The sequence below is a fragment of the Staurois parvus genome, unplaced genomic scaffold (assembly GCF_062004578.1).
Source record: "Staurois parvus isolate SC_StPar_1 unplaced genomic scaffold, SC_StPar_1.0 ptg000262l, whole genome shotgun sequence".
Taxonomy (NCBI): domain Eukaryota; kingdom Metazoa; phylum Chordata; class Amphibia; order Anura; family Ranidae; genus Staurois; species Staurois parvus.
Genome location: NW_028318058.1, coordinates 5,985,754 through 6,056,311, shown reverse-complemented (window position 1 = coordinate 6,056,311; position 70,558 = coordinate 5,985,754). Strand labels below are relative to the sequence as shown.

The 70,558-nt window shown below is 41.5% G+C and overlaps 1 protein-coding gene across 3 annotated transcripts; it reads right to left on the bottom strand.

Annotated features, from left to right (window-relative positions):
• Positions 1-10,271: 10,271 nt before the first annotated feature.
• CHST10 (carbohydrate sulfotransferase 10) lies at positions 10,272-55,301 on the bottom strand. Of its 3 annotated transcripts, none has more exons than XM_089681264.1 (6): positions 55,137-55,301; positions 39,204-39,339; positions 32,377-32,468; positions 22,798-22,894; positions 21,734-21,839; positions 10,272-14,515 (listed from the first exon to the last, which is right to left on the bottom strand). In XM_089681264.1, the coding sequence occupies exons 2-6, from the start codon at positions 39,301-39,303 to the stop codon at positions 13,978-13,980; spliced, it is 933 nt and encodes a 310-aa protein (XP_089537390.1). In that variant the 5' UTR covers positions 39,304-39,339; positions 55,137-55,301; the 3' UTR covers positions 10,272-13,977. The 3 variants fall into 3 exon arrangements, with proteins under 3 accessions (XP_089537390.1, XP_089537391.1, XP_089537388.1); XM_089681265.1 differs by having other exon boundaries at positions 22,663-22,894; positions 55,137-55,278; XM_089681262.1 differs by lacking the exon at positions 55,137-55,301 and adding an exon at positions 54,968-55,112 and having other exon boundaries at positions 22,663-22,894.
• Between the last annotated feature and the right edge of the window lie 15,257 nt (positions 55,302-70,558).

Here is a 70,558-nt window from a genome sequence, read left to right as displayed (position 1 = left end):
ACTTCCAGCTCAGTTTGACGTGCTGAAATGAGCCAGAAGTTTGGCCCCCCACAGCCCTCTGGGACATTTCCATTCACTAAGCACAGTGAGCTTTGCGCATGAGCAGTAGGAAACCATTAGTCAAGATGGAGGCGCCAGCACCTGACAACCAATTGAAGAATTGGCTTGGGGTGAGGACATCGCTGGATGCATGGACAGGTAAGTGCCCTAATATTAAAAGTCAGCAGCTACAGTACTTGAAGCTGCTGACTTTTAATTATTTTTGTTGGGAGGTGGCAGGAGCTGGGACTCTGCTTTAAACTGTTGATGTGTTTTTAGGTGCATTGCGTTAGGGCAGCCCATTCATTTTGACAATACACTGTGGCATGTATTTTAACAAGCTTGCAGCTTTTTTTTTTTTTTTAACAATACTGAATGCCATATTGCAAGTGATTCATATCTGTGCACTTCAATGGACTGACGCGCAAGTGCATTATGTTATACTGCTTATGTCTATTTGGGTGACATCCAAAATGAGTGCTGCGGCCAAAACTCCCTTCGTGCATATGCGGGAGTGATGACATTGCGGTTTAGCAAATCAGATGGCTGCAACTTGAGAATGAAAAAACAAAAAGAGGGCGCACCGGCCTAGTGCATTATCGTTCAAAAATATTTATTGAAAGAATAAAAAAGTAGGTTTACTCACAATGGACATATAAAACATAGGCATATCACAATGAACAAAGGTGTTCAATCCACATAGCATCTGAGTCCACAATGATGAAACCCTGGGTGACCAACTGACAGATGCGTTTCAAGGACTCAGCCTCTTCCTCAGAGAGATTGGAAGAGGCTGAGTCCTCAAAATGCGTCAGTAAGTTGGTCATGCAGGGTTCCATCATTGTGGACTCAGATGCTATCTTGATTGAACACCTTTGTTCATTGTGATATGCCTATGTTTTATATGCCATTGTAAGTATGATACCTACTTTTTTAATAAATATTTTTAAACGATAATGCACTAGGCCGGTGCGCCTTCTTTTTGTTTTTTCATTTGCATTTAGTGACTTTGGACTACCCCGGTCTGTTGAGGACAGCAAGCAGTGCATATTCCAGAACATTCACATTGTCATTCTAGCCTCTGCTGAGTCCATCCCAAGCGCAGGAGTAAAGTATTTGCTGTGTTTGGGCTGCAACTTGAGAACCTGGCAGGAAGACCAGGTGAAGATGGAAGCCTCAGGGAGCCGTGACAGCTCCAGGTAAGTCTTTCATAATGTGCTAGTAAGGGATGCATTCTAGCACATTATGCTCTTAACTTGCAAGAGAAGATGTTTTTTAGAAATGCTTTGCATTTAACTATCTCAAAAATGTTATTAAAAAAAAAATCAAAGTGGTATCGCAAAAAGCAGTAATTGTTTTTCAACTGTGCATGACAGAAGCTGGTCAGTGTAGTCGAGTGAGGATAGCAAGTGCAATTTAAATTGGAAGTGGAACAAGAGTTCCACATCAAAATGGTTACTGTGGACTATGCCAAGAATACAAGCACAAAGTCTTGATGTGATGGGCATCAATGTGTTGGGAATGTTTTTGCCCATCACTAGGCCACTGCTGTCCTCCAGACACTCCTTTCCACCGACGTTAGGCACAACTATACTTAAAATATTATACATTATCTCACACTGTATATACTCGAGTATAAGCCGAGTTTTTCAGCACATTTTTTGTGCTGAAAAACGGCCCTCTCGGCTTATACTCGAGTCAACGTCTGCTTCTCAAATAGTGGGGAGCGAAGCTCCGTCAAGGGGGGCGCGTACAGGGGTGGGCAGAGGGCTGCTGTCTCTTACCTGGCTCCCACGATGATCCATCCAGGAAGCGCTGCTCCTTCCGTCACTCCGGCCACTCCCTCAATCCTGCCGCTCGGCTCCGCCTCCTCACCAGTGATTGGCCGCCAGAACTGTAGCTCAGGAAAGGTACACAGGCGGCCAATCACGGGCGAGGAGGCGGAGCCGAGCGGACCCGCGAAAATCGAGTGAGGGAAAAGCCGGTAAGTGTGCAGTGCAGAGGTGCTGCTGCAACCACATATGCTGGCTGCAGCAGCACCATACTGCAACAGGGGTCAGCAAGTGTCATTGGTGTCAGTGGGAGGAATAGTGCCGCATCATTGGTGTCACTGATACTAATGATGGGGCATTATTCCTCCCACTGACACCAACGATGGGGCACTATTCCTCCCACTGACACCAATGATGGGGCACTATTCCTCCCACTGACACCAACGATGGGGCACTATTCCTCCCACTGATACTAATGATGGGGCTTTATTCCTCCCACTGACACCAACGATGGGGCACTATTCCTCCCAGTGATACCAATAATGGGGCACTATTCCTCCCACTGACACCAATGATGGGGCACTATTCCTCCCACTGACACCAATGATGGGGCACTATTCCTCCCACTGACACCAATGATGGGGTACTATTCCTCCCACTGACACCAATGATGGGGTACTATTCCTCCCACTGATACCAATGATGGGGCACTATTCCTCCCACTGACACCAATGATGGGGCACTATTCCTCCCACTGATACCCTCGGCTTATACTCGAGTCAATCGTTTTTCCCAGTTTTTTGTGGTAAAATTAGGTACCTCGGCTTATATTCGGGTCGGCTTATACTCGAGTATATACGGTAACTAATCAAAGTTACTTTTGCATGAGCACCATTCTGAGTTAGCCATTCAAGGAATAGGCACACTTTGCTAACTGAAAATTATAGCTGACCTTCCTTGTACTTTTGTCACTTAGAAAAAAAGCTGCTAGCTGAGCTTTTTGTGTGATTGAGGCCATGTACTTTAGGTTTATCCCTGTTTGACTCCTTGCATCCTAATGCTTTCAGTCTAAAATTAAATATAGCACAAAGATCATTCTTTAGAAAACAATGGGGGTAAAGGAATTCTGATTCTGCCAAAAGAAAAATGTGCATTTGCATGATGGTACTCTAAATATGGTCAAATATATGACAAATATTTTCTACCCACTGAGATCTGTCTAAGTCCCGGTTACGTAAATATAACCCTTTAGCAAAACCTGTCTTTTTCACTAATTGATTGTAAGTGCACAGCTAATGGCTTGTCTTAAAGCAATGCCCAGCAAAGAAATGACTGAGTGTTGTATGCATTATGGTACTTCTAGCATCCTGAACAAATTAATACCGCTGTTTGTTCTGCAGTTCAAATACTTCAGTCACTGAAGGGAACAATTCATCGTGGATGGAAAGAAATGGATACTAATAGTTTTCTAAGATTTTCATAGATATATCCTTCCCCATATTTAATCTCTTCATGGGCAGAATGGTTAGCAGTTTCTGCAGATCCTAAAAGTTAGATTTACTGGTAACTAGTTTCCAGGAGTCTTTGGAAACAGCCCCTGAGAGCATAGTTTCACCAACAATTCACAGGAAACACTGCAGCTCAGTACTGTAAAAGAAGGTTCCTCCCCATTGATCATCAGTAGTTGAAGAACTCCTCCAACCATACTGGGAAACATAACAAACAACACAAAAAAACCTCATATTATTAGGGCAGGCAATAGCTGCTTTCCTGAAAGACTCCTGGAAACTTGGAAAGTCTAACATGGATTTTCCAAATTGTCTTTCACTTATACACTGCTCAAAAAAATTAAAGGAACACTTTTTAATCAGAGTATAGCACCAAGTCAATTAATCTCCTGGAATATTGATCTGGTCAGTTAAGTAGCAGAGTGGGTTGTTAATCAGTTTCAACTGCTTTGGTGTTAATGAAATTAACAACAAATGCAATAGATGAGCAACAATGAGACAACCCCCAAAACAGGAATGGTTTTACAGGTGGAGGCCACTGACATTTTTTCTGACCATTTTTCACTAGTTTTGTATTTGGCTAACATCAGTGTCACTACTGTTAGCATGAGGCGATACCTGGAACCTACAGAGATTGCACAGGCAGTCCATATCCTCCAGGATGGCACATCAATATGTGCCATTGCCAGAAGGTTTGCTGTGTCTCCCAGCACAGTCTCAAGAGCATGGAGAAGATTCCAGGAGACAAGCAGTTACTCTAGGAGAGCTGGACAGTGCTGTGGAAGGTCCTTAACTCATCAGAAAGATCAGTATCTGCTCCTTTGTGCAAGGAGGAACAGGATGAGCACTGCCAGAGATCTACAAAATGACCTCCAGCAGGCCACTGGTGTGAATGTCTCTGACCATTCAGAAACAGACTTCATGAGGGTGACCTGAGAGCCCAACATCCTCTAGTGGGCCCTGTGCTCACTGCCCGGTGCCATAGAGCTCGATTGGCATTTTCCATTGAACACCAGATATGGCAGGTCTGCCATTGGCTCTTAACTAGGAAGGCTTTCTTTTTATCTACTGTAATATCTAGAACCACCTTTCAGTCAGGCCCTGAAGAAGGGCAGCAGGACGACCTAAACTTTAAAGCAGAGTCACCGGTCAGATTATAAACCATAAGGCCTGCAAGCAGAATTAGCAGAGCAGAAGATCTCATCTAAATGTATGAAGAATTTGTTTTACCAGGAATATAGCCCAGTTGCCTTCAACAGACTAGGATTCTAATATAACCTTGTATGGAGTATCTGCTTCAAAATATGACTTCCTATGGCCTAACCCAGGGGTGGGCAAACTGCGGCTCTCCAGCTGTTGTGGAACTACATTTCCCATGAGGCATTGCAAAGATTACAAAACTGACAGTTACAGCTATGACTTGCAGAGGTATGATGGAACTTGTAGTCCTGCAACAGCTGGAGAGCCGTAGTTTGCCCACCCCTGGCCTAACCAATATTTCATGCTTCTGGTGGTCATAACAGATTTAAGGTTAGATAAAGTTGGCTCCCAAGATCTTTTAGGAAATTAATTTATCCTTTTATTCTTGATATTTGTAAACACACTCATACTTACAAAGGCTAAGTCTGTGTTTTTGGATACTAGAGAAAAAAAACGCATCCTGCTTAGGTACCCTATTCCATATCAAAGTAGGATCTTCATTAAAAGGACATTTCATTTTGAGAGTTTTGGAAAAGGGAGACCTCCGTTCCCGATCTTCTCACTCTTTCTTTATTAAATCAAAGGGAACTTTATGTTTAGGAAAAATGTACCCCTTGCATTTATACAAAACTTAATACACATGAACAGTAGGAGATAATCCTACCTTCTCTTCCTGGATTTCTATAATGGAGTATATAACCTTTGATACTTGTCCACATCATTAAGGGATAATTTGTACTTAGAGACATTCTTATCCTCACCTTCATGTTCTTGCTCCTCATCTGAGATGCAGAAGGTAAACAGTCTACTCCTCTACTTCTCATAAGCTTAAAACCCAAATGTACAGAAGTTTGGGTGCTGGAGTGGAGGGGGAGGTGTAAACTAGTTGACATTCTGCAAAAATTTGGAAGATAGCTGATAACTCTCTCTTACCCAAGGCAAAAAGATTATCACATGTAGCCAAGAATTTCTCCTCAATCAGGCAGAATATAAAGGATCAAGAGAACAGCTTTTTCCCGTCCCTCCTAATTTCACATTAAGAGGTGCTTTTTTAAGAGTAGGGAAATGTTTATCTCTGTGGATTCGGTCTGCAAAATAAAACAAAAACAAAACACAAACCAAGCCATTAAACTAAAGTTGTACCAAAACAGGAGAAACCCCTAAGAGCTGATTCACACATGTGCATTGCAGATTGAAGCTCAAATTTCACAACTGATACAGTAGTTGTTCTCCGGTTCATGTCAAGTTTACTTCAGGTTCAGGATTAGTCTGTCTACACACATACAGTTTATAAACGGTTCCCATAGAAGTCAATAGCCTGTAATCCTCACCGCACTGCTCAAAAATTGTACACAGCAGAGAGATAGAAAGCAGCAGGTCTGCTTAGTAAAATAGCACACAGTACGCAATAAAAAAAACTGCCTAATACAGTTTTCTCTCTGATCACCCCAGATGTTAACCCCTTCCTGCCCAGTGTCATTAGTACAGCGTCAGTGCTTTTTATTAGCACTGATCAATGTATTAGTGTCACTGGAGATGTCAGTGGCAGTTAGCCAGTTCCCACCAAGTGTCAGAATGCCCAGCACAGTCCCGCTATAAGTTGATCGCATTACTAGTATAAAAAACAAAAATTTAAATTCCAGTATATATACTGCTATTTGTTGATGCTATAAAATTTCACGTAAACCAATATACACTTATTGGGATTTTCTTAGCAAAGACATGTAGCAGAATACATTTTGACCTAAATTTATGAAGACTTTTTTAAATTTTTTTTATTGAATGTGTTATAGCAAAATGTCAAAAATATGTATTTTTTTTTCAAAATTGTCAGGTTTTTTTTTGTTTATAGCACAAAGAATAAAAAACACACAGGTGATCAAATACCACGAAAAGAAAGCTCTATTTGTGGGGGGAAAAAATGACGAATTTAATTTATGTACAGCGTTGCATGGCTGTGCAATTGTCAGTTCAAGTAATGCAGCGCCATATCGCAAAACATAGCCTGGTCAGGAAGGGGGGTAAATCTTGTGGACAGGTGTCTTCTATATAGGTAACGAAAGTAGATTAGCAGGACTGCCTTTAAGAGACTGCTTCTAATCTCAGCTTATTACCTGTATGAAAGACACCTGGTAGCCAGAAATCCTGCTGAATGATAGGGGATCAAATACGTATTTCCCTCATGAACGTGCAAATCAGTGCATAATTTGTTAGACATGCATTTCTTTTGAATTTTTTGTTGCTATTCTGTCTCTGTGTTACAATACACCTACAAGCAAATATCTATATATCTTGCGAGCCAAGCTGTATCTACTTAATATCCACCCTAAAACACAAATCTGGACAGAATATGTCCTTGATATTACTGGATCGCAAACACCCAACACATAACTACCACTGTGCACATAAATTATTTCACCATAGTGTGCTGCACTCCTTATTAATATCTCTTTAAATACTTATAATCCCAAAATAAATAATCATGTATTTCCTAGTGATCAAATATACAAAAAATATTTAAACATGAATTCATACCTTTACCCAAAATTCATATATAATAATAACTTAATATATAAAACATATTATTAATCATTATCCGTGATTATATAATTAATTGTAATTAAACTAATTGTGCATCATAATTAGTGAAAATAATTAATATCAAAAAATTGTGAATAAATACTCATATATAATTAATTTGTGCAAAAATAAAGTCCCATTAATCAATCAAAAAAATATAGTGACTCTGTGCTTTAATTAATCTCCAATCCGTGACTGATTGTGAATCCTCCAATTAGTGCAGATGTAAGCTCACCTCCTTATCTGCCTACAATTAGGCTATATGCGCTTTTGGTTCACCTCCTTTGGAACCTGCTTGATTAAGATCTCTCCTCTTTAGATTATGGAACAGGGATATCCTTTAGCACTGATTATCCCCTCTGGGATTAATCCCTCCTCACGATGATACAAGCCCCTATACTCTCCTCTCCATGCGTCTCTCCACATGCAGGGAAAAAATACCAAACATAGTGTTTTATCCTTTTAAAACACTGCTTTATTCCTTCCAAGTAGTACACTCACATTTAATGAAATCAATATAAGGCAATCCAGTGTGTAACGAATCCGCCGCCGACCATTGAGTCATGCACCCGCCGTCCGTCAAACAACCCGGCTATATCCGAGTGACGTTGCAGCCCCACCCCTACGCGTTACGCCACTGGTCACGTGGCTTCATCAGGGGGTTTTGATTCCCCACCGTCACCTGGCGATCTCCGAGTATTACGGACGGGGGAGAGACCTGTATGTAAAACAATACAGATCTCTACCCTGTCAGCTCCTGCACACTGCTTTGTATGGCTCTGCTTACAGTGTAAAGCACACATACAGCAAAACAGCACACAGTTAACCCTTTGATCGCCCCACGTTAACACCTTCCTATCCAGTGTCATTTGTTTTCCATTAGCACTGTATTGGTGTCACTGGGGAGGTCGGTGATACCAAGTCAGTTCACCCCAGTGTCAGAATGCATGCTGCAGTCCCGCTACAAGTAGCCGAATGCCGCCATTACTAGTTAAAAAAATTCCAGTATATATACCGCCAATAGTAAACGCTATAACTTTCACGTAAACTAAATTGGTTTACAAGTATTGGGATTTTTTTTAGCAATGACATGTAGAATACATTTTGGCCTAAATTTGTGATGAAATTTGATTTTTTTTTACTGGACATTAATAGCAAAAAGTCAAAAATGTATATTTTTTTTCAAAATTGTTGGCCTTTTTTTGTTTATACTGCAAAAAATAAAAACTGCACAGGCGACCAAATACCACCAAAAGAAAGCTCTATTTATGGGGGAAAAAAAAGGATGTAAATTTAATTTGGTTACAGCATTGCATGACTGTGCAGTTGTCAAAGTAACGCAGCACCATATTGCAAAAAATGGCCTGGTCATGAAGGGGGGTAAATCCTCTGGAGGGTAAGTGGTTAAGCTTTTGTGGTTTGAAGAAATGCTGCAACAAATCACCAAAATAAACGCTGGGGATTGAATGCTATTGAAGAACATTTCATTAGTCACCTGAAAATATGGCTACACAGGGCATTAAATAGGTTAGGATACTTGCATACTCTTACAAAGATGGCTTTTAAGTTACTAACTGACCGCTGTGTACCCTATAAATGTCATTATGGTATCACTGAAACTTACTAAACGTAAGCGTTTTTTGCTTTGCTGTAATTACTAGAAAAGTCCACTGGGTGACACTGCAGAACAGAAATCACTATTAGTAGAAAACCATTTTTGACAGCAAAGACCAAGTGCTCTATAAAGGACCCATTCAAATCTGAGCATAGCGTTTTCCTGCATTTTTTTGTGTGCTTTGTCACGTGCTTTTTATGCGAGTTTGCGAATATTTGTGTGCAAATTGTTCAGGCGTTTTCTGGCTTTTTGAGTTCTGGTGTTTTTGTATTAGCCAATAGAGAAAATTTTCAATTGTGACATCAATTGTTGCCATGTTTTATCATGCCAGAAAACCGCTCTTGGTCACGTGACAAAGTGCATGAAAATGCGTGATTTGTGTGTTTCCATGCATTTCTATGGGAATGAAAACGTACCAGCTTCGGGCATTCTGCTTCAGTCAACTTGGAGTCGAGATGTGAACCATCTCTAGAGTAATATTGACTTTTTTTTTCTCTCCGAATGTTTTGGAACTAAGGTGTCCGTTTATGACACAGAGAATAGCTGCGATTCAACAGATCTCAGCTATTCTCTGGTCATTCACAGTTTATGACACTCAGGAGATCATGTCAGCCCTTCTCTGGAGATCTGTGTTCTCCCTCCAGATTCTCCAGCCCAGAGCTGGAGAATCAGAGGGACCGAAAACTAAGCAGAGAAAATTTACCTCTGCTTAGTAAACTGATCTTTTACTGTAATCTCGCAAGATTATAGTAAAATGAGCCGTTTTTCAGAGTTTGTAGACCGTTCTCCAGCGTTTGGAGACCGTTCTCCCTTCGTTCGGAGAACTGCTTCATAAACTGCATTCACAGGAGAACTGTGTTCTCCGAGAATGCCGGAGAACTGAGCAGCGATCTATTACTGCTGGTTCATAAACGGACACCTAAGCGCTACAAAACGCTCAGGTGCAAATGGGGTCTTGTTTGTTTTCTATTTTTTTTTTTATTTGTCTACTGACTCACCACCAAGTTCCAAGTATCAGCTACGCTTTTGATAAAAATAATTCTTTCTAAAGTTAGTTTTGTACTTTCCTCCTGCTAGTTTGAGGTCACTCGGTTGTGTTCTGATAATTATTCACATAGTCAAAGTGACACTTAACTCTGGTTTAAAAAAAATAGTTTATTTTTAATTTTCTGGTGTGATCCGACTTCATTTTATCATTTTAGCTCTATCTGTGGGGAAAAAAAGGACATAAATTTAATTTGGGTGCAGTGCTGCATGACTGCGCAATTGTCAAAGTAATGCAACGCCGTATTGCAAAAAAATTACCTGATCAGGAAGCAGGGTAAATCCTCTGGAGGGCAAGTGGTTAAAGCTCTTTTACTGCTTGTTAAGTATATGTAAATTCTTTAGACCTTTCAGAAATGCAGAAGCCCTTGCCGCCCCTCTGCTTTGCAGAGAGCAGTTAACTGGCTGCTGGGAAATTATGAACCACTGTAAGGAATTAGAAAAATGATTATACTGTATTTGACTAACACAAAAGACAAACATTTAGAAGAAAGACACTCAAGAAACTATATATTTATTTTAAGCCATGGCTGAATATCCTTTTTATTTTAAGTCTTCCCACCTTTTTACCCACACACCATCAAGCAATTTTACAAAAGTCAGTTCATGAATATTTCCCCAAGTATTATAAAAAAGAAGGATTTAAATGCAGTCCTTTGATTTCATGTTAGCCATAACAATCCCAAAAACAGCAGCAAACTTTTGTCCTAATAGGAGTATAATTGTTTCAAAGTTGGCTTTAAAGCACCACTGAACATATGGATGGAAGCTGCAGTACGCAGGAGGACCATTAAACAGCGTTTATCCTATTTCTATTCAAGGGAGTTTCCCAGGCCAAATAAAAAAGCCAACTCATGTTTCACACTTCTTGTCTAGGTAATATGAAGGGTCCCCATCGCCCTTTTAAAGTAACCATGTGACTTTAGCAAGCTAATAAAAAGAAAGCCATACCTGTAAAAGAACTGTGTAAAATCTTTCCTGCTGCCCACTTCCATAAACTGTACTCCAATCCCTAGAATTATTTTGTCAAAGTCTGCAGGGGAACCAACATTTCTGAGAGTATCTATCTCTGTGGTCCTCTGCAGCACTCACCTTTTCCTCCCTCTGACCTCAAACAAGTGAGAGCAGTGGTAGACCATAGGGATCATCTCTCACGGAGGTGTCTTTCACTTACGAACTTTAGCAAAATATTTCCAAGGATTGGAGTGGACTTTGGTGACGTGGTAACAGGAGAGTATTACAGTGTCCGCTTACATTTATAGATTCATTTTAAAAGCTTACTATAACAGGGTTAAAGTATATCTAAACTTCGAACACCTTTCCACAAATCAACTCTAAAGTACATGTTAAACTTTCATAATTTACCTTTTTTAAAATGTCTAAATACCTGGTGAATTTGTCAGTCTTTCTTGTGCCCTGACTACACCAGCTGGCAGAATACAATAGTCACAGCTGGGATTTATCCATCTGTACTGTATAGCATGGATGGAGAAATCTAAGTAAGGCCAGCCTAAGTGCTAGATGTTGGCACACCTATGGTAATTTGAAAGCACCCTATGCGGGGTAGGACCACCAGCCCTGCCCATCTCAGCAACTATGCTGCAAAGCTGTTGCAGTCAGAAAAGAAAAAAACTGGCTTATTTTAAAGAACAGTAATCGGATTTGCTTAGGTGATTGTGAATGACTTCACTTTAAAGTAACAGCAGAATCTTCTTCCTACTGTTTCTATTTAAGTGCTAGTATACCTACAGCACACCATTAGATATATAGAAATAAGGTGCAATATCGGGTATCTCTTGTATAGTAGAACACCACAGGAAATTGGTAATTGTAATTGTTGCCTCTAGTTCTGTAGTAAGGGAGAAGAAGCAGCAGCAGGGTTGCACAATGATTTGGTCTTCAGCAAAGGTGAAGGTTCTATTTAGCCTGGTAAAGTTGTTTGATGCTTTATCTAGAATTTACTTACAGTTGTGTTCAAAATAATAGCAGTCAGACATCACTAACCTGATCAATCACTGTTTTTGGTAGAAATGATATTTCTACATGGCAAATAATTTACTAGCAGGTGTAGTAGAGTAATAGAAATCCAACAGACCCAACAGTCATGACATGCATGCTGCTGATTCTGTGTAATTGAATCACTAATTGAAAGGGGCATGTTCAAAATAATAGCAGTGTGGAGTTCTATTAGTGAGGTCATTCATTCTTTGAAAAAACAGGTGGCAATTATTGCCCTTATTTAAGGAAGGAAGGCAGCAAATGTACATGCTGGTTACAGTGCATTTCTTGCTGAAATTCTGAGGAAAATGGGTCGTTCCAGACATTGTTCAGAAGAATAGCGTACCTTGATTAAAAAGGTGATTGGAGAGGGGAAAACATAAATAAGTGCAGAAAATGATAGGCTGTTCAGCTAAAATGATTGCAAATGCTTTAAAATGGCAACCAAAACCTGAAAGATGTGAAAGAAAGCGAAAAACTACCATTCGAATGGATAGAAGAATAGCCAAAATGGCAAGGACTCAGCCAACAATCAGCTCCAGGAAGTTCAAAGGTGGTCTAAAGTTACCTGTGAGTACTGTTACAATTAGAAGACTCCTATGTGAAGCCAAGCTATCTGCAAGAAGCCCCCGCAAAGTCCCACTGTTGAAAATAAAGACATGCTGAAGAGGTTACAATTTGCCAAAGAGCACATTGACTGGCCTAAAGAGAAATGGCGCAACATTTTGTAGACTGATGAAAGTAAGATTGTTCTTTTTGGGTCTAGAGGCCAGAGACAGTTTGTCAGACGACCCCCAAACACTGAATTCAAGCCACAGTACACTGTGAAGACAGTGAAGCATGGTTGCGCAAGCATCATGATATGGGGATGTTTCTCATACTACGGTGTTGGGCCTATTTATCGCATACCAGGGATCATGGATTAGTTTGAATACATCAGAATACTTGAAGAGGTCATGCTGCCTTATGCTGAAGGGGAAATGCCCTTGAAATGGGTGTTCCAACAAGACAACGACCCCAAACACACCAGTAAACGTGCAACATCTTGGTTCCAGACCCACAAGATTGACGTTATGGAGTGGCCAGCCCAATCCCCGGATCTTAATCCAATAGAAAACTTGTGGGGTGACATCAAAAATGCAGTTTCTGAGGCAAAACCAAGAAATAGAGAGGAACTGTGGAATGTAGTCCAATCATCCTGGGCTGGAATACCTGTTCACAGGTGCCAGAAGTTGGTTGACTCCATGCAACACAGATGTACAGCAGTTCTCAGAAACAGTGCTTATACAACTAAATATTAATTGATTCAAAGGAAAGCAAAATCTTCAAACATTTTTCAGTTTATATAGTGAATGTTTGAGTTTGTAAAGAAGAATACAAACACTGCTATTTTTTTGAACAGTCTAATATTCACTTTTCTTCAATTTGTTTAGAGGAACAACACAAATTTGATATATTTTTCTTCATGTTTTGATTTGGAATAGAATGTGTAGTGTTCCCAATGCATTTGTGTGTATGGAAATAAAAGCTATTAGAAGGATTTTGAGCTTTATTCACTTTTTTCAACACACTGCTATTATTTTGAACACAACTGTATGTGTAGTACCATCAGTAAGATAGTCCAGGACATTATAGTTTATGATGCAAGAATCCTATTACAAAATTTCACACAATTTAGTCACCATAAACCCTGCAATGCCATATATATTTGTAACCTTACTATATTTCCTTTAGGGAGAGCTGGCATTGTTCAGATTTGTGGCTGACTTTGAATGGCACATTACATGTAAACACAAAAATGACCAGTAAATCAAAGGTGACTGCTGTAACAATGCAACGGCTTGCCAGGGCTTTAAATGTCCTACAGTGTATATTGCTAATATGTTTAGGCTGTAAACAATAAACTTTGTTGTTCACATTTGATTTGTTCCTCAAGAAAATCCACAGTTGTTTAAGAAAAACAACCTCCCACCCCATAAAATGTAGTAAGAGAGCAGTGCATCAGTGCAAGTGGGCCAAGTGCAAACTGTCATCACAGACAACCACAAACTCAAGTGACCCAGTTGTCTCAGACAAAAAGGTTAAAAAACAAACAATAAATTAAAAAAAGGGGGCAGGCTAGATCCACTATTTAGTCTTTTTCTGCCTTTACTCTATGTTTTAATGTCCTCTTGCAGGCATGACAAGCAGCAGGACTTCAACAGTAGTTAATACCACATAATTAAAATAAGAAAGTTGGCTCTTTATATCCAAAAAGTTTGAAGTCTCCTTCATATCTCTCATAAAGGCGTCGGATGTCTCTCTTTGATACTTTAGAGAAATACTGTTCCACCTTTGTCTTATTGTAACGTGTGATTCCTGGAGGTATAGGAGGATAGGATACCAGTCTGTCTATACCTGCTTCCTTCAGGATATATGGAGCATCTTCCTCAAGAGTCTCATGATGTCCAATCACATTGTAATTAATTTCACAAGGTGCACAAAGTTCTACATATGTTACCCAGTGTATTATATGATCCCCAAACTGGAGATCTAGAAACTTGTGGTTTGGGTCCCCCAAGTATCGTACAAAGTCTTGAAACTGTAGACCTCCTTTGGTCTCTGAGCGATCTTTCCTGTATTTGCGGATGATGACAGGAGCTATGTTGTGCTTGTACCATGGTTCAAAACGAGGGTTATGTACAAATTTATCCTTGTAGGCAGAAATAAGACGTTCAAATGGATCGCGCACAATAAAAAATTTGAAATAGGAGTTCAGTCTGAAATCAGCAAGAAATAAAAAAATAATAATTATTCTATACATTAGCATTAGGCATTATAGTAATATATCAGGTAAATACTATATCGTCAGAGAATTATGCACATTTCCAAAGTGATACCCCAGTTCAACATTTTGGCAGCTTTAAAAAACAAAAAACAGAACCATATTAAAAGAAAATCATCAAAAAAGAAATAAACAGACTACAATCGCTGACTTCTTTCTACTGACTGACTATCATGCCGCTGCTTTGGCTGTACTTCTCCTTTAAGGGAGTAATAATTCCAAAGACCCATTTGCAGCTGACAGCAGGCTGAAGCCCTCTGTTAGCTGACGTCACTCAGCTGGTCCAGGCTGGGGAAAGATCCCGACTTCAAAGTTGGGATCCACCCCAGAGTCTGGAGCGGCACCTGGCTCAGCCTTTCAGCGATGTGCTGAGAGCCTGAGCCAACTTTTCCCTCCCCCTCAACAGGGTAGCACGCCAGTGAGCGCTGATAATGGCAGAGCAGACAGCGGTGGCTGACAATCACCTGTGTCTGCTTAGAGCAGCTGTGAGAATGCATGTGAGGTCATGTGATCGCTGAGTTCTCACACTTAGAGCCGGCGGGAGACTGCTGCTGCATCCACCCAGGGAAGTGTAGCTTAGTAAAAAAAAAACAAAAAAAACAAAAAAACAACTTTCTTCAGATTAAGAACTCAAAGTACTGAACTAAAAAAAAAACAAAAAAACCACCATGTCTTGCAAGGCAATAATCTTTTTTTATCAAAATATCTTAAGTAGCATCTGTTATTGTGCAAAGCAACCATATTCATTATGACAGTAATGGGAGGAAGAATGAAAGGGGGCATCTTATTGTTTGCTTGGAGGCGAGTGTGTATGTTTTTTTTTGTTGTTTGTAAACAAACTTCTCCTTGTGCGGACATGCAATGCTGTACCCGAACAAAATTTACATTCTTTTTTTACACAAATAGAGCTTTCTTTCCCCGGTATTTGATCACCTGTGCACTTTTTATTTTTCGCGCAATATTTTTTACTTTTGGCTATAAAAAAATATATAGTAAACTCAAAATTAGTTATAAATTTAGGCCAAAATGTATTCTGCTACATGTCTTTGGTAAAAAAATCCCAATAAGTGTATATTGATTGCTTTGTGTGAAAGTTATAGCGTCTACAAACTATGGTATAGATACTGTAATTTACACAGCTTTTACTTTCTGCCTGCCCATCACATTTATTGAGGTGCTAAAATACCAGGATAGTACAAACACCCCAAAATGACCCTTTTCAGAAAGTAGACACCCTAAGCTATCTGCTGAGAGGCATATTGAGTCCATGGGAGGTTTTTTTTTTCCCCCACAAGCTTCTGGAAAATATGACAAAAACATTTTTTTTGTTTACACAAAGTTGTCATTTAAATTTTATTTATTTATTTATTTCAGATACTTATATAGCGCCGTCAATTTACACAGCGCTTTACATATATATATTATACATTCACATCAGTCCCTAACCCTCAAGGAGTGTACAGTCTAAAGTCCCTAACTCACATTCATACATACACATACTTGGGACAATTTAGACAGGAACCAATTAACCTACCAGCATGTCTTTGGAGTGTGGGAGGAAACCGGAGTACCCGGAGGAAACCCACGCAGTCACAGGGAGAACATGCAAACTCCAGGCAGGATTCAAATGATATATTTCTCACACAAGCAATGGGTATATGTGGAATTACACCCCAAAATGCATTCTGCTACTTCTACTAAGTATGGGGATACCACATGTGTGAGACTTTTTAGGATCCTAGCCACATACAGGAGTCTGAAATCCAATGACCACTTTGAAAGCCTGAAGGTGCATAACTTCCTCACTACCTATCACAGTTTCGGAGGCCCTGAAATGCCAGGATAGCACCAAACCCCTCCAAAATGACACATTTGTGGAACGTAGACACCACAAGGAATTTAAAAAGAGGCATGGTGAGTATTTTGCAGATCTCATTTTTTCTCACAAGGTTTTGAGATATAAAAAAGAAAAGAAAAAATGTTTTTGTTTTTTTTTCTTTACGTTCAAAAAACTTGTGGCAACAAACAAGATTGCAAAATACTCACCATGCTTCTGATCAAATTCCTTGGGGTGTCTACTTTCCAAAAAGTGGTCATTTGGGGGGGGGGGGGGGGGTTGGTGCTATCCTGGCATTTCAGGGCCTCCGAAACTGTGATAGGTAATCAGGAAGTATAATGAGGAAATAAAGCCCTTTAAAAGCCTGCAGGTGCTAATTGGATTTTGGGGTCCTGTACTTGGCTAGACTGCCGAAACGTCTCTCACATGTGGTACCCCCATACTCGGGAAAAGTAGCAGAATGTATTTTGGGGAGTCATTCCACATATACCAATGGCATGTGTGGGCAATAAAGCATTTAAGTGACAATTTTGTGTAAAAAAAAAAAACAAAACTTTTTTTTGTCATTTTCCGAAAACTTGTAAAAAAAACATATTTTTCTATTGATTCCCCATGCCTCTCAGCAAATAGTTTTGGGTGTCTACTTTCCAAAAAGGCGTCATTTTGGGGGATAGGGGCATTTTATGCCCAGCATTAGAAGTTTATGCCACACATCACTCACTAATCTAACCACCTAAAGATCAAGACTTTTCTGACAATTTTTGTTCACATGAAAAAAAAAATCAGTATTTTTTGCTAGGAAATTAATTTAAACCCCCAAAAACATTATATATATTTTTGTCGGTCCTTGTGAATAGTGAATGTACTGGTAGGTGCTGCAATTTTTTATGTTATATAGCACTCGCGCAGTACACTTTTTTTTTTACTTTTAATGCACAAAAGCACAATATATATTGCCCAATTATTTGGTAAAATATAAAAGATGATGGTATGCCGAGTAAATAAATACCAAACATGAAAAAAAAACTGTGCATGCCCCGTGCAATGGCGATTTACAGAGGAGGTCTAGTGTTAGAATTACTGCCCTTGATCTGACGTTCACAGCGATAACTCACATGCATGGGGGGGGGGGGGGGGGGGAGGGCGAGAGTGATTTTATTTTTTAAAGTTATTTTTTTTTTTAATGCTATCACAGGGAATTCAAATATCCCCTATAATGTCAATTGGCATTGTCATATATTCTTTTTTGAGAAATCTGGGGTCTATCAGACTCTAGATCTCTCCTCTGCCCATACATTATCTAATCAAACCAAGATCGGTGTGATCAGATGCTTTCCCAATTTACAAATGGCGCTGTTTATATCCTGAGAAAATGAAGTGATGAAATGCTCATAGCTTCCGACTTCTTATAGAGAGGATTGGCACCATTCTGGTCTCCAATCAGCTCTGTGGTCAGCTGGCAGAAACACCGGCTGCATTCTCAGGTTCCCTCAATGGCACGGGACTGCCCAAGAAGGCCATGGAAGGCAACGGGGGAAGGGTGATATTGTCTCCCGCTGCTTGTAAAAGCAATCCTGCAGCTAATTAGCCACTATGATTGCTTTTAAATGAAAGCCGATTGCCGGCTGAAACAAACGATAGCAGCATGATGCCTGCAGCTGTAGGCATCATCCTGGTATAACCATTAAAAGTCCAGTGATGTACCAGTACGTCGCTGGTCCTTGTTGAGTATATATGCTATGTTCTTTTTTTATTTTTTTGTATGCAGAGTGTGGGCTGAATAAAAAAAAAAAGAAATCTACCGCCCTGCCTACACCCGCTTCTAATGGTGGGCACACATTAGGTCACACTGTACAACATGCGCCAGTTCCAAGATTTTACAAATGTCTAAATAGTGGCACGCTTGAATAAAAATTGTCCACGTATAAGTGGTACCCCATATGAAAAAGGGATGACACCAAGTCCCAAACTATCTTGCCACTGCTCCCCATGTAGTCTGGGCATCCAGGGGGCTCCACGTGACTATCTTTTCCCTCGTAAATCTGAAACTTATAAGTATAGCCTGTTGCCCTCTCACAGGTCTTATACATCTTGACCCCATATCTGGCACGCTTGCTGGGGAGAAATTGTTTGAATGTAATGCGGCCAGAAAAATTAATGAGGGACTCAACGCAGATTTTTTGCTGGAGAGTATAGACCTCTCCAAATTTTTGGTTAAGGGGATTTACAAGGGGCTGAATTTTGTGGAGCCAGTCAAATTCAGGGTCACCTCGAGGATGACATATTGTGTTGTCGTTGAAATGCATAAAACACATTATACTCTCCTATCTATGCCTGGCCATGGCAGCAGAGAACACGGCATATGATGAATCGGGTCTGTGGACTAATACAACTGTAATAAATTTTTTAGTAATGCCCATGTTGAGGGTTAGGCCCAAAAAAAAAAAATTTACATTCAGAAACCGTAATGAAATTCCATGTGAATGGTCTGGCAAGGTTTGAATTTGGGTTTGCAGTGATAAATTGTTGTGCATATAAATTGCTTTTATCACATTCCGTGAAAAACAGCTCCAAAAATCAATGGGAGTACTTAAATTTGCTGTTTCTGCCTGACTTCCGGGTTGGGCAGTGAATGGGGGAAGTACGGGTGTTGCAGAATTTGTGGGCTACCAATTGGGATTTGCAAGCACATCCGGAAGGATACTAGGGGCTCTATGGGCCTGTGTGCGAATTCTTGGTGGCTGTAGGACAATACTTGTGCTCGCCACTGCACCAGCTTGTACTGCACTTATGGGACTCGCCACATCAGCAAGTGATACTGCAGTGCTGGTATGTGAAAGACCAGGATGTACTAGGCCACTGGTGCTCTCCAGTTCACCAAAAGGTAGCGTGGCACTAGTACTGGCACTCTGCTGCATATTAAAGTCATCAAACAGAGATCAGGCCTGATTCTGCAAACACTGCGGTTTTGTGTGCAATATATCAAGTGACAGTGACCTACTGACACTGCACTTGCTGGGGGTGAAGGGGGTGGGGGGTAATTGTGATTACTGGTGTACTGACGGGCAATCTGACGCTATCTAGGAGGGGCGTAAAAACCATGGGAGCGCAAATCACGTATATATGTGTGATTTTGCACAGCCGTGCCTCTGTAGCAGTATTTCTGCTATAGGGCGGTCAGGAAGCGGTTTGTGTTACAACGCGGTGTTACTTTAACTGACAATTGCGCGGTCATGCAACACTGCACCCAAATTAAATTTACGTCTTTTTCCCCCGTGAATTGAGCTTTCTTTCGGTGGTATTTGATCGCCTGTGCAGTTTTTAGTTTTTTGCGCTATAAAAACAAGGACCGATAATTTTGAGGAAAAAAAAAAAAAACAATAATTTGGACTTTTTCCTATAAAAAATGTCCAGTAAAAAAATTTTAAAATCAAATTTCGTCATAAATTTAGGCCAAAATGTATCTTGCGACATGTCTTTGCTAAAAAAAAAAATCCAAATACGTGTAAATTAATTGGTTTACATGAAAGCTATAGCGTTTACAAATGGCGGTATATATACTGGAATTTGTTTTTCAAATACTAATATTGGCAGCGATCAGCGACTTATGGCAGGACTGCAGAGGACATTCTGGCACTGGGGGGGAACTGACTTGGGGTCACTGACATCCCCAATGACACCAATACAGTGATCAGTGCAAGAAAAAAAAAAAACCACTGACGCTGTACTAATGGCACTGGGGAGGAAGGGGTTAACATTTGAAGGAAATCAAAGGGTTAACTGTGTGGGGGAGTGTTTCACTAGGCGGCAGGGGGTGTGTGCTTCACAGTAACACACTGATCCGGAAAGCTGAGCCCAGCGATCTGGACCAGTGTGCTCAAACTGACAGGGAGGAGAGCTGCAATGTAAACATTGCCGTGCTCCCTGTCAGTGTTTGCCGGTAATCACAGGGCTCTGGCGGGTAATCACCTGCCGGAGCCCAGGGATTGACACCCGCGATTGCTGGCGCGGGTAGGGCGGTCGCGTGCCTAGCGCGCACCCCCTAACCGAAATGCAAAATCACGTATATATACGTGATTTTGCGCAGCGGTGCCGCCCTGCCGCAGTAGATGTACTGTGGCTGGTTGGCAAGCGATTAAGAACATGCCTTCTTTAATTAAAGCCCAACTTTGAGTTTCATTAGTCACATACATTGCAGGCGCATAACAAAAAGGCAAAAAGTCTTAGTTCTTCTTCTAAAGCAGCCACAACGTAACGTAAGCAGCCTCTGACATGCCCCCTACTGTGTCAGACCTATAGCTCTGCAATTACTGAGGTTCATGCTCCCCCACTGATTGGAGAAGTCCGGCACTGACTCAGCAGGCGGCATGCCAAACGGATTACTGCTTCCCCACAAAGAGCAAGACGGACACTTTGCAGTGTGCTGGCAGGACACAGGCTTCTCTACTCAGGATGTGGCTAATTTTACACTTGTTTACACCAGAACAAAGCATGGGAAACCAGTGTTCCATGCGCATTTCCCTCACAGCGTTCAAAACGCACTGACTTTGCGATCTCCTGAAGATGCCAATGCAATGCTAACGATAATCCCAAACACTGATGGCAAATGCAGCGTGTCTGTCTGCACTGGATCGGAAGGGACATGCAGTACCATGCAATCTGGTAGTGCATGCACTACTTTTGGTATGATACAGTGCAATTTCAGGCCATTAAAATGAATGGTCCAAAAACACACTGCACTCAAATCGCACAGGAGTGCAGACCACATTCTTGTGCAATTATGGTGTGAACCGGCCCTTAACAGAAAAAAACAAAAACAAAAAAACTGTAAAACGTTGCGCATCTTTAGTTGTGGTGCACCTGGAATGTAGTTAGCCAATTCAAACCAATAGTTCAAAATGCCATGGCATTTTTTATGTGATCATCATGCTATATCCTCTCTCAATTGGCCTATACACATATGGTGGTCATCCATATATGCTACTGATCCTAGTTTCACAAGATGACCAATATAACCAATATGACCATTCAGGCTCCATGTGTGGTCAGTTTATCATGTGCTGGCTACAGAAAAATCATCTCCATTGTCTGGTAAGACCTCAAGGTTTCCATAAAATATTCTGATCATTGTCGAGCCAAAAATGTCTGAAGAGGGTGAGTATCCTCTAATGGCCATGGGAACCTTCACTGTGAAACCACACCAAGATGTGAACAGAAAAAGACATCATGGAATGGTCATAGCCACCCACTGTGATGATTTACACTAAGTTACATTACTCAGATACAATACTTAAGTACAATACTTAAGGTACATACCGCTTATGCACATCAGATACACTGTATGAAGATAGCCTAGGCAGACCATTCTTATCATGGTCATGAACAATACTTTCTGGAATACCCTCGATTGAAGGAAATGCCCCTGAAAAATAAATGTAACATTAAAGATGTATTATTTCAAACCGCATCCTACTGTCTACCTTTAAGAAAACATTAATTCACCTTAACATTCTTATAAAGATAGAACAGGAAGTTCACATTACTCAGAGACTTTCAGTCCTACTGACCCAATCATATTTTGTCAAAAAATGATAATGAAATGACAGCACAATATTTGATGAATAGTAGCCAAAACAGGACTATGGTCTGTGGTCTGATTAGTAATGAACACTACAGGAATAGTGTCATTTAAAACTGATTGTGTGCTAAAAGTAAAGTCTGTATTGAAAAAAAAAAAAAATCCCCCCTGCAGGTTAATGTCATATTGTATTAGTATGCTACCACATTATGACAGACTTGCCTATAAAGCGGATCCTTCTAGAGGCATACTGTCACTGCTGACAGGCATTGCATCTTCACCCAGTCTTCCTTCCGGGTTCACTGGCTTCAGCCGCGATGATGTCACTCCCATGCACACACACGGGAGTCACGGTTGTGGCACAGCAGTCTGAATGGATGGTATACTAAAATGCCCTGTCCATTTAGAATGCAGTGAGCATGCCCTGCTGACATCACTGGCTGCTACAGATGTAAATAAAATATCTCCTAAACCGTATACAGTTAGGAGATTTTCACTGTATCTACAGGTAATCCTTATAGTAAAGTGGAAAAAAAAAAGGCTTTACTACGGCTTGTAGGATACATTTGGAATTGGAAGGGGTTTTGGAAAGACTGCCCTTGTTCTCCTATGAATGTGCCTTTACTGAAAACATAATATATTTCTGTAAGTTTGAAACAAATATTACCATTTAAAACAATGAGAACTTTTTTCCACTGTGTATTTCCTACTTTGGGGGTTTGACAAAACAAGATTTTGTGCTTGTCGGAGACAAAGATTCGGTCCAGTACAAACTTGGAGATGATGGCGTGAGACAGGTTACCCAGTGATCCATTTCTGCACACAGTCTGTAACAGCTCAAGGCGCTCCTTGTGGATGAGATCAAGGTGTGTCACACTTTGCAGAGGCTCTGCAGATGACTGCAAGAAGAATCACAATGTCTGTTAATTTGTAAACCAGATCACATAACATCAAAGTAATTTACAGCAAAACTACAAGTCTTTTTCACTGCCATGAAATGTAAGATCACTTGGATTATGCAAATTATTAAAAATGAATGGGCTCAAATAGCACTGCACTGAATGGCATGTGAATTGCACATGAATGTGTTGTGGCTCCTGTGCGATTCATATCTGATTCATAGTGTGAACCTAGGCTTAATGTGCTTTCCATTAAGGCAGTCTATTCATTATGAATGGGCTGCCAATGCACCAGAAGGCACAAAAAAAATACAAGCTGCAATTTTCCCAATGTGGGCCAGTGCTTAACTCCTGGCAATTGTATACAAAAAACACTCAAGTAGTTTTTTACTCATTAAATTCTGAAACGTACCAACTGTAATCGCCTGTACTGTAGCTCTCAAATAGCAATCAAGATAAGTAGCACTCACAGCTAATTCAGCTCTTGAGCGTGCACATGTACTAAACAGAAGGAAAAAAAGAAGGGAAGGCAACCTCGGCAATCTACTTATTGCCCAATCCAAGGCTGGGAGCTAGGAGGTGTACAGTGTAAAGCTTACTGCTTAACCACCAAAATATAGATATCCTGGGTGCAGGTGGGCATATGAGACCTCCCACATCTGCTACTCATGCACGTCCTCATGCACGTCCCTCGGACACAGCGCGTCACAGATTGGGGTAAAGGGCCAAAGAAATTCACAGTCACAGTGTCCCCAATCACCACCAATGAAATTGGTTCTGTACCATGTGATCACTGTGACAGATCACAGCAATCACACAGAAACTCTTGTTATTCCCTTCTTCAGCTGCCTGTACTGCATGGCCAGTGAACATGGTGTTCTTGCCGGGCAGAAATGTACCAGTAGGCTAGGCTTGCTTGGCTTATAAGAACAGGGTCTGCTATAGTGGACACTACACTAAGCTATGTTCCCTGACCACTTGTACAGAGGTGAGAATTACAATACACCGTCTTTGATACAATTGGTTGATTTTTGTGATACAGAAGATACCATGTCCTGTACATAAACAACCCAAAACACAACAGAATGTGTTTTGGGTTGTAATAAGTATGCTCATGCTGTGAGTGAGAAATATCTTATTACATTGACAACTTTGTGTAAAAAAATCATTTTCATTTTCTTTCCATATTTTGCAAAACTTATGGCAAAAAATGAAGCCTTCAGAAGATTTAACACGCCTCTTAAAATATACCTTGGGGTGTTAAATTTTAAAATGTGGTCATTAGGACTGTCCTGGTGTCCAAGGCCACCAAAAATGTGATAGGGATTCTGGAAAATAAATGCATTAATTTTTGGCCTTAGAAAGCCTGAAGGTGCCCCTCAATGTGGCTAGGCTCACATATATGGTTTTCCCTATACTCAGGAGTAGTGGCAAAATGTGTTCTGGGGTGTAGTTCTAAGTATGGTCATAGTGCATGTTAGGAATATCTTAACCGATTGTAAAAAATATTAATAATTTTCTTTTTTCAATTGCCATAAACATGTGGCAAGAAATTAAATCATAAGACTCACAATGCCTCTTAAAAAATACCATTGGGTATTTACTTTACAAAATGAGGTAATTTTATGGGTGTTTCTTACTGTCCTGGTGCTCCAGGGCCTCCAAAATATGATAGGTAGTCAGAAAATCACATGTGTAATTTATACTTCTTGCAAAGCCTGAAGGTGTTCCTTGGATTTTGGGTGCCTCTATATAGCTAGGCTCCTAAAAAGTCTCATACATCCCCATACTCAGGAGGAGTATCAGAATGTGTCTTGGGGTGTAATTGTATGCAACCCTATACTGTATGTTAGGAATATCGTATTCATGTACAACTTTGTGTAAAAAATACATTTTCATTTTCTTTCTGCAGTTTGAAATACATAATATTGCCAAAAATATTGGGACACCTGCCTTTACATGCACATGAACTAGTCTTAGTCCGTAGGGTTCAATATTGAATTGGCCCACCCTTTGCAGCTATAACAGCTTCAACTCTTCTAAGAAGGCAGTCCACAAGGTTTAGGAGTGTGTCTATGGGAATGTTTGACCATTCTTCCAGAAGCGCATTTGTGAGGTCATGCACGGATGTCAGACGACAAGGCATGGCTCACAGTCTCTGCTGTAGTTCATCCCAAAGGTGTTCTACTGGGTTGAGGTCAGGCCAGTCAAGTTCTTCTACACCAAACTCGCTCATCCATGTCTTTATGGACCTTGCTTTGTGCGCTGGTGCGCAGTCATGTTGGAACAGGAAGGGGCCATCCCCAAGCTGACCCCACAAGTTGGGAGTATACAATTGTCCAAAATGTCTTGGTATATGGATGCCTTAAGAGTTCCCTTCACTGGAACTAAGGGGCCAAGCCCAATCCCTGAAAAAACAACCCCACACCATAATCCCTCCTTCACCACACTTTACACTTGGCACAATGCAGTCAGGCAAGTACAGTTATCCTGGAAACTACCATACCAAAACATGTCCATCGTATTGCAAGGGAAGCGTGATTAGTCACTCCAGAGAACACATTTCCACTGCTCTAGAGTCCAGGGGCGGGGTGCTTTACGCCATTGCATCTGACGTTTTGCATTGCACTTGGTGAAGTAAGGCATGGATGCAAGTGCTCAGCCTTGAAAACCCATTCCATGAAGCTCTCTACGCACTGCTGCTGTGCTAATCTGAAAGCCACATGAAGTTTGGAGGTCTTTAGCTATTGACTCTGCAGACAGTTGGCGACTTCTGCACACTAGGCACTTCAGCATGGACTGACCCTGCTCTGTCATTTTACATGACTTAGTTGTAGTTGTTCCCAGTTGCTTCCGCTTTGTTATAATACCACTAACAGTTGACTGTGGAATATTTAGTAGCAAGGAAATTTCACAGATGGACTTATTGTACAGGTGGCATGCTATTGCAGTACCACGCTTGAATTCACTAAACTCCTGGGAGTGACCCAGTCTTTCACAAATGTTTGTTGACGCAGTTTGCATGTCTAGGAGCTTGATTTTTTACACCCATGGCCATGGAGGTGGTTGGAACACCTGAACCCAATGATTTGGAGGGGTGTCCCAATACTTTTGGCAATATAGTGTATCTTGTGGCAGAAAAAAAAAATGTAAAAAAAAAAAATCAAGACGCCTAATTCTTAAAAAAAAATAAATAAATAAATTACTTGGGGTGTTCACTCTGCAAAATGTGATGTGGTATTTTCTTAGGTGTTTCTACTCTACTGGCATTGAAGGGCCTCAAAACGTGATAGGTAATCAAGAAATTAAATGGCTAATTTATGCTCATTTAAAACGCAAAAGGTGCAATTTAGAGTTTGGACCCAGAAAAATGTTGGGAGTGTATGCCTTGCAGAATGGGGTAATTTTGTGGGCGATTCTCCTGCTCTTCAGTGTCTCAAGAAAAGTACTAGGTAGTCAGGAAATCAGATGCATTATTTAGGCTCCTTGAAAGCCTGAAGCTGCTCTTTGGATTTTGGGCCCCTCTATGCATCTCAGCAATGAAAAAAATCTCACATGTGGTACTCGAGGGTTACACTCGAGTGATGCACTTTCATTTGGTATTAAGATTTGAGATGCAGGGGGATACGGAGTCTCCAGCAGCTGGAGGAGATTATTGTTGGAACAGGGAATTCATTATTATTATAGCCAGTACATCCGGGTTGATAAATTTTCATATATACCATCGTTTGTATATGCTATAATTTTCACACAGACTAAATAATATACATGATTTGTTTTTTATTTTACTAAAGAAATGTAACAATAAATTTTGGCATAAAGTTACGAAGAAAGAATTATTTGTAAAGTTTCATAACAGAAACTAAGAAAAACTATTTTCCAACTTTTTTGGCCTTTTTTCCTTTATATAGTAAAAAACGTTGGGGATTAAATACCACCAAAGTAAGCTCTATCGGTCCTAAAATTCTATAAAATGAATTTGGCTACAGTGGTGCATTCCAAGTATGACAGTGGTTTAATATGTTGGTCTTCAAGTGCCTAAAGAGAAAGAAGTGAAATCACTGTTGTCACTGTTAAACAACAATTAACCTCACTCTATAGACCCTTTGTTTTAATGTTCATGTGCTGCAGCCATGATGAAGGAGGGGTGCTACAGCCCTCCAACACACGCTGGATATTTTCCCCATGTTGCTTTGATACAAAGTAAATACCTGTAAATCAATCCTCTTAGACTCTACTACTATTAGTGTGGCATTCTTGTTAGATTCGAAGCTCTTGAACTACTGTATATCCAGGATGACAAATTTAGAGTTCCCTGGATATTGAGAGCAGCCTAACCAGAGCCATGAAGCTTCATGGCATGGATTAGACTTTGAAATTATAGGATTGCAATATTGAATTATCTACCACCTAACATCCTTACTTCTCAAATGGCTGTTCTTTTCAAGGTCTGAATTCACAGATTCCTGCTGGAAAGAACTATGAAGAGCACCAGGAATGAAATAGAAAGATTTGTGGTCAAAATTCTACTTTATTTTAACACGTCCAGGGGCGGACTGACCATTTGGAAACTCGGGCACTGCCCGAGGGCCCGGGATCAGTAGGGGGCCCCATGAGATGCCCCTGGTACCTTTTTCATAGGCTTTTTTGAGTTTGGGCAAGGGCACAGGGGCCCCATGATCCCCTATTGCCCGGGGGCCCCATGAGTTGTCAGTCCGCCCCTGAACACGTCTATGCATGTTGGGGATTACAGAAAATGCTCCCTCCATCAGGGCATATGTTCCTATGCCCTTTTATTGCGATGCAGAATTTTATTTAAGTCATACATGGCGCAAGACGTTTTTCTGCTTGTTCACCTTTATCACTGAATTGATCCCCATAGTACTTCTAGCAAACAGATCAGCATGTGAGCTCGGGTAGATTTCACTCTATGTTTATGGTAAAACATTAAAATGAAGTCAAAACACTACAATGTACTGTTTAAGGATGTACAACACAGATATTTGCCTTCCGACTGTGTGCAAATGTTTACCATCCGGTTGTGTCATTTGTAAAGGCAAACCATCTGGCAGAAGATATGATCAGATTATGTCTGATCTTCTTTCATGAATAAGAGCCAAAGTCATGCCTCAAACCTGAACATATTGGCAAGTAACTAAAGATCTGCTGCAGTTGGTGACCTCTTAATGATTCCACATGTTCTCTTAAACCTCTGCACCGTCTGTGCGATGAGAAAAACAGTTTGTTGCCCTCCTGCAGCATCTGAGTATATATGAAATCAGACATTAAACCCTGAGCACAGGGCAATCAAAACCTAGCATCTCCCCAGAGAATTCTTCAATGCAAAAAAAAACAAACATCAAATGACCAGCAGACAGCAATGGGCCATCTGATCATTCTGGCATTCTCTTTGTGCCACAGGAGCATGAAATCAAAGTCTGGCTTTTTACACTTTTAATCAACTGCATCAACGGTACAGTATTAGTTTTCATGTTCCTCACCTCACCCTTGTGAACAGGATATACAATCCACATTAAAAGTATTGATATTTGGTTTAGGCGGTTATACCCACAGCTTGAATACACTACCACAATTAACCAAATAGGGGAACCTGTGTACGCCTTCTGAGTATTCCTCCCATTGCTATTCCAATATGATAGGTGGTCTATTTGGCCAACATAAGAGATTTGGAGGGGTGGAAGAAGGTAAAGGTGGGCTTTTACTGTTTACAAACATAAATTCAGCTGCCCGTATCTTTGAATCTACTCTTCATTTTGACATGCACTCCCCATGTGCACGGGAGTCACATTGCAGCAACACGCAGAGCGGGGCATAAATGTGGTCTGAGTTGCTCATGCACATGCCCATAGGGTCTCTCCTGTTACAAAAACCCTGCCTGTTAGCGGATTTTAACGAAGACAGTAAAAAAATGTATTGCATTCTCTATATTAAAGGTAAAAAGCCTTCTATTGTTCGACCCCCCCCCCCCCCAATACTTACTTGAGCCTGATCTCAATGCAGCGTTCTCTCCAGGAGCAGCAGCACTGCTCTTTCCCTCCCTCCCTCTTCACTGGACTCCGTGAGAGAAGCAGGCTCCTGCTGCTATTAATCAAATCCAGTAACGAGGGAGTTGGAGACTGAGCTGAGCCACACTGTGTGTGTCAATGGACACAGAGAGCATCGCTTGGGATCGAGCCCACATGTGTGCCACAATAGGAAACGGATTCCTATAGTTGCACACGGAGAAAAGGAGGAGCCCAGAGTGCTGACAGGGGACCCCAGAAGAGGAAGATCGGGGCTGCTCCATTGTACAGAGCAGGTAAGTAGGACACGTTTCTGACTTTATATGTTGTGACATTGAATTCGTAAGCTTGACAATGATTACTGAATGAGCGTAAGTGTGTGTGTGTGTCTACATGTGTGTGTGTGTCTACGTGTGTGTGTGTGTGTGTCTACCTTTACACACACATGGACTTTAATGGCATCCTAGTCTTAGTCCGTCGGGTTCAATACTGAACCCCCTTCAGTACATGCTGAAGCGCACAGTGAGCATAAGTCGCCAACTGTCTGCAGAGTCAATAGCTAAAGAACTTCAAACTTTGTGTGGCGTTTAGATTAGCACAACAGTGCGTAGAGAGCTTCATGGAATGGGTTTCCATGGCTGAGCAGCTGCATCCAAGCCTCGCATCACCAAGTGCAATGCAAAGCGTCAGATGCAGTGGTGTAAAGCACACCGCCACTGGACTCTAGAGCAGTGTTCTCTGGAATGACGAATCACGCTTCTCTGTCTGTCAATCCAATGTACATGTCTGGGTTTGGTGGTTGCCAGGAGAACGATACTTACCTGACTGTATTGCGCCAAAGTCAAAGTTCGGTGGAGGGGGGATTATAGTGTGGGGTTGTTTTTCAGGGGTTGGGCTTGGACCCTTAGTTCCAGTGAAGGGAACTCCTAAGGCGCCAGCATATCAAGACATTTTGGACAATTTCATGCTCCCAACTTTGTGGGAGCAGACTGGGGATGGCCCCTTCCTGGTCCAACATGACTGCACACCAGTGCACAAAGCAAGGTCCATAAAGACATGAATGAGCAAATCTGGGGTGGAGGAACTTGACTGGCCTGCAGAGTCCTGACCTCAACCCGATAGAATTAGATGATGGGATGAATTAGCACAGACTACGAGCCAGGCCTTCGCATCCGACATCAGAGCCTGACCTCACAAATGGGCTTCTGGAAGAACGGTCAAACATTCCCATAGACACACTCCTAAACCCTGTGGACAGCCTTCCCAGAAGAGTTTAAGCTGTTATAGTACAAAGGGTGGGCCAACTCAATATTGAACCCTACGGAATAAGACTGGGATGGCATTAAAGTTCATGTGCGTGTACAGGCAGGCTTCCAAATACTTTTGGTAATATAGTGTATTTGAAACTGTGGAAAGAAAATGAAAAGAAAAAGTGTGTGTGTGTTTTATATATAGACACACACAGTTAGGTCCATATATATTTAGACACAGGCACAATTTTAGTTTTCTTCAGGTATTTACCAAAACATATTCAAGCTACAGTTATATAATGGATATAGGCTGAAAGTGCACACTCAGGTTTAATTTGAGGGTATGTACATCATAATTAGAGGAAAGGTTTAGGAATTACAGCTGCTAAGAGTAGCCACCCCCCCTTATCCAAGGGACCAAAAGTAATTGGACAATTGAATCAAAAGCGGTTTCATGGCCAGGTGTGGGCTACTCCTTCATTACTTCTTCATCAATTAGGCAGGTAAAAGGTCTGGAGTTGATTCTAAGTGTGGTATTTACATTTGGAATCTATTGCTGTGAACCTACATCAGGTGTTCAAAGGAGTTGTCCATGCAAGTGAAACAGGCCATTGTAAGGCTTCAAAAACTAAACAAATCCATCAGAGAGATAGCAGCAACATTAGGAGTGTCCAAATCAACAGTTTGACAGTCTGAGGCAAGAAAAACGCACTGGTGAGCTCAGCAACATAAAAAGGCATGGATGTTCATAGAAGAGAAATGTGGTGGATGAACGCAGAATCCTCTCTATGGTAAATAAAAACCCATTTACAACATCCAGACAAGTGAAGGACACTCTCCAGGAGGGGGGTGTATCATTGTCAAAGTCTAAAATCAAGAGAAGACTTTACAAGAGCAAATACAGAGGGTCACCACAAGGTGCAAACCATTCATAAGCCTGAAGAATAGAAAAGCCAGATTAGACTTTGCCAAAAAAACATCTACAAAAACCAGACCAGTTCTGGAAAAGAATTCTTTGGACGGATGAAACTAAGATTAATCTGTAGCAGAATGATGGGAAGAAAAAAGTGTGAAGAAGGCTTGGAACAGCTCATGATCCAAAGCACACAACCTCATCTGTAAAACATGGTGGAGGCAGTGTGATGGCATGGGCATGCATGGCTTCTAGTAGCACTGGGTCATTGGTGTTTATTGATGTTGTGACAGAAGCTGCCAGATGAATTCTGCAGTGTTTCGAGATATACGTCAGCCCAAATTCAGCAAAGTTGATTGGATGGTGCTTCACAGTACAGATAGACAATGATCCAAAACACACTGCAAAAGCAACCCAGGAGCTTTTGAAGGAAAAGAAGTGGAATATTCTGCAATGGCCGAGTCAATCACCTGATCTCAACCCAATTGAGCATGCATTTCACTTGCTGAAGGCAAAACTACAGACAGAGAGACCCACAAACAAAGAACAACTGAGGACAGCTGCATTTAGAGCCTGGCAAAACATCAGAAAGGAGGAAACCCAGTCTCTGGTAATGTCCATGGGTTCCAGACTTCCGACAGTCATTGCCAGTAAAGGATTCTCAACAAAATATTAAAAAATGAACATTTTATTTATGATTATATTCATTTGTCCAATTACATTTGAGCCCCTGAAAATGGAGGGACTGTGTAAAAAAATGGTTGCAGTTTCTAAAATTTGTGCTTGATATTGATGTTCAACCCCTTGAATTAAAGCTGAAAGTCTGCACTTCACGTTCATTTGGATTGTTTCGTTTTAATTTATTCTGATGGCATACAGAGGCAAAAGTATGAAAATTGTGCCGGTGTCCAAATATATATGGACCTAACTGTATATACATACATATATAGTTCTAAAACAATTGGGGGCAAAGTAGAATTCTTCCAACATTTACTCAGCATTAGAAAAACAAAGCATAGTCTTTTATTATTTTTTTTTTTAAACAGGACTCAAACATGAAAACAAACACCAATTTTCCAGATGGCTTATGACACTGACAGCAATTTCAGTGCCAGGAAACGACCCACGTGACATTGTTTAAAAAATGCCTCACATAATAACCTGCTCACATAATGAAAACTCATTCATACTTGTTGAAATGGGAAATTAGTTGTGTCTATGAGGTCCAAAATATCAAACTTTTAGATTTTACTTTTTCTTTTTCTTTTTTCACTTTGAGGACTAATGCACACATACCTGACTCTCAATCTGTAATTTCTTTGTCCCGGTAACAGTTGTTTTCTCAACTTCTGGTAAAATAGTTTGCAACCCTTGTCTGACTCCATAACCTTGGCAACACGTGTGAAAGCAAACAAAAAAAAAAAGATACATGAAATACAAAATTTTGCACATGTAAGCACAAATAAATACAGCACCGTGACATGCTGAAAGGTTAAAAAAATAACTCTACAGTTTAAGGGCCAATTACACTGATGTGCGCTAAATTGTATAGAAAATGGATGTACATTTCCATCCATTTTAGTCACGTGCGGACATCCGTTGACATATATTTTGACATCCGTTGACGTCCATTTTTGACATCTACTGACATGCATTTTAACATGTGTGTTAAAGCGTACTGCATTTTCACGGAATTTCTTTTGTGCATTGTGTTGACATCCGCTTAAATCCATTGTGCTGCATTGCATTTTAGCATAACGTAGGTCAACGCAGCATTATGGTGTAAATAGGACACATTGCAATTAATGATTGTTTTTCAGATGTCCGTTGATCTTCATTTTACAGCTGCGCTAAAAATGCAGATCAATGCACTAATGTGAATTGGCCCTAAAGTGGCACTATGGGGGGAGATTTACTAAAACTAGTGCAGAAAGAATCTGGTGCAGCTGTACATAGTAACCAATCGGCTTCAAGGTTTTATTATCAAAAGCTTAACTGAACAGGCTGAAGTTAACAGCCGATTGGTTATTATGCACAGTTGCACCAGATTCTGACAGCACCAGTTTTAGTAAATCTCCCCCTAAGAGTACATTCGCAAGGGCATTCTGCCATAGTGCAAATCCCAGCAACAGGAATCTACAGATTCTTACTGCAGGGTTTGACAGCTGCCTGTACACCTTAAGGCAGCAGCTATTTGTGACTGTTTGCTCAGCCAGCGATCATCTGCTGTGATCGCAGCTGGACACACTTGGTGCACATCCATCTGTGATCACCGCAGGCAACTGCTGACTGTGGAAACAAGTATGAGCAGCTTGAGCCGCCGATAGTCTGTCATCACAGTGTACAGGATTTGCAACCACAGCTACTTGCTCGCAGCTATCAGAATCCTGCTGCTGGGATTTGTACCATGGAAAACCAGCTGTGCAAATGTACCCCAAATTAAAACCTTATTCCCCAAAAAATAAATCCATACACATCCATAATTAATGGCCCATAATCTTTTTTTAATGAAGAAAAAAAAAAGATATGACATACTCTATCATAAAAACCCTACCTGTCAGGTACATTTTTTTTTGTTTAACTCCACTTTAAGAATACATACTTGGTTATACCAACATCTACGTTACATTCACACATTTATTACTAACGAAGGCAGTGAAAAGAACAAAAAAAAAAATAAATAAAAAAAAAAAAAAAAACAAGCTATACCATTAAACCAGATTTCTGGAACCACATCACTGGAGTACAGAAGAGGAGGAAGTGGATCCTCTGTCAAGTAACTGATTATTAAAGTGTTACTAAACCCAGGACCCTGCATTCAGCATATCTGGTCTCCCACAGTACACACAACATGGAAATGCAATTATTTTACTAAATATAAACTGATAAATACCTTTTCTCATCAGCAGTTAGAGCAGTCTTGTGATTTCAGCAGAGCACTGGTTAAAGCTTGTAGTTTTCTCTTTCTGCTCTATGAGGATGTGAAACCTCAAATCTTCTGTCTAGACCAGGGGTGGGCAAACTTTTTGACTTGAGGGCCGCAATGGGTTTATATATTGGACCCGGGGGCCGGACCAAGAGTAGATGAATGATGTGTATGTGTCATCCATAGTAAGTATAGTAATATTCCCCCATAGTAGGCATAGTAATTAATCCCCCATATAGTAATTCATCCCCCATATAGTAATTCATCCCCCCATATAGTAATTCACCCCCCCATAGTAATTCATCCCCCCTATAGTAATTCATCCCCCCTATAGTAATTCATTCCCCATATTAATTCATCCCCCATATTAAGTCCACAAGTTCCCCCTGTGTCAATTCACTTACCTTTGCTCCGCGCGTTCCTCTCGCCGTGTTCCCGCGCCGTTCCGGTGTAGCATGAAAATCTGTCTCCTATGAGGATCTGCCGACGTATCTGCGCATGTGCCAGTTTCAGGCATTAGCAGCCGATCGGCGATCTCCGGCACATGCGCAGATACGTCGAGGGGGACAGATCCTCATAGCTCCTCGGGCCGGATTAAAAGGTCCGCCGGGCCGTAGTTTGCCCATTGCTGGTCTAGACAGTGCCGATTGGCCCTTTGCTGACCACATGCACCCTCCCAAGGAAAAAAAAAAACCTCTCTAGCAATACACACCAAACTGAGCATGTGCACGATCAATCTGTATCAGGTGGACATTTCAACAAGAGTAGGGGCAGAGAAGAAAGGATCAAACAGCCTTTTTACACAATGCAGAGGATTAACCCCTTAGGTTCCACATGAGTATAACAATCATGCTTTACTGCATATACAGACTGATTGTACTGTTGTGGGTTTAGTAACACTTTAACATCAGGAAAAAAGTATATATTAGGGAAACAGGGTGATGGGACTGCAGGAGTTAAAGTACTATTTAACCACTTGCCATCCTGAGGATTTACCCCCCTTAATGACCAGGCTTCTTTTTGCTATTTGGCACAGCACTATTTCAACTGATAATTGCGCGGTCATGCAATGCTGTACCCAAACAAAATTTACATCCTTTTTTCACACAAATAGAGATTTCTTTCGGTGGTATTTGATCACTTGTGCGCTTTTTATTTTTTGTGCTATAAACAAAAAAAAAAAAAAAGACCAAAAGTTTTGAAGAAAAACGATAATTTTTTACTTTTGGCTATAAAAAAATATATAGTAAACTCAAAGCTAATCATAAATTTAAGCCAAAATGTATTCTGCTCCATGTTTTTGTAAAAAAATCCCAATAAGTGTATATTGATTGCTTTGTGTGAAAGTTATAGCGTCTACAAACTATGGTATAGATACTGCAATTTACGCCATTTTTTTGCTATACACCACTGCATTAGTTTAACTGACAATTGTGCGGTCATGCAATACGGTACATAAATTAAATTTATGTCCTTTTTTTCACACAAATAGAGCTTCCTTTCAGTAGTATTTGATCACCTGTGCACTTTTTAGTTTTGGCACTATAAACAAAAAAAGGTTTGAAAAAAAAAAAACCTGATATTTTCTCATTTCTGTCATAAAAAAATATCCAAAAAACTCAAATTTAGGCCAAAATGTATTCTGCTACATGTTTTTGGTTAAAAAAAATCCCAATAAGTGTAGATTGATTGCTTTGTGTGAAAGTGATAGCATCTACAAACTATGGTATAGATAATGGAATTTACACAGCTTTTACTTTCTAACTGCCCATCATATTTCTTGAGGTGCTAAAGTACCAGGACAGTACAAACACCCCCAAATGACCCCTTTTCGGAAAGTAGACACCCAAGCCATCTGCTGAGAGGCATATTGAGTCCATGGAAGATTTATTTTTTCCACAAGTTTTTGAAAATTACAAAAAGTTTCTTTTTTTTTTTTTTTTATATATACACAAAATTGTCAGTTAAATGATATATTGCTCACAAAAGTCATGGGTATATATGTGGAATTACACCCCAAAATACATTCTGCTACTTCTAATGAGTTTGGGGATACCACATGTGTGAAACTTTTTGGGAGCCTAGCCATATACAGGAGCCTGAAATCCAATGACCACTTTGAAAATCTGAAGGTGCGAAACTAACTCATTTCACTTCCTCACTACCTATCACAGTTTTGGAGGCCCTGAAATGCCAGGATAGCACCAAATCCCCCCCCCCCACATGACCCCTTTTTGGAAAGTAGACACCCCAAGAAAGTTGTTTTCTTTCTTCATTTTCAAAAACTTGGGGCAACAAACGAGATCTGCAAAAACATTGCTTCTTATCAAATTCCTTGGGGTGTCTAGTGTAATGAGGAAATAAAGCCCTTTAAAAGCCTGAAGGTGCTTATTGGAGTTAAAGGTGATGACTGGTGTACTGACAGGCAATCTGACGCTATCTGAGAGGGGCGTGAAAACCACTTCAGCGCGAATCACATATATAGGTGATTTTTTTTGCACCCGTTCCGCCTTGTACCAGTATTTCTGCTATAGGGCAGTCAGGAAGCAGTTTAAGAAGCGGTTTGTGTTACGACGCTGCGTTACTTTAACTGACAATTACGTGGTAATACAGCGCTGCACCCAAATTAAATTTACAGGCTTTTATTTCCGACGAATTGAGCTTTCCTTCAGTGGTATTTTATTGCCTGTGAGTTTTATATTTTTAGTGCTATTAAAAGAAAAAAAAAAAAAAGGGCCGACAACTTTGAGAAAAAAAAACAAAAACAGAATTTTGGACGTTTTGCCATTAAACATGTCCAGTAAAAAAAAATGTCAAAATCAAATTTTGTCAAATTTAGGCCAAAATGTATTCTGAGACATGTCTTTCCTAAAAAAAAAATCCCAATACATGTAAATTAATTGGTATATGTGAAAGTTATAGCGTTTACAAATGGTGGTATAGATACTGGATTTTTGTTTTTAATTTTTATGTTTAAAAGCAGAACTTGACTTATTTTGATCCTTATGCTGCTAGCAATAGCATACTGTTCCTTGAAAAAGTATTCATACCCCTTTCCACATTTTATCATGTTACAACCAAAAGAGAAAATGTATTTTATGTGATAGACCAACACAAAGTGGCACATAGTTGTGATGTGGAAGGAAAATGATAAATGGTTTTCAACATTTTTTACAAATAAATATCTGAAAAAGTATGGTGTGCATATGTATTCAGCCCTTGGGTCAATACTTTGTAGAACCACCTTTTGCAGCAATTACAGCTGTAAGTCTTTTTGGGGATGTCTCTACAAGCTTTGCACATCTAGAGTGACATTTTTGCCCATTCTTCTTTGCAAAATAGCTTAAGCTCTGTCAGATTGGATGGAGAGCGTCTGTGAACAGCAATTTTCAAGTCTTGCCACAGATTATGAATTGGATTTAGGTCTGGACTTTGACTGGGCCATTCTAACTCATGAACATGCTTTGCTCTAAACCATTCCATTGTAGCTGTATTTTTAGGGTTGTTGTCCTGCCGGAAGGTGAACCTTCACTCCAGTCTCAAGTCTTTTGCAGACTTGAACATGCTTTCTTCTACGATTACCCTGTATTTGGATCCATCATTCTTCCCATCAATTCTGACCAGCTTCCCTGTCTCTTTGCTGCCACCACGTTTCACGGTGGGGATGGTATGTTCAGGGTGATGTGCAGAGTGAGTTTTCCAACACACATAGCGTTTTGTTTTTAGGCCAAAAAGTTACATTTTGATCTCATCTGACCAGAACACCTTCTTCCACATGTTTGATGTGTCCCCCACATGGCTGCTCACAAACTGCAAATAGGACTTCTTCTGGCTTTCTTTCAACAATGGCTTTCTTCTTGCCACTCTTTCATAAAGGCCAGAATTGTGGAGTGCACAACTAATAGTTGTCCTGTGGACAGATTCTCCCACCTGAGCTGTGGATATCTGCAGCTCCCCCAAAGTTAACATGGGCCTCTTGGCTGCTTCTCTGATTAATGCTCTCCTTGCCCAGCCTGTTAGGTGGAAGGCCATGTCTTGGTAGGTATGCAATTGTGCCATACTATTTCCATTTTTGGATGATGGATTGAACAGTGCTCTGTGAGATGTTGAAAGCTTGGGGTAATTTTTTTTTTTTTTTTATAACCTAACCCCGCTTTAAACTTCTCCACAACTTTATCCCAGACCTGTCTGGTGTGTTCCTTGGCCTTCATGATGCGGTTTGCTCACTAATGTTCTCTAACAAACCTCTGAGGGCTTCTTAGAACAGCTGTATTTATACTGAGATTAAATTACACACAGGTGGACTCTATTTACTAATTAGGTGACTTCTGAAGGCAATCGGTTCCATTAGATTTTAGTTAGGGGTTTTAGAGTAAAGAGGGCTGATTACAAATGCATGCCACACTTTTCAGATATTTATTTGTAAAAAAATTTGAAAACCATTTATTATTTTACTTCCACTTCACAATTATGTACCGCTTTGTGTTGGTCTATCACAAAAAATCCCAATAAAATACATTTTGGTTGTAACATGACAAAATGTGGAACATTTCAAAGGGTATGAATACTTTTTCAAGGCACTGTAGGAAAGTAAACCATATTTACTTATTTCAAACTTTTTTTTACCTTTCTTCAGTTACTTACCAATTTCCATGCCTAGGCAATTAATGTCATATATCCCAGTAATCTTCAGGAGGGGAGGAGAGGTTTTTTCAGCTATGCACACCCTCTTGTCTGAGCTAGGGGCAGATGGATTTCAGGAAGTAAATGCTACATGAACCATTTGCCCTTACTCAAGATGGTCATGGCCAGACATGCTAAGGGGTGTTTTTCTAAGTGATTTCCCAGCAAAAAAAATAGCAAGGAGACTTGGATGGATGGGTGAGCTTTCATTAAATATTAAAAATGAATTAAGAATCATTCTTCATTTGTGGAGCTCAGATGCACTGCATTTCCACTTTAAGTGTTAGTTTACCTTTACAGAAAATATGTAAAAGGTGAACACTGTACACCTTTCTCGGTCCCTGCTGTACTTACCTCCAGGGATGCTGAGCTGTCACAGTGCCCACGCAGCTGATATAATGGTCTGAATATTTGAAATACCTGCTCATCTCCCCCTTCAGGGCAGATGTTTGTAAGAATTTCTCACTGGATTTTAAACAAAGTGATGTGATCAGGACATGCACTTATTTCCTACCCTCTGGGCTTTTCATTGTCAGGGTGATAAACTTGCTGGCAACCATCAACATGAACAGGACCCAGAAGCATGCAAGGAGTAGTAGCCAACGATGGTGCATGATGTCAAACACCAGCCATAAATCTTCTACAGCGTCCTGCAAAACAAAAGTATGAAATATTTTAAAGCAAATGTTCAGTAGAAAAAAAAAAACACACGTATGGCTGTCATAATAAGAATCCAGGGATAGGAGTATGTTTGGGTAGTGGTGTCAGAAAACTGATAGCTGTTGAATTCCAAACACTGCACATCTGTTGTCCGAGATTCTTCAAATATCTGTGATTGCAGCAAAAGGTCAGCTTTTCCACCTGATTCAGAGACACAGTCGAACAACATGCTTACCAAATGGTAATACAACATTCCCTTTAGATTTCCATAAACATATCCACTTTAATTACTGGCAAAGTACTGATGACCCAAAGTTACACATTGGACCAGCTATATATATAGTGAACCATCTGATTTGGTTTTCTTGCAAAATCCAGAAACATTCTGCTAGGTTTACTTGTTTAAATTGCCCGTAGTGTCCGAGAGAGTCTTTGAACCCAATCATACCTGTCTGGTCTGTTAACATGTTTTGTTATGCAATGTTCATTGAGTTAAATTGTTCATTATTGTGAACAGCACCACAAGAGACCTGAAAATGGACCAGTTATATTTTTCTGGATGCATTATACTACAATGAACAATACACTACAGTGTGCCGCAAAGTGGGTGCATTCCTTTAGTGCACTGGTGTGCTATTAAAAATGAATGGCACCACAAAGCACTAACACAGACATGGTGTGGTACCGCAATGTCTAGGTGTGAATCCAGGCTTAAGGACATTAGTCTGTGAGGGCCATTAGACTGATGTAAATAAATTAACACGTCAAAACACTGTATTAAAATATATTGTTATGAAGGAGTATGGCTGCTTCTTTATTAGGTCAGCAGAGAAATAAAATAGATCAGAGTTAAACAGAGAGCAGAAGGAGGAAAGTTAGGTCCACTCTTCTAGCTGTACAGCGTACATAAACTGTATATTAAATATTAGCAGCTGCTTTAAAGTGTTAATAAACTCAGAAATGTAAGTGTATTTAACCACCTGAGTATAAGTGTATTTAACTACTGAGTTTAATACATTTATTAAATGATGTAACTCAGAAACCATGTAGATACATAGATAGGGTATGCGATTTCCAAATAGTCTCAGTGACAATATTGATCTGCTACAATAAACTGATAAACCTAGACTAAGGCTACTTTCACACTGATCGGCCGCAAAAACGCATAGGCATTTTTACTGCACTTTTGCCATGCTTTCTGAGCGTTTTAAAGGACACGTGACTTAAAAACTGCACCAAAACACTTCTCAGAGGCGTTTTAGAGGTGCTTTTCAGGCGTTTTCCATTGATTTCAACAGGAAGAGGTGTTTTTTTTTTTTTTTTTTAACTCACCAAACATGCCCCAAAGATGCTGCAAAGATGCTACAAGTGTAACGCCTCAGTGTGAAAACATACATAGATATACATTAACATACATAGGGAAGCGTTTTTCTGGAGTTTTTCAGGCGCTTTTTTTAAAGCAAAAACGCTTCAAAAACTCCTCAGTGTGAAAGTAGCCTAAGCACTAATGTCAACCTTCAGACTTCATTCCAATATATATTTTGATAAGTGTGCCATTATAGTACACTATAATAGTAATTAGGGTTAACGGAAACGGTGCCGATACTAAGCATTAGCACAATTACTTGTACTTTTGTAAATGCTCCGATACCTGAAACCGATCCCTTGCGATTTGAACCCATACAAAATGAATGCGGTGCGATTCCTGTCTGAAATCACATGTGGTTTCTCTGTGAGTGCGGTGCGATTTGAGCCATTCATTTTGTGCTGCAACGCATTCCTGTTCAAGTCACATGGTTCTTTGCAGTGCGATTTGAACCCATTCATTTTGTATGGGCTTAAATGGCACTGCAAAGGTATCGTTAATCAGTATCGGCCAGTAATTTAGCACAAGTATCAGTGCTTGTCGATAAAATAACAGTATCGGTGCAACCCTAATAGTAATGTTATTTGTATTCAACCCTATTACGTGTTAAGGATATAAAATGAAAAATATTATTAATGACAATTTAGAAACCAAAGTAAATAATTTATAACAGATATGTAATTTTAATAGTTACAGTTGTGCTCAAAAGTTTACATACCCTGGCAGAAATCACACAAGGTGACACACACGGGTTAAAATGGAAAAGGTTAATTCAACACATCTGTGGCTTTTTAAATTGCAATTAGTGTCAGTGTATAAATAGTCAATGAGTTTGTTAGCTCTCACATGGGCTTGATTCTGAGCCATGGGGAGAAAAAAAAACTGTCAAAAGGCCTGTGTAACAAGGTAATGGAACTTTATAAAGATGGAGAAGGCTATAAAAAGGTATCCAAAGCCTTGAATGTGCCAGTTAGTACTTATTAAGTGGAAAATTCAGGTATCTCTTGATACCAAGCCAAAGTGAGGTAGACCAAGAATGATTGCAGCCACAACTGCAAGAAGAATTGTTCAGGATATAAAGAAAAACCCATTGGTAAAGTCAGGAGAAATACAGGCTGCTATGGAAAAGGACAGTGGGGTTGTTTCAAGGAGCACAATACGACCATATTTGAACATAAATGAGCTGCGTAGTTGAGTTGCCAGAAAGAAATCTTTACTGTGCCAATGCTACAAAAAAGCCCGGTTACAAAATGCTCAACACCACTTTGACATTCCTCATAGCTTCTGGCACACTGTAATCTGGAGTGACGAGACCAAAACAGACATTTATGGTCAGAACCATAAGCGCTATGTTTGGAGAGGGGTCAATAGTGACAAGAATACCATCCTCACTGTGAAGCACGGTAGTGGCTCACTGAGGTTTTGGGGGGGGTGTGAGCTCTAAAGGCACAGGGAATCTTGTTAAAATCGATGACAAGATCATTTGCATTCTTCTACACGAAAGCTGTACATCAGATGCTCTTGGACATTCCAGCATGACAATGACCCCAAGCACAAGCCCGAGTTGACCCTCCAGTGGTTACAGCAGAAAAAGGTGAAGGTTCTGGAGTGGCCATCACAATCTCCTGACCTTAATATCATCGAGACACTCTGGGGAGATCTCAAATGTATGGTTCATGCAAGGCGACCAAACACTTTGCATAACCTGGAGGCATTTTGCCAAGACTACTGGGAAGCTATACCACCTGCAAGAATTTGGGGCCTCAAACAATTGTTACAAAAGACTGCAAGCTGTCTACAAGTACAGTCGTATTGTAATTGGAGGTTAATAAAAATGACCTTTCCAATCTGCAGCACTGTAATTTTCCATAAAATTCAAAGCAATATGGCTTCCTGTAGACATTCTGTACACAGATGGTGTACAGAACAGCCCCCAGAAATGTAATTTCCTGCTTGTGTGATTGGCTTACTGATTTTCCCAGAAGTCTGCATTTAGCCCTGGTTCACACCAGATCTGACTTTGAACTCGTGCGACTACAAGTGAAGTCTTCAATTTCAAGCTGCATGTCAGTGTGCCTTCAGGTGCGACTTAGAAGACATCTGTGCGACTTCATGCACGGATGTCCATGCAAGTCGCACCTGAAGTCGCAAAAAGTAGTCCAGGACCTACTTTCAAAAATCGGTGCGACTCCAACAGAATCAGTTGCACCGATTTGAATGGTTCCATTGCAGACAATAAGGTGCGACTTGTAATGTGATTTGAAACTGTCAAATCACATGACAAGTCAAACCAGTGTGAACCAGGGCTAAGATACAAATCAGATTGTGAGCATCCCCTCCAACAAAAATGTCATTTTTGGTGACATCCCCCCCTAAAAAATCATGTCTAAAGGAATGCAGAACTGCCAATTTGTGCATTAGAGCCCTGCAGGAGCAGCAGCTGATTGATAATTATGAAATCACTCCCATACATATTCACTCTACACATGGACACAAACAGCTATTTCTTCAGTATAACAAAAAGGTAGTAATGTGCAACAAAGTTTGTTAAAATCCTTGAAATGTACGTAGATCACCCAGAAGGGGAAGGTTTTTTTCTCAATAAAAGTGGAGTTACTATTTCATGATTAAAGACAAGTACACCAAACCTAGCCTCTTTTATACCACTGCATTTTGCTGACGTAGCACAGTTAAAACTTTTATGGACCATTTTGTTGACATAGCACAGTAAAAACTTTTATGAACGGATTTTACGGACTTTACCAAAGCATACGTATGTCTTAAATGGTTTTATGATTCACTAGGGTTTTACAGACCATTAATGAAGTACCTATCCCTCAGGCATACCTCTTTACAAAGAATTAAAAAAGAGGGGCTTCAGTCTTTTTTTTTTTTCTTAATAAAAAAAGTCAGCAGCTAGAAATCCTATAGCTGCTGACATTTAAAAATATTACCAGGGTCTAGTCATGCCTTCTGACCATGGATGTGGGATACACCTCTTTAGAGATTTTCTTTTTTTCAACACAACAATAATGACTAAAAGCTGTTTGTCTGATCTCTACTTTAAAAGAACTAATTACTAATTATTACGATTACTACATTTTACAATAATCTGAATCCATACTCTTCAGCTGTTCTCAGCAATGCAGTAATCATTTTTTATTGTTGTTCTCTCTCCCTCAGAACAGACGTACCAATCTAAGGCAGACCATACATTATTATTAACCAGCGGGTTGTACGAAAAAAAAATTACCTAATTCCCCCATCCACACATTCTATGTGAATGTGGGAATCCTTCCCACCGAGTCCTTGTATTCTGACAGCGGAGACTTCCCCACCATCAGAATATACTGATCAGTGCTACTGGCTATAGCTGGTGATACTGATCGATTAGGAAAAACCCAAAAGACAGGTTTTACAGAGGTCAGTCAGTAGATTCTGTACAACCAGCCTGCTCATAAATGGATGGAAGTCGGCTGGTTCCTGTTGGACCAGCTGAATTTTCATCCATGCATGGCTGTCTTAAAGTGACATTAAAGCTTTTTTTTTTTTTTTTTTAATTAAAATTATGTCGTACTTACCTGCTCCGTGCAATGGTTTTGCACAGAGCAGCCCCAATCTTCTTCTACTGGGCTCCTCCTCTTTGGCAAGTGCCCCCATGGAAAATGGCTTTTCATGGGGGTATTCCTGTGTGCTTGTTCCCAAGTCACCCTGCCTGAGTCTACTGACACATAACGGGTGGCCCGGCCCCGCCCCTCCACTCACTCAGCACAGCACTTGATTGACAGCAGTGGGAGCCATTGGCTATCAAACTGCCCATGGACGAGGTAGACAACAGCCAGAGCCGCTGCTCTTGAGCACATTGCTGTATCAGATCAGGCTCAGGTAGGTATAAGGGGGTTTAGGTTTTGAAACACAGAAGCTTCTTCCCCTTAAGGCTTTAGAACCACTTTGTGTTAGGCTGCAAGGTAGTCCAATCTCCAACTTGAGATCAGTGTTGATAACTGACAGTCAGAAACTGTCATAACACACAAGCAGTCAGGAAAAACGAAGAATACAGGCTTTAACTGGTAATCTCATCCCTTTCCAGCAGCCCAAAGAGAGTCAGCTATCAGTCCTGAGCTAGCACAGACTTCATAGGGGCTTACAACCTGGCCAAGAGAACCCAAATAGGAGTAATCATAGCGCTAGAGGTAAGCTGTACTACAATTAAGAGCAGAGTTATAGAAAAAAATTCAGACTCTTACAAATATCCTCTCCTGACTGGTTATCGTTAAAGTTAAACTAAAGGCAAAAATGGTGTGAACCTCCTGCGCTCAAAAAGGTCCCAACCCACCTGACTATGAGAAGCTGCTAACATTAAATCATATACCAATGATCATGTAAAACATATGCATGGAGAAATGTAGCGCTACTCACATAAATTATAAACATAAGTGTATAAATCCACGAAAATGAAAAACAATATAAATAGGTGAAAAAACATACCGTATTTTCCAGCGTATAAGATGACTTTTTACCCCTTGAAAATCCTCTCAAAAGTCGGGGGTCGTCTTATACGCCGGTATACAGCATACTGACACTTTTTAGGGGGGCGGAGCGGTGCCGCCGCCACCCACCCCCTTCCAACGGAAGGGACACTAAGTACAGGGGTGGGCAGGGGCTGTTTCTTACCTGGATTCGGTCCCATGACGATCCGGTCCAGGAAGCGCGGCTGCTCCTTCAGTTCGGCCACTGGATGTTAGCGCGGCTGCTCGGCTCCACCTCCTCACCGGTAATTGGCCGCCAGAACTGTAGCTCAGGAAAGGAACACAGGCGGCCAATCACCGGCGAGGGGGCGGAGCCGAGCGGCCCCATGAAAATCGAGTGAAGGAGCGGCTGGTAAGTGTGCAGTGTAGAGGTGCTGCTGCAACCACATATGCTGGCTGCAGCAGCACCATACTAGAACATCGGTCAGCAAGTGTAATTGGTGTCAGTGGGAGGAATAGTGCCTCATCATTGGTGTCACTGATACTAATGAAGGGGCATTATTCCTCCCACTGACACCAACGATGGGGCACTATTCCTCCCCTCCACTGACACCAACGATGGGGCACTATTCCACCCCCCACTGACACCAACGATGGGGCACTATTCCACCCCCCACTGACACCAACGATGGGGCACTATTCCACCCCCCACTGACACCAACGATGGGGCACTATTCCACCCCCCACTGACACCAACGATGGGACACTATTCCTCCCATTGACACCAATGTTGGGGCACTATTCCTCCCACTGACACCAAAGATGGGGCACTATTCCTCCCACTGATACTAATGATAGGGCGCTATTCCTTCCACTGACACCAATGATGGGGTGCTATTCCTCCCACTGACACCAATGATGGGGTGCTAATTCTCCCACTGACACCAATGATGGGGCACGATTCCTCCCACTGACACCAATGATGGGGCACTATTCCTCCCACTGACACCAATGATGGGGCACTATTCCTCCCACTGACACCAATGATGGGGCACTATTCCTCCCACTGACAGCAATGATGGGACACTATTCCTCCCACTGACACCAATGATGGGGCACTATTCCTCCCACTGACACCAATGATGGGGCACTATTCCTCCCACTGACACCAATGATGGGGCACTATTCCTCCCACTGACACCAATGATGGGGCACTATTCCTCCCACTGACACCAATGATGGGGCACTATTCCTCCCACTGACACCAATGATGGGGCACTATTCCTCCCACTGACACCAATGATGGGGCACTATTCCTCCCACTGACACCAATGATGGGGCACTATTCCTCCCACTGACACCAATGATGGGACACTATTCCTCCCACTGACACCAATGATGGGGCACTATTCCTCCCACTGACACCAATGATGGGGCACTATTCCTCCCACTGACACCAATGATGGGGCACTATTCCTCCCACTGACACCAATGATGGGGCACTATTCCTCCCACTGACACCAATGATGGGGCACTATTCCTCCCACTGACACCAATGATGGGGCACTATTCCTCCCACTGACACCAATGATGGGGCACTATTCCTCCCACTGACACCAATGATGGGGCACTATTCCTCCCACTGACACCAATGATGGGGCACTATTCCTCCCACTGACACCAATGATGGGGCACTATTCCTCCCACTGGTGTGCATTGGAAGAGGGGTAGTCTTATACGGCGAGTATAGCCCAAACACTACATTTTAGCAGGAAATGTAGGGGGTCGACTTATATGCCCAGTCGTCTTATACGCCGGAAAATACGGTATATACAAACAATGATTGTAATAGACTAATACTGTGCCCACTCAGGTGAAATCATGCAAATAAATAACATCAAGTATTGCTTATAAATGTGAACAAATCTAACAATTCCAACAGTGATAGAAATAAATGCTTCCAACCGTAGGAGATATATAATATATATTCAACTCCAAACAAAATAAGTGCCTCTTAAGGTATATGCATAAATGCAAAAAATAGACAAGGGTGTACATCAACACACACATATATCCATAAATACACCCAATTTAGTGAAAAACAAACAAATCAATGTGCATACATGTGAACAAAATCAGTGCGACCGCACACACACACACAAAAATAACAAATTTCTGTGCTAATAAAGTCTAAAAACATGGATAATGACACTCAGATGAAACACTCGTGCTGATATTTGTGTAAAAGTGGGTTGGTTGTTGACAGAAGATAATCTGACCACCGGCTAGATCAGCCTCTCACCTTGCGGGTCAAAGCGCTTAGTGGGATCCCTCTCACGGATCCTCCAAGTCGGCTGTCACTCCAATGATCTGCTCCCACTGCATACAAATCTCCCTTTAGGGGTCAGCACTTCACTAATGGCTCCTCTCCAGCCAGGAATAAAAGATGCGCTACCAACTTATATAAAACATAAAACACATGCCTCCATTGTGTAGTATGTTTATTGCCAGTAAATAATAGTGACAAGCAAATTGCGCACTCACATCAGATAGCAGGAATCACAGCTCCAACCTCATGCTTTTGGATGTAATGACTATGCATGGGTGTACAAGGGTATACCAAGATGGCCACCACGCCGGAAGTGCGTCACTACATCAGGCCGACGCGTTGCGTCACAGTACCATGTGACTTCAATTAAGGGCAGAGTTATAAAAAAAATTCAGACTCTTACAAATATCCTCTCCTGACTGGTTATCTTTAGGCTACGTTCACACTAGCCTTGTGTGCAGGCGGCAGAGAGGTGTTTGGGAAGCATTTTTACCGCTTCCCAAACGCCTCTGCCAATTCTGCACATTACAGCACATGGTGCTGTTCTAACGGGAGCGTTTGCGTCGCGGCAAAACGGACGCCTCTGGTCGAGTCAGGAGGCTTTGAAGCCTCCTATTCTCGTCTATGGTGCCGCTCCGCAAACGCCCGGCCGGCGTTTGCGATGCGGTTGCGACGCGGTTGCGGGGCGTTTGCGGAGCGGTAACACCACTCAAACTGTATTATAGGCGTTTGTGGGGCGTTATTGACGCTCGGCAAACGCCTAGCAACCGCCACTAAACCGCGCATGCGGCGTTTGTGGAGCGTTTGCTGAGCGTTAAAAACGCTCCGCAAACGCCGGACCAACGCTTGCCAAACGCTATAGGGGCGTTTGGCAAGCGTTGGTAAAACAGCCAAGTGTGAATGAGCCCTTAAAGTTAAGCTAAAGGCAAAACTTTTTTTGGACAGAGTGGAGGGGAAGAAATAGGTTTTTATTGCCATCTGTGCCTCCATTAGGGAGATTCACCCTCTCTCCCTAATCAAAGCAATCAAAGTCAAAAGCAAAATCCCACATTTTAGGTTTTCCCCCTTAAAAATAATAGGGAGGAAATCTTCCAACGAGGACACTAGTTCTGGTGACCTGGGGGTTCCCTAGGGATTCCCTTAATTTGAAGGGACTTCCTCTCACTTCTGGTTTGGCTATGGGACAGGAAGTAAAGGGAAATATCCCCAATGGGATATAGATAGCAAAAAAGAAATCTGACAAAGGTTATACCCTCCCTTATGCTCACCAAAATGAAAAAAAAAAAAAAAAGGTTTTGCTTTTGGTTCCACTTTAAAGTTTAACTCTGAGATCAATAATTTCTTTAACCCAAACATCCCTCTCCCTATACATAGCTGCAACCAAAAAAAACTAATTCATATTCCTACTGATGTCCCTGCATTTCTCAGTACACTTCAGTGATCTCCAATGGCCTGAAGGAAGGATGTGTGCGCACACCCACTGCATGCAGGGCTGATGTAAGCATGCTAGGTTCTGACTTTCTATGTTTCATTACATAGCTTTCTTCTCTATGATGTCTAACTGATATTTATTGCTGGGGTTACAGAAACAGTGCAAGCACCAAAGGACTATGTACAGAGTCCATAACATCCAGCCATAGGCATTCCACTCTGTCAAACACATCTAATAACTGCAGGAAGAGGAGGTTTCACAAAAGATGAAGCCGCTCCTAAGGCCTCAGCAACCCTCAACTCCAGGTGCTCACTCCACTCCTCCCACACATCATTCAGCAAAGGGTAAAAATCAATTTATTGTTCATCACAACCACAGACAGTCCAATGTAAAATTGGCAACCTGGAGGTGTTCTGTACACAGATGGTGTACAGAATGCCCCCAGAAATATTATATCCTGCTTATGTGATTGGCTCACTGATTTTCCCAGGAGTCTGCACGAAGATAGAAGTCAGATTTTAGGCATCCCCTGCAATAGGAGTTTCATTTTTGGTGGGATATGCTTTAAGGGTTCATTTCTTCTAAAGAATAGCAGACATCACAATTTTTCTCATGAGAACAGGGAACGTGCACCAGTTGATTATAATGAACCAGATTTTTTTTCTAGAGAAGATACTGGTAGGAAACTGTAACAAAGTTTGTTAAAGAGGTAGTAAACCGCATACAAAAAAAAAAAAACAATGCATTCCTATGCATTGCATACTAGCACATTATGAAGGACTTACCTTGAAACAAAGCGGAGCGCTGTCACGTGTTCCTGGGGCTCCCATCTTTACCCGGTCTTCCTTCCGGGTTCAGCTGACTGGCCGAACTGCGATAACGTCACTCCCACGCATGCAGGAGATATAAGTTTTACCTACAGCTAAGCTTTATTATAAGCTTACCTGTAGGAAAAATTATTAAAGAGTTTACTACCACTTTAACATCCCTGCAATGTACATAGATCACCCAGAGAGGAATGTTTTTTTCTCTCCCACAGAAGTGGGTTTACACTTTAAACCCCAGTAAAGGGCAAAAGTTATTAGAGGGAATATCCTGGGTGGGGTGTCTGTGCTTGTGCTAAGCAATACATTTGATTTTACTCTATGGAAGCGGTGTGCAGCTCCAGAACTTTGCTGAATTAAAGCCCACTATTTTATTTCAAGTCCCTCCTTACAGTGGGGCTGTGCCCACCCTTCAAGGGTTACCTGTTCCTTTAGTCTAGGGAAGAGTAAAAGCACTTTAACTTAGCTGATCCCCAGCTCCCTCAGCAGATGGCAGTAACCTGGGTTCCAGCAGTGAACTGTCCCTTGGCATCATTGCATCCAGTGCAGGGCACTGTTCTTGATCACATCAGGACCTTACATGATTGGAACATGGTGGAGAAGATGCTTCAGGGACTGTTTTAGCAGCGTGAAGGATTTTATTTTCTATGCTCCTAGAGCTTAGTACACACAATGAGAATATTGGATGAATGAGCGTCCATTTTTTTTCGCATGCTAGTCTCGTTTCGAAAACGAACAGGTTACTAAAGTTCAGAAAATTCTCATAAGACAGAATATAAATTCGGAAGTGTATTGTAATGTATTCTTTAGTTTCTGAGTATCAGCGGCCTTGGTCACTTGATTTTTTTGGAAACAAATACTATACTAATTACACGAAAATCGTTTGTTCTGTTATCTCATGAGAAAAAGTTTTGTGCTCTCCCCTTCGGATATTTTCGCATGAACTCTTATGACCGCCTCTCAAAAGCTGTGTACTATCAATCATATTATCAGACGATTGCTCTGAAAGCATTTTTTTTCATCCAATTTTCACATCATGTGCACAAGGCATTAGACCTAAAATAGCAATTAAACCTTGCAGCTGGCGTGCAGTTCTCCTTCAAGGGATGATTTTTCATTTTAAGGGGAGATTCTGTTCTGCCTTTAGCAGATCCCACTAGCTCAGGGGTGGGCAACTGTGGCCCTCCAGCTGTTGGTGAACTACAAGTTCCATCATGCCTCTGCGAGTCATGCTTGTAACTGTCAGTTTTGCAATGCCTCAGCTGGAGGGCCACAGTTGCCCATCCCTGCACTAGCTACTTCAGGTGAAAATAAACCCAAAACAGAATAAAATACCATATTCCATGTGCATCTGTTGTCCTCTGTTTACCTTGTAAGCTGCGTCGTATAGCACATCTAGAAATATACATTTATCAATTGCTCCGATTCCCATTTCTGTTATGGGGTGGCCATGTTCAGGGCTCATTGTCCTGTTGTATTTGGAAATAGAACTCCCTCTGTTAGCTTCCCAGATAGACTACAGAATCCTCTTAGATTGTAAGCGCTAACGAGCAGGGCCCTCTGTTTCCTCTTGTACAAAATTGCTTTAACTGTAATGTCTACCTTCATTTTGTAAAGCGATCCGCAAACTGTTGGTAATATATAAATCCTGTATAATAATAATTCACAAAATCACTACCCACGAGCTTCATGACTGATAGCGGGACCAGGAAAAGCAAACATTTGATTCAAGTTTTGTGCTCGTCCCTGGAGGCTAAATGATGGTGGGAAGTACCAGCATGAATAAATGACAATGCGGAAGAGTAAGGCTTGCAAAGTAGAATTTGTAGTGCAAGAACAGAGCATGAGATTTCTCAATACCTGCACTGCTTGTAACGGAGAAGTGGAAGAGAAGGGAAAATTAATATGAAAAAAATTGTAATAAACTATGTAAACATCAAATGATGATTCTACAAAGTGGTGTGGTTTAGAACATTCTGCTGGATCTGAATGTTACTTTCACATGGAGAATTTAGTTACACTTTGGGTTCTAGTGATGTTTATAAAACATTTGCTGAGTGAATGTCAAGTATTCCCACAGCCATGACAAATAATCCCTGTAATTTGTCTAATAAGTTTATCTCCTATAATGATCAGTGCCATCTAGTGATCACATTGCAGTATTTTCCTAAAATACTGCAATTCAGGGAAAATGGTGGCTAAATGGAGAAATCAACCACAGGAAATAAACCTATTAGACAAAATACAGGAATATTCCCCTCTGTTTTCACCTGGTGATCTGGCCAGTAGCACACCTCCTGTATTCGAGCGTCCACACTCTAGATGAAGGAGCACAGAAGGCACAGCAGACAACACTTCCAGTCTGGAGGAAGGGTAGTGTTAGATGTACTAGCAGATTTGGATACACTAACAAACTGCAGCTGAAGTCCAGCTAAGTCTTAGGTCACACTGTATCCGACTTTGAAATCCTGTGACTTCACTTGAATTCACACGATTTCAAAGTTGGATGTCAGTTTGCCTTCATGCACAGATGTGCAACTCCAATGCAGTCGGAATTGCGCCAATATGACCGCTTCTATTGCGGACAATAGGGTGCGACTTGTCATGCGATTTAAAACGATCAAATTGCATGACAAGTTGCACCGGTTTGACACTTTATAAGCAGTTATTACAACAGTTTTTTTTTACTTTTTGAGATAAAGGTTTTACATAAATAAAGCTAATGACTGTAAGCGCTCCTACCAGTGTTGAATGTTTTGTCTCATCACTGTAACGGATACATTCAAGAAAGCTTGTTTTTTAAAAAAAAAAAAAAAAAACAGACTTACTGGCAGATCATCAGGTGAAAATAAACAAAAGAATGCCTAAAAAAAACAAATAGCTAATTCACACGTGCTGTGTGGATTGACTTTCAGGTTCACAGCTAATTGACACAGTAGGTGTTCACAGGTTCAGGTCAGGATTACATAAGGATCAGCTCAGGATTTGATCCTGTTCACACGTCAAGTTTAGAAATGATTCCCATAGAAGTCAATAGCTTGTAATCCGCACCTGAACTGGTGCGGATTACACACTGCTCAGAAGTTGTACATGACTCTTTTTCAAAATGCACTGAATCCGCACCGCCAGTGCACCGGACATATGTAAACCGGAGCGATAGAAAGCAATGGCTTAAACCGCATCCAATACACATATATGTGATAGGTTGTGGCAGCTATCACATCTAAGACTAGAATCACATCTATGCTGATCTGCAGTGTGTTGTTTGTTTTTGCACATGCCTTTGATGAGTTTTGCATTTTTTTCCTCGTTGCCAGGCAGATTTAAAATGCAAAATGCATCAAAAACGTGGCAAAAACGCACTATATGCTTTTCTGCAGCATTTTTTTTTTTTGCATTGAAGTCTATAGAACCAAAAATGCTACTTTTTGCGTTTAAAGAAGTCCCTGACCCTTCCCAAAAAACGCACTGGGTGAAAACGTGGAGATGTGAACCTGTCCCATAGGAAATCATGTTAAATGAACTGTAGTGCACTTCTGCAAAAAGCTGCAAAAACTGCTTAGGTGTGAACCTAAGGTCGGAATTGGGAAGCTGCAATCTAATAAATGTTTGCTTTTGAGTTTAATACGGCTTTAAAGCACAAGTCTTTTATTTTGTACAGTATCCTTGTGGAAAGCAGAAAACATTATTTATTATTATTATTGAAAACATTGATTAGAAAGTGGACTTTAATCCCAGAAAGATCATTAACAGTGGTTCAACCAGAGAGTCCAAGAAACGCTGACTTCAGTCTTGGGTGGATGACAGCAAAAGAAATCATCTCTTGTTCTACCATAATCAGACAAAAGTCACATTGAGCCCGGGTTGATTTGCACAGGAACCACACCGCATTCCTGTGCAAATCACATGCGATTTGTGTGCAGTGCGATTGGAGCCATATATTTTGTATGGCTCTACTCGCACCCACACCAAAAACGTGCAAGACCCTTTTTTGGGTCCACACTAGAATCGGATCACATGGGTATTCACACCTATGAAATCCAATTCTGCACATCACACCGCATTTTGCGGACCGCTTTCGAGGTGTTAACATACACACCCGAATCGGTTTGCATGAACGGGGTGCGATTCTGATGCAGTATTCGCACTGAAAACGCTGCAAATTCCACACTGCATCAGTGTGAACCAAGGGAAGAGAGACACATGACTGACACTACACCAATGGATTTCTGTCCAATTAAATGGGCTGGAATTATTAGGCTAGGTTCAAGTCTCTGCGTGTTGCAATTGTTGCTTTCTTCTGACACACCCTGTGTTTTTGAACATGCAATTTGCGTTTTGTTTTTTTGCCAGTAGGAAAGTATTGACTCTAATCTGACCTTGGATGGATGCGACTTTGATGCAACTTTAATTAGGTGCGACTTGGATGCAACCTTTATGCTACAGCACAGTGGCTAAATGGTTAGCACTTCCGCCTGGCAGCACTAGGGTTGCTGGTTCAAATCCTAACCCTGGCACCAACTGCCTGGAGTTTGCATGTTCTCCCTGTGCCTGCATGGGTTTCCTCCGGGTACTCCAGTTTCCTGCCACACTCCAAAGACCTGCTGGTAGGTTAATTGGATCCTGTCTAAATTGGCCCTAATATGTGTATGTATGAATGTGAGTTAGAGACCTTAGATTGTACACCCCTTGAGGGTTAGGGACTGATGTGAATGTACATTATATATGTAAAGCGCTGCGTAAATATAAGTGCCAGAGAGTGCATCAAAGTTACACTACATGAACGGAACTGTCGTATTTTCCTATTAGCATAAAAAAAAAAAAAGGTTGCACCCATCCAAAGTCATATCAAAGTCACTACTTTCCTATTGGCAACCCCGAAAAGCATGAAAATGCACGTTTCTGCCGCATGTCCATTGAAGTCTTTTGAACCAAAAAAAAAAACACATTGTGCTGCATTTATAAAAAAGTCCCTAACCCTTTCAAGAAACGCATAGAATGTGTCTCATAGGAAACCATGTAACATGGACTGCAAAATGCACAGGCGTGAACCAGGCCTGAAGAAGGGGGTCTCCATCCTCCACTGCACTCTTCATTTATATTACAACATGGAGATTACAGCAACAGGAGTGAGACTCACACTGCTGCAGACCACCAGGCCAGTTTCGACCACCCAAAGCTATCAAGTCAGGACTGACCCTTTGTGTCGTCCTCCTGGCATATGGGAGCAGTAGCCTTCCCTCCTCAGTCTGGGACAGGATTGCCCATCACATGGAAGCCTACAGAAAGCAGCACACAATGTAGGTGGCTTGTCAGGATGGTTCCTCCATCACCTGAGAACGAGGGGCTTCTCCCTGCCTCGCCTACCTTATAGCGGTGCCCGGACCGAACAGCATGCTGGGCTGCCCCGGCCAGGCGGCAGATAGTAAGAGAGCCCCCCTCAGCGCCGGAGCATAGGCACACGTACAACTCCCGTGCTGCTACAAGACGGCGGATGACATCACGGCCATGTGACCAGGCACAGGCTGCACATCACTAGGTCATGTGACCGCTCACTGTAGCGGATCCGCCAGGAGTGAGGGGAGGTGGAATGGCGGGCAGAGGCGATGTGTAAAGAGGTGGGCTGGGGCTGAGGGGTGACATTCCACCGTGTACCTAGGCAACATGCATTGTTTCCTTGAGTCTTGTCCCAACCAGTGTGTGTGAGCCAGAAGCTGGTCCATGGGTGCCAAGCTGTTAGGCTACTTTCACACTGAGGAGTTTTTGCAGCGCTTTTATGTTTAAAAAAAAAAAACAAAAAGTGCACTTAAAAATCTCAAGAAAAATGCTTCCCTGTGTATGTCTATGTATGTTTTCACACTGGGGTGTTGCGCTTCCATTGCGGTGTGAAAATTGCTTGCAGCATCTTTGGAGCATGTTTGTTCAGTTTAAAAAAAGCCCTAAAAATGCTTCTTCCCATTGAAATCAATGGAAACCGCCTCAAAAATGTCTCTGAGAAGCATTTTTGGTGCAGTTTTTTAGGTCACGTGTCCTTTACAAAAACGCTAAACACGGTAAAAATGCATATGGGCAGCACAGTAGCTAAATGGTTAGCACTTCCGCCTGGCAGTACTAGGGTCACTGGTTTGAAACCCAACCATGGCACTACCTGCCTGGAGTTTGCATGTTCTCCCTGTGCTTGCTTGGGTTTCCTCCGGGTACTCCGGTTTCCTTCCACGTTCCACAGACATGCTGGTAGGTTAATTTGATCCTGTCTAAATTGGCCCTGTAGCAATCATGCGCACAGGGATGGACGCGGTACAACCATTTTGGCTCCAACCTCCATCTTGGCAAAGGATCATCCATCTTGTACAAACATCTCTCCTCTCATTCTCCCCCTCCCTCTCTGAGAGTCACAGTGACATGTGGTCGTGTGTGTGTGTTGGAAGTGTCACAGGCCGGCCAGGGCACAGCAGGAAGCTCCGAGCTATTAACCATCTTTGAGGTAGGTGCCGGGCCGGCTGGGAAGCTGAGCAATCTGGCACCTCGTAAAAAGATAACCAAGCCTTCCCCTGAGTTCAAAGACACTCCAGAGGAGTAAGGAACTAGATAACACTTTTAAAATCCATTTTTCCCCTATGTCTCATATCTTGGAATATGAGAGACTTCCATAAAAACCAGGCATATCTTAAGATTGGCCCCGAGAAGACAAATTGTTTAATAGGTCGCACTCCCTGACTGGAAGACCTAGGAAAGTAGAAACTGAATTCTCTTGAACCATTCAAGTCTGTATTTTATATTTCATATCTAACCGTTCCTCAGAAGCATCTGCATATTAATCTACCTGCGGGTGGGATGGTACTTGTGCCTAGGAAAAGTTATGAGCCAAAATATGAGCTAAAAGATTTTGGTTCTAGTTTGGGTCTCCGCCCAGACAATCCCTCCCCAAATGAGGCATTGGTCCTTGGCTTCAGAGACACCCCCTGCTGGGGGACTACAAATTAGGCTGTCAGTCCTAAGAGGTTGAAGAATTCTCCCATTTAACATCAGAACCAACTTGAGAGACGTGCTCTTTTGCTCTGAAACTTGATCTGCTTAACCCAAGGCTGATTGGCAAGTACTTTAACCCTTTTGAAATTAATAATACTCGTGAGCCAAAATGTGATACTCCCCTTCTGCAATAAATTAATTAACAAACTATTACATCAAATTATGGTGCATCAACACTTTATACAATACTCATTATCTGTGTGAAACATAAAATATATAAAAAAGTATATATATCTTCAAATACATATACAGGTGCCGCGCTCCATAATATAAACTTAAAATCATATACAAGTGATCATATAAATAGTGATGTTAAAAACTTATGTGCTTCAAATCAGTGCAATATATAGTGCTTTTCAAAATATTACTAATTAAATACTCAAAAATAAATTCATAAATAGTCCTCTTTGTACTTTAAATGCCGCTCGTCCACCGTGGCATCGCGGGGAGGGGCTCTGACGTCACGACGCCGCGGTGGACGAGCGGCATTTACAAGCACAGGATCTGGGCACAGCTCTGTTGGATACTGCATAATGTGAGTGGCGATTTATTCTAAATAAAAGATTTAACCTCACAAAGGATAAGGCACTATTGTGGCTCTTTCTTACATGGTTTCCCAATTTACTGGGAGGAGGAAATACTACTTAAACCATCCCTAACTATCCATTGAGGCTCATTGTGGAAGGAGGAATAAGGGAGACCTCTGGTGGCAGGAAAAAGGCAATATAAATCCACGGCATAATTGGAAATACATATATAGTATGAAGATTACCACCCAGTCCTGATAGGACAAAAGCGTTGTTAGCCACTTTGTTTGGCTAATTAAGGAGGTGAGCGCACACCTATCTATAGAGCACGGGGAGTGTGGCACAACACTGTATTTGCAACTTTAACCCTTTACCCTCCTTTCTGTTACCTCTTTGCTGTGCTATTCTCTGTTTATTTATATATATATTGGTTACATCTTTTCTCTGTAAATATTTTTATTGCACCCTTTTGACCCTTTTAGTAATAAATCTTTCTTTATGAAAGTGTTGAACTGTTTCTATAGCTCGTTAATGCAACTTACGAATTCCCACCTGTGTGCGTTTAACCCTCTGTATAACCTGTCTGCGGTGACAGTGTTATACAGACGATTATCTCAACCATCATAGTGTTATTGGTGATATTGCAGAGTTTCCTCTTTCTCTGTACAAAAAGGAGGTGGTGGCAGTGTGAAGGGTTAATTGTGTAATTAACCTGACCCAGTAACAATCGCATTCAGGCTGCCGGTACATCGATTTGTGGTCCATTAGCTGGAAAATCGTTGTGCAGGGTACAGTTGGGCATGGCATTGTTACGCACGTGACATCGTGGCTTCAGATTGGCTAGTCCGAGTTTGATGAGAAGGTCAGGGATCTGACGCGCAATCGTCACAGGGCCTAATATGTGTATGTATGAATGTGAGTTAGGGACCTTAGATTGCACGCACCTTGAAGGCAGGGACTGATGTGAATGTACACTATATATGTGAAGTGCTGTGTAAATTGACAGCACTATATAAGTACCTGAAATTAATAAATATGTTTTTGGGGCAGATCAGTACGAAAGTAGCATAACCAGGAAAGCTTGGCTGTGGTGTTGTGCTAGTCATGTGGGGTACTTACAAAATAATTTGTTTACTTGTATAATTAACCACTTGCCCTCCAGAGAATTTACCCCCCCTTCCTGACCAGGCCATTTTTTTGCATTACGGCGCTGTGTTCCTTTAACGGACAGTTGCGCAGTCATGCAACGCTGCACCCAAATGAGATTTACGTCCTTTTTCCCACACGACTTAAGCTTTCTTTCGGTGGTATTTGATCACCTTGGTGACAATTTTGAAAAAAGATAATATTTTTGACTTCTTGCTATTAAACATGTCCAGTAAAAAAATTTAAAAAACAAATTCCATCATAAATTTAGGCCAAAATGTATTCTGCTACATGTCTTTGCTAAAAAAAAATCCCAATACGTGTAAATTAATTGGTTTACATGAAAGTTATAGCATTTACAAATGGCGGTATATATACTGGAATTTTTTTTATACTAGTAATGGCGGCGATCAGCGACTTATAGCTGGACTGTGGGACTGCGATGAGCATTTTGACACTGGGTGGGAACTGACTGTCACTGACATCCAAATGACATTAAGTCTAGGTTCACACCTACGCGTTTTCCATTGCATTTTGCAGAAACGCACAGCAGTCCATTTAACATGATTTCCTATGGGACAGGTTCACTTCTCCGCGTTTTCAAGTTGCATCAAAGTTGGACAAAAGTAGTGCAGGAACTACTTTCAAGTTGCTGTGACTTGAAGTCGCACAGAATGGTACTCATTGGGAAATATGGGGTGCGACTTGTAATGCAACTTTGGACCCTAAAGTCACATGACAAGTCACAGAAGTGTGAATGAACTCTAAGGCTCAATTCGCACTCCCACAACTTGGGATTCGATTTGTGAGACCCCCAAGGTGCATGACATGTGAAATCCCATTTTAGTCAATGAGGGCTGTCATAATTAGCACTACTGAAGTTGCTCTGACTTTAGAAAAGGTGCCTGTACTACTTCAAGGCGACTTGTATCTGACTTGTGCCCATAGACTTTAATGGAAGTCACCTCCTTATCTAGATTGATGTGATTTGGATCTGACATTACAGGAAAATTACCAAGGCAAAGTAATATAGCATGAAAGTTGTGCATCAAAGTTGTGCTGAAGTCGCATCAAATCACCAGGAAGTTGCGTGACTTTCAGGTGGCAGTAGTGTGTACTAAGCCTAAGGAAGGGTTATAACCCCCTTCAGATTTTTTTTTTTTCACCATCTGTGTCCATTGCTGAGATTTCCCTTCACTTCCTATGCCATAGCCAAACAGAAAGTGTGAGGAAATCCCTGCAAATTAAGGGAATCTCTTGGGATCCCCATGGGAAGATTTCCCCTCAATTACTTTACTGGGGACAACCCAAAGTTTGGGATTTTCTTTTACTTCACTTGTAACAATAATGGATACAGGACAAATAGAGAGGGAGAATCTCCTTAACAGGGACACAGACAGCAATAACAACATGAGAGGGGTACTAATCCCTCTCCCCTCTATCCAAACCTCTCCCTTGTCCACAAATATGTACATGCGCAGTAAGCCCTCCCTTTTCCAGAAATCTATATATGCACAGTGTACTCTCCCATTTCCACAAATCCAAACTCATGCAGTATGCTCTCCCTCGTCCACAAATCTACATATGCAGTGTGCTGTCCCTCATCAACAAATCGTACATGCACAGTGTGCTCTCCCTCATTCACAAATCCATACACTCACAGTGTGCTCTCCCTTGTCCACAAATCTGTACATGCATAATGTGCTTTCCCTCATCTACAAATCAGTACATGCGCAGTGTGCTCTCCCTCGTCCACAAATCCATACATAGTGTGCTCTCCCTTGTCCTCAAATCTGTACATGCACAGAGTGCTCTTCCTCTCCCACACATCTGTACATGTGCTGTGTGCTCTCCCTCTCCCACAAATCCATACATGCACAGTGTGATCTCTCTCCCACAAATCCGTACATACATAGTGTGCTCTCCCTCTCCCACAAATCCATACATGCACAGTGTGCTCTCTCTCCCACAAATCCATACATGCACAGTGTGCTCTCCCTCATCCTTAAATCTGCACATGCACAGTGTGCTCTCCCTCATCCTTAAATCTGCACAGGCACAGTTTGCTCTCCCTCATCCTTAAATCTGCACACGCACAGTGTGCTCTCCCTCATCCTTAAATCTGCACATGCACAGTGTGCTCTCCCTCATCCTTAAATCTGCACATGCACAGTGTGCTCTCCCTCATCCACAAATTCAAAAATGCGCAGTGTGCTCTCCCTTGTCCACAAATTCGTACATGTGCAGTGTACTCTCATCTACAAATCCGTACATGCAGTGTGCTCTCCCACAAATCCGTACATGCACAGTGTGCTCTCCCACAAATCCGTACATGCACAGTGTGCTCTCCCACAAATCCGTACATGCACAGTGTGCTCTCCTTCAAATCTGTACATGCACAGTGTGCTCTCCCTCTCCCACAAATCCATACATGCACAGTGTGCTCTCCCTCATCCTTAAATCTGCACATGCACAGTGTGCTCTCCCTCATCCTTAAATCTGCACATGCACAGTGTGCTCTCCCTCATCCTTAAATCTGCACATGCACAGTGTGCTCTCCCTCATCCTTAAATCTGCACATGCACAGTGTGCTCTCCCTCATCCTTAAATCTGCACATGCACAGTGTGCTCTCCCTCATCCACAAATTCAAAAATGCGCAGTGTGCTCTCCCTTGTCCACAAATTCGTACATGTGCAGTGTACTCTCATCTACAAATCTATACATGCACAGTGTGCTCTCCCACAAATCTGTACATGCACAGTGTGCTCTCCCACAAATCTGTACATGCACAGTGTGCTCTCCCACAAATCAGTACATGCACAGTGTGCTTTCCCTCTCCCACAAATCTGTACATGCGCAGTGTGCTCTCCCTTGTCCACAAATCTGTACATGCGCAGTGTGCTCTCCCTTGTCCACAAATCTGTACATGCGCAGTGTGCTCTCCCTTGTCCACAAATCTGTACATGCGCAGTGTGCTCTCCCTTGTCCACAAATCTGTACATGCGCAGTGTGCTCTCCCTTGTCCACAAATCTGTACATGCGCTGTGTGCTCTCCCCTGTCCACAAATCTGTACATGCGCAGTGTGTTCTCTTTTGTCCACAAATCTGTACATGTTCAGTGTGCTCTCCCCTGTCCACAAATCTGTACATGCGCAGTGTGCTCTCCCTTGTCCACAAATCTGTACATGTTCAGTGTGCTCTCCCTTGTCCACAAATCTGTACATGTTCAGTGTGCTCTCCCTTGTCCACAAATCCGCACATGCACAGCATTCTGTCCCTACCCTTGTCACAGCAGTGTGGCAGGGGGAAGGGGAGTGCACTGCACATGTGCAGAATTTTGTAGAAGAGCATGCTTGCCAGTGATAACCACATGACCATACTGACCATGGAGAATCCTTTCTAGGCTCCTTACAGGACAGTGTCCTGGGGCAAAGGAGGAATTCTCATTAGTCAATGTGGTCACGTGGCCAGTGCTGACCAAAGAATGTTTACTGTTCCCAGCAATATGCTGTTATACAGCCTCCAGCACTATTTAGTAATGTTTAAGGGATGTTTATATTTGGATTGCTTTTCAAAGAGTGGTGCAGAAAAGTCTGACTGACACCAGCACCGCTGACACAGAATGCCTGGTTGTTTGTTTTTGACAGCCAACTGGGTTTTTTTTAATGGGATTACCATACTGCAATTGCAAGCCTAGTGTTCTGCTCGGAGTCGGGGCGCAGCCCCATTCATGCCACACGGGGTATAAAATTTTATATTTCATATCTGCAATGAAGCAAAGCACGGCCCTGGAAAAAGCCGAATCCAACCACCAAGTTATTTCAAAATGGAAATTCAGGAGAAGATAAAACACATTTCAACCGTCTATTTTTAATACCCCCTGACTGTACGTTTGAACAAGTCCTCAAAGTGGTTGTAAAAGCTGACGTTTTTTTTTCTATGCATGAAGGTAAAAAACGTTAAGTGTGCAGCACCTCCCTAATATATACATGAGTGAGCCCGATCTTGATCCAGCGGCAAGTCCCTCTTTCCTCATTGGCTGCTACTGCTGTCAATCACAGCCAGTAAGGAGGGAACGGGGGAATGTAGGACTGAGCCTTGCTTTGCATGTCCCATAGACACACAGAGGTGGCATGTGAATGAGCACACACAAGTGGCCCTAGACCGTACAGCTTACTCTCGGGGCACTCAGCAAGGGTGAAGAGCCAGAAGTGCAGGCAGGGGACCCGAGAAGAGGAGGATCAGGGCTAATATGTGCAATAACCACTGCACAGAGCAGGTATGTCATGTTTATTATTTTATAGAAAAACAAAAATGAGCCTTTAGAACCACCGTAAAGTGCTGAACTGTTACAATAGCTGGAGGGATGTTGGAAGATGGGGATCATGAAAGGTACTTGCACCAAGGACTGAAGGGGAGAATGTTGTGAGTTAGTTTACCTTTTCATTTTTCTGTGAAATGGTGAACTAATCTGCTTTAAAATATATCTAATAGCTTTTTTTTTTAAATAAATGTTTACTGATTTTTTAAAGGTAAATACAAGAATACAATCTCGATCAGCCAATAGTATTTGTAAGATAAGGAGTACAAAAGCCTGTACAACAACTACAATTTAAAAGAAACATTGTAAGAAATAGGTATGTAAGGTATAACATGGCAGTAAAGAAAGCCAAACATTAAACTTAATCAGTTCCCTAGGAATGGAAGCTTGGTTGCAGTAGCCTAAACAGAAGTTCTTCTCTATCTGATAAAACACTGTAGCAGGATTACCATGTGGGCTAGGTATAATTTAGTGCGGAGTATGTACTCCACGGAGAATCGGGGAGGAGGATAATTGAGGGGTGGGGCTAGAGAGTGGGTTGGTCACTTGGAGTTTACCCAATGTGTTGGTTAGTTGAGCTTTGAGATACCAGTCTGTACAGCAGAAGGGATCCATATGAGCAGCTAATTCAGCAGGTGAGAAGGAATGCTCCATGTAGTGTCTCCATCTTGAAATGCAACGACGAGTATACTTAAAGTTTTGGGTGATGGTGTCATGCTTTTCCAGGTTGAGAAGGTTAGTTAGCGCCTGTGTCACCATTTTGAGAGGTGGGGGGTTTGGATGAATCCAGGCTTGCATGAGGGCTCTGCGGCTACTAATGGGCAAATATGTATCCACTGGGGGAAAGTGTTAGGATGTGCCAAAGTTGTAGGCTCTTCATAGCTAAAGTGACAAATCATGGGATCTTTGGATACAGAGATGTATAGTTTGATGTAATGAAGAATTTGGTCCAGAAAGGTGAAACTCGAGCACATTCCCACAAGCGATGGAACAAGGTCGGTCGGTTGTGATCACACAAAGGGCATGTTGAGTGGGCAGCAACTGCCAATTTCGTGGAGAAAGGATAATAGGCCCAGTGGATGATTTTGAATTGAGTTTCACATCATGTTTCACAGAGAACAAGCAAAACAATTTTCCTGTATCCCAATATTATTTTTTCTGGAGTATCATCCGTACAAAGTATGGGGGTAAAAGGTTTAAATGGAGTAAGGTGGTATTTTGCAGATTGGTGAGAGATCAGATGAGGGTAGATGTCTGAAATGGAGTAGCAGTCTTGCCGAAGCAATATCTCTATGAAAGAGCATTGGAAGGGATCCTGTTTAGGGTAATAGCAGGATCGGAGATAGGTCACCAGCTGATGATGGTGGAAGATTTGGGATCCTGGTAGAGAGTATTGAGCAGCTAAAACTGAGAAAGGTTAAAAGGATCACTTGGTATCATCAAAGACAGGTATGACATTAATAAGTTCATTATGTGACCAATGGGTAAATGCTGCATGTTCACTAGCAGGAGGGAACATAGGGTTTGCAAGTGTAGGCAAGTATCAGGATATCTTTTGTGGTAAGCCAAGAAGCTTCCGCATTTCCCTCCAGGCCAATATGGTGTCTCTGATCAAAAGATTAGATTGGAGAGACCCAGGTAAAGATTTAAGGTTGGAGTGCAGAATGACAGAGAGATGTAACAGGCACACCAGGGCTTTCTCCAAAGAGTAATTAGAGTAATGTGATTTCATGGTAATCCAATTGAGACACTGGCGAAGGAAGTGTCACAGATCCAACCCACACGCACACACCCACAGCGACTAGCTAACTGAGGCACGCACGTGCGGCCATGACTTAGGGTAAGAGGGAATAAGGGGGACTTAATCTAAATATATATAAGACCAGCTGTGATATGCTTTCACAGCCCGCACTACCTCTGTCAAACACTAGAGGGAGACTCCACTCCAATCCAGCTGGCCGACCACACACAGGCAGATACGAATCTTGTATACAATCTGGTGCACGCTAAGGGTTGAGGAGCAGCCTAGCAATCGGCACACCCTTCTAGGATTCCTCCAGCTATCCTACAAGCTTGAACCACGGTGTTAATCACTCTTCCACTGTCCACACACCCCCACACCAGACACACAACAAACGGTAGCTTGCCACCACCTAACAGTTTTATCCACAGACTGGCCTGCTGGGCCACCACACACACACAGATCTCCGTCTGGCAGATCTGTTACCTTTACAATCTGCATGCAATCTGCCAACACGCAGTGCAATTGCATACAGATTAGCAATGAACTTGACCGAGCATATAAAGACACTGCACTACAATCCAATCTCTCTGGAGATATGAGCCCGAGTTTAAGTACCCTGAAGTCACTTATTAATTTTATGATTCAATATCCCGAAAGTGGGCAGTGCATAAAATATGTACAAAGTTTAAAAAGTTACAGAAAATACAAAAAATACAAGAAGACACACAATTGGCTATTGACTATAAAATAAAAGGGAATAAAACAGAAATAAAACTTTTAACAAGAGTTATCCTGCGACTGGAGCAAGTCAGAGAAAGTCAGCGATCCGCCAGTCGATAGAACTGGCTCCGTATGAATCACACCGTCCATATCCCAGGCCCTCAATTTATGGGAATATGGACGTAGGCTGGACATTAGCCCTTGGCCAATTGACTCTGGGGGGTGTTCCTGTACCAGCCCACAGGATGTTCTGGGTACTGAAATGTCCAAAGTCGATTGGACCAGGAACGGTTTGAATCACCAAGTCAGGGATTGAATTTCCGACACCAGCGCATCAGTCCGATCGCGACAGTACCAATCACTGTTCAGCTGTCACAATCAGGCGCCATATAACCATTTTCTGCATTTCTCTGGGATTTTACAGAGGCTACAAATACAGTTTTACATGCAGGTGTAGCCTACAGTGTGTCCAATCAGAAGGAAGTATTTTCATCTCTCTGCAACTAATATTTTAGCTTTTATGTGAGATGAAATATATTCCTTTAATCTGTGTATATATGTCAAAGCTCCCAGACGCATCGGAACCACCTCTGGTCTCCTGCTGTGACATGAAGCCGAACTTTCTACAGCGGTTTCCTTCCAGATTTCCAGAAGGTGACAAATCTTATTGGCATCCAGGTGTCACCTCCAGTCTAGAGGAAGCTCTGTCCCTTCAGATGCTAATTGGTGACCATATGTCTCTGACTTAATTTTGAACACATCTTATATTAACATGAAATGCTAAATCTACATTGTCATATTTCTACAGATCACATCTCAGCTACTCAAATCTTTACATTTATGTCACAGCAACAGGACAAATTTTAGAATCTAAGATTCGGCAGGCCTGCACCACCCTCACTCCTGGGAAGACTTAGCTTCTGTAATGCAATGCTTGGTTGCCATAGAAAGGCTTGTAGAGCCATATGAATCTTCTGTACATCAGAATGCTTTAGCAAAATAGGAAGTGTTTGTAGAGGGTACAGCAATCTTCCAAATGAGACCATTTTGAAGAGATGGCATCTCCCAAGGAGTGAGAGGGGGAAGGTCAACCAAGCTTCCAGTTCCTGCACAATCTTATTGATTAAAGGTGGGTAATCAAGGTAATAGAGAGACAATGGTTCTCTTCCCATGTGTATGCCTAAATAGGTAACTGAGTGTTTAGCTATACAAAAAGGGGAAGACATGAGCCAGCGAATCGAGGTAGTAGGGTTTAGAGGGAGTACTTGACTCTTATTAAAATTGATTCATAAGCCCAAGTAGCTACAGAAGGTCACGAATAAGTTCTGGAGTAATGGGTGGATCTGAGGAAAACAATAATATATCGTCTGCAAATAGAGCTGAACAAAAGTGTGTTCGCCAATCGTGACACTACTTACCCCTGCTGCGGAATTAAGTAGTCTGCATAAAGGTTCTAAACCAATGTTAAAAAGAAGGGGGAGAGTGGGCAGCCCTGCCTTGTACCCTTAGTTAGGGGAATGTCAGTGGACATAAAGTCAGGTGTGACCAGTCTAGCTGTGGGTGAAGAGTACATTTGTCCTAAAAAGTCTAAAATGGGACCCGAGATACCCATTGTTGATGTTATTGGGCAACATTGTTGGTGGCAGTGGGAAGAATTGTGCTCCCTTCATTGGTGCCAAAGGGGGAATTATGCCCCATTGTTGGTATCAGTGGGAGAAATAGTGCTCCACAGGCCAGATAATAACAAGCGAAGGGCTACATCTGGCCCCCGGGCTGCAGTTTTGAAACCACTGGGTTTATGCTAACAATTCCTACAGTTGTCCCTTCTTTTCCTGATTACTTACAAGCACTCTATATGTATAAAAACAGTGTTGAAACAGATTGTGTTACTACACAATATTTGGACAGTATTGTACTGCAGGAAGTATATTGCTCTCAAAACAGAAAAAAAAGCTCAGTTACAAAGGAAGACAGACCGATTTAAATCCTAAAAATGTAGGTCTTTCCTATAGAGAAAGCCAAGGTGTTAGTGAGTACAGTTTCCTACACTATCAACAGGCAGTTGGAAACTGGAGGAAACTCTTACAGGAAGAGGTCTGGCAGATCCAAAGCCACAACACAATCAGAAGACACATTTCAACAGTTTGCTTGACAGGCGGCTTACAGAAAACCGCTACAAGCACAGCTTAACACTCATTGAAGTAAGCAAATCTCAGTTACAACTGTGAAGAGAAGACTTCGAGCTGCAGGTTTGACAGGTCAAGTGGCTGTAAGAAAGCCATTGCTGAGATGGGGGAAAAAAGAAAAAGAGGCGTATCTGGGCCATGAAACACCACCAGTCGATTACTAAAGACTGGAAGAAGGTCTTATGGACCAATGAATCAAAATTTGAGATCTTCAGTTCATCACACATGGTTTTTGTACACCATCGAGTAGGTAAAAGGATAGTTCCTCAGTGTGTGGCACCAAACGTATTCCAGAGGGTATTTCAAGGTGCTTCAAAATGCTGTGGTAGTTGTTTTGGTTCAGGGTGCTGACTCTGGATCCAGCAAAAGAGCCCAGACCATCACTCAATGAGGTTGATTTACTAACACTGGAGAGTGCAAAATCTGGTGCAGCTCTGCATGGTAGCCAATCAACGTCTAAATTCAGCTTGTCAGTTAAGCTTTGACAATAAAACCTGGAAGCTGATTGATTTCTATGCAGAGCTGCTCCAGATTTTGCACTCTCCAGTGTTAGTAAATCAACCTCATTGAGTGATGGTCTGGGCTCTTTTGCTGGATCCAGAGTCAGCACCCTGAACCAAAACAACTACCACAGCATTTTGAAGCACCTTGAAATACCCTCTGGAATACGCCTAGTTGGTCAGGAGTTCATCCTACAATAAGATAATGACCCGAAACATACCTCCAGGTTGTGACAGAAATACCTTAGAAGAAAAGAACAATACAGTAGACTTCAAATCATGGAATGGCCAGCACATGCCCCAGTCTGGAACCCCATCAAGCAGGTTGGGATGAACTGGACAGATGGGAATGCTTTTATTCTCAACAAATGTTGAGTTACTATTTAAAGAAAATTCTATGATTCCAGAGTACATTGAGACATTTAACCGTGTAAATGTCAATAAAAACTGGAAAATTGGGATGTTCTAAAACTTTTGACAGATCCTGAATTACATTTTACATTTTTGTTTTGGGGTTTAACACAACTACTTTGCAGGAGGACTAACAAAACTGTTAAGTGCATAGTTCTTTTAGTTCTTTTTTCTTTCATTTTAGAGTAAAGAATAATTAAAGTATAACTATAGTACTCGTACTCATGAAAATACTCCCGATACCTTAACCGATACTTTGTGGTGCAATTTGCGTTAATGGATGCAAATTGAACCACAAAGATTAGAATGCAAGTTGAACAGGAATGCAATTTCCCCACTACTTCTGTGTGAAGCCAGGCTTGTCATAGCCTGACTCCACACAGGAGCGGTGTGGGAAACCTCCCTGCAGGTATCCTATGCTATGTCTCAGTGAGAAGAGAGGAGAGAGAGCTTTCTTTCCTCTCCTTGCAGCAATGACATTTCGGGCTAGAGGACTTTTGACACTGTCACATGGGTTCACACAGGAGCATATGGTGAATCCCTAATAATAACTGTATGCTAGTCCATCCTCCAGATTAAAAGGAGAAATAAATTCTTCATTGGGGGGTTGGGCAATTTTTATTAGTTTTAACATGGCTGGAAATTGGCTTTAACCTGTTTTCTTCCAATGTACATTTATAAATGGTGGATTAGTGGACTATTATTTCCCCAGTGCCATTTAGCCCTGGTTCACACATATGAACTCCATTGAGTTATCTCTATCCTATACACAGAGGGACATCTCCATCTTGTACACAATGAATATGCACAGAATATAACTGAACTTATGTAGTAAGCTACCCACTCATCCTTGCTTATGTCTTTGGAAAGCTGGAAATTGTGCTTAGAAGTTCATTGTAGAAAAAATTGTCTGTAGAAAAAAAACTTATCAGTGGCTGGTCACATGCTGAAATGTTTTTGTGTGCTGTTGTAAGCAGTTGCAGATTTCGGACCCAACTGCTAACACCCTCTATTTAACCCATGCATGCATTACAATCACATTATGGTCATATTGTTTGGTATTATCATGGCATGGCAGACACACTTCCAGATGAACAGAAATATTACAATCTGATTGTTCAATTTTCATTTTGAAACTATGAAATACAGGGGCCTATTAAATACTTTTAGGCAAATCTTAAAGCTGATTTTACAGCAATTCTACAATCAGATTGCAGAGCGTCAATCCAGAATTAAAGAACAGATTATTGTATATTCTTGCCATTTTTAGCTATATACACTCAATTGTCACTTTATTAGGTATACCTGTTCAATTGCTTGGTAACACAAATTGCTAATCAGCCAATCACATGGCAGTAACTCGATGCATTTAGACATGTAGACGTGGTGAAGACGACTTGCTGAAGTTCAAACCGAGCACCAGAATGGGGTAGAAAGGGGATTTAGGTGACTTTGCAGGTGGCATGGTTGTTGGTGCCAGACGGGTTGGTCTGAGTATTTCAAAAACTGCTGATCTACAGGGATTTTCATGTACAACCTCTCAAAGGTTTACAGAGAATGGTACAAAACAGAGAAAATATCCAGTGAGCCACAGTTGTGTGGACGAAAATGCTGTGTTGATGTCAGAGGTCAGAGGAGAATGGGCAGACTGGTTGATGATAGAACAGCAACAGTAACTCAAATAACCACTTGTTACAACCAAGGTATGCAGAATACCATCTCTGAATGCACAGCACATTGAACCTTGAAGCAGGTGGACTACAGTAGCAGAAGACCACACCGTGTGCCACTCCTGCCAGCTAAGAACAGGAAATGGAGGCAACAATTTGCACAGGCTCACCAAAATTGGACAATAGAAAAATGGAAAACGTTGCTTGGTCTGATGAGTCTCAGCTGCGACATTCAGGTGGTAGGGTAGGAATTTGGCATAAACAACATGAAAGCATGGATCCATACTGCCTTGTATCAACGGGTCAGGCTGGTGGTGGTGTAATGGTATTGGAGGTATTTTCTTGGCCCACTTTGGGCTCCTGTAGTTCCAATTGAGCATTGTTTAAATGCCACCGCCAACCTGAGTATTGTTGCTGACCATGTCCATCCCTTTAAAACTACAGTGTACCCATCTTCTGATGACTACTTCCAGCAGGATAATGCACCATGTCACAAAAATCAAATAATCTCAAACTGGTTTCTTGATCATGACG

Coding starts and splice junctions, on each gene's coding strand:
- CHST10 (XM_089681265.1), bottom strand. CDS start 39,303: ATGCACCATCGTTGGCTACTACTCCTTGCATGCTTCTGGGTCCTGTTC. Junction 32,469..39,203: donor GACAATGAAAAGCCCAGAGG/GTAGGAAATAAG, acceptor CGTGTTGCCAAG/GTTATGGAGTCAGACAAGGG. Junction 22,895..32,376: donor AATTACAGATTGAGAGTCAG/GTATGTGTGCAT, acceptor TTCTTCTTGCAG/TCATCTGCAGAGCCTCTGCA.